The sequence below is a fragment of the Peromyscus leucopus genome, chromosome 2, assembly GCF_004664715.2.
Source record: "Peromyscus leucopus breed LL Stock chromosome 2, UCI_PerLeu_2.1, whole genome shotgun sequence".
Lineage (NCBI taxonomy): Eukaryota > Metazoa > Chordata > Mammalia > Rodentia > Cricetidae > Peromyscus > Peromyscus leucopus.
This window is the reverse complement of record NC_051064.1, coordinates 14,952,887-15,010,814: the sequence shown is the minus strand read 5'-3', so window position 1 is coordinate 15,010,814 and position 57,928 is coordinate 14,952,887. Positions and strand designations below refer to the sequence as shown.

The 57,928-nt window shown below is 40.2% G+C and overlaps 2 protein-coding genes and 1 pseudogene across 5 annotated transcripts in view; 1 reads left to right on the top strand and 2 right to left on the bottom strand.

Annotated features, from left to right (window-relative positions):
• Nucleotides 1-6,769: 6,769 nt before the first annotated feature.
• On the bottom strand, nucleotides 6,770-35,953 carry Osgin2 (oxidative stress induced growth inhibitor family member 2). Of its 4 annotated transcripts, none has more exons than XM_028871627.2 (6): nucleotides 35,420-35,953; nucleotides 17,618-17,772; nucleotides 15,377-15,513; nucleotides 14,337-14,528; nucleotides 10,843-10,934; nucleotides 6,770-8,552 (listed from the first exon to the last, which is right to left on the bottom strand). In XM_028871627.2, exons 1-6 carry the CDS (start codon nucleotides 35,470-35,472, stop codon nucleotides 7,517-7,519), a joined length of 1,665 nt encoding a protein of 554 aa, XP_028727460.1. In that variant the 5' UTR covers nucleotides 35,473-35,953; the 3' UTR covers nucleotides 6,770-7,516. The 4 variants fall into 4 exon arrangements, with proteins under 4 accessions (XP_028727460.1, XP_028727461.1, XP_037058278.1 ...); XM_028871628.1 differs by lacking the exon at nucleotides 35,420-35,953 and adding an exon at nucleotides 34,950-35,126; XM_037202383.1 differs by lacking the exon at nucleotides 35,420-35,953 and adding an exon at nucleotides 34,764-34,907.
• On the bottom strand, nucleotides 18,632-27,563 carry LOC114694602 (annotated as a pseudogene).
• A 21,936-nt stretch (nucleotides 35,954-57,889) lies between the features above and the next one.
• The window catches only part of LOC114694603 (4-trimethylaminobutyraldehyde dehydrogenase-like), a 1,514-nt gene continuing 1,475 nt past the window's right edge, over nucleotides 57,890-57,928 (top strand). Inside the window, exon 1 of the mRNA XM_037202381.1 lies at nucleotides 57,890-57,928. This exon is cut by the window's right edge and continues 1,475 nt beyond it. Within this exon, the coding sequence (XP_037058276.1) occupies nucleotides 57,910-57,928 (19 nt within the window). The 5' untranslated portion in view covers nucleotides 57,890-57,909.

The following is a 57,928-nucleotide window of genomic DNA, read 5'->3' as shown; positions in this document are numbered from 1 at the left end:
CAGAAAGTGATAACAGGAATGGATTTTTTTTGCCAAATATTTTAATGTAGAGAAGTAGATCTCAAACTCTTATTGTATGTTGTACATTATATTCTATAAAGTATAATAAGTCTTATATTTTCTGGTCCATGGAAATTCTGCCTCCCTTAGCAATCTTACCTTTTTCAGTTAGAACATAGGAGCAATTAACCAATTATATATATGCATATATTTGCATGGGTCTATTATATATTGTCTTAGGGTTTCTATTGCTCTAAAGAGACACCATGACCACAACAATTCTTATAAAGGAAAACATTTAATTGGGGTAGCTTACATTTTCAGAGGTTTAGCCCATTATCATTATGATGGGACAATGCATGCAGGCAGACATGGTGCTAGAGAAGTAGCTGAATATCCTACATCTTGCAGGCAACAGGAAATAGACTGAAACACTGGGTGGTATCTTGAACATATATGAGACCTCAAAGCCCATCTCCATAGTGACATATTTCCTCTAAGACCACACCTACTCCAGTAGGCCACACCTCCTAATAATGCCACACCTTTTGGGGGCCGTTTTCTTTCAAACCACCACACACATATATATTTGCTAGGTTATTCTGGAACATTGTGTGTGTGTGTATCTCCTTTACAATGACATGTAAGCTACTTTCTACCTTTGACAAGACTTCAGAACATACTACTTCATTTTATAGAGACAAGTTATAATATCATGGGCTTTTGTTTTATTTTCATCCTGTATTACAGTTTCAAAATTCTTTGTTTGTGAAATAGTAAGCATATGTCTGAAGTATTGCTCTTCCTCAGCACAATGAAAGAATAGGCACTGGAGGCCTCTAGTCTCAAATTCAAGGGTTGTTCCTTTTTTGAGCTGGAGCGATGGCCCAGTAATGGAAAGCGGTTGCTGTGGTGGGGAGAACCCAAGGCTTCATGCATGCTAGGCAAGCATTCTTTCCATCCTCAACCATTTGCCTAGTTTCTTTATATTTTTTTTTTCTGTCACACACACATAAAGTTGTAGCTAGAGTTTTCCTGCCTTGCCCACAGTCAGGACAAATCTCTGTCACCCACCAGTCCTACAGCCACTGAGACCCAACCAAGTAAACACAGAGACTTATATTGCTTACAAACTGTTTGGCCGTGGCAGGCTTCTTGCTAACTGTTCTTATAGCTTAAATTAATCCATTTCTATAAATCTATACCTTGCCACGTAGCTCGTGGCTTACCGGCGTCTTCACCTGCTGCTTGTCATGGTGGTGGCTGGCAGTGACTCCTTCCGCCTTCCTGTTCTTTCTTTTCTCCTCTGTTAGTCCTGCCTATACTTCCTGCCTGGCCACTGGCCAGTGTTTTATTTATTGACCAGTCAGAGAAATTTAGCATACAGATCATCCCACAGCACAAAGTACTGGTTAACCAAGACTTCATGGTAGTCCATAAGGGTACATTTTAACATTTCCATAAATACTAATAATGTAAATCCCTCAACTTTTGAGTATGATGTAAAGTATGAGTCAGGGGTAGTTTTAACCCTTTGAATATCAAACACAGTTTATTAGAAGAAGTGTCTTTTCTGCATTAAATTATCTGGGCAACTTTATGAAACAACAGTTGTGATTTATTGTGTTTATCCATTCTTTCATCAGACCACCCTTTCTTGAGTTACTATTACCATATGTAAACCTTGAAACCCAGTACTCAGGATTACATGAATGTGTACATGTTCACAGGTATGTGGAGGCTCGAAGTTGATGTTGAAAGTCCTATTCCACCTTATTCACTGAGGTGGGGTCTCTCAAATACATAGCTCACAGATATGGCTAGCCATCTTGTTTTAGGGATTCCTGTCTCTGCCTGCTGGAGACCTGAACTCCAGTCCTCAATTTGTGAGCAGGTGCTTTAATCACAGCCCTCTCCCCAGTCCCTGAAACCCAGCACTTCAGTCCTCCTAGCAAGCCAGGAAGCTTAGGATTTTAACTGGAATTATACTAGAAATCAGAAGAACTGGTATCTTTTTTTTTCCTTTTGTTTTTTTCAAGGCAGGGTTTCTCTGTAGCCTGGCTGTCCCAGAACTCCCTTCATAGATTAGGCTGGCTTCAGAGATCTGCCTGCCTCAGCTTCCCAAGTGCTGGGATTAATGGTGTGTGCCACCAAACCAGCTAAGAACTGGTATCTTTAAAGTATCCAACATATATATCTATTCAATTAGATCTCCCAATTTCTTTTAACGCTTCTGTACTTCAATTGTGAGACTTACCTGTTTTAAATTTAACCCTACTACACTTAATGTGTGGACATTGTAAAGGGTCTTTCAAAAAGTTCATCTTAAGAGTTTGCCCTGGAAGAGTGGGAAGAACCTAAGAGCCTGCTCCAGCAGAGATAGACTCACACACACCACCTGAGTTAGTTTGCCCTGGGTGTGTGAAAAGAAACTAAGGGCCCACCCAGTGCCAAATCGGCTGCCATTATGGTGAGCAAATGTATGGAGGGGATGAAAGGGAGAGAGAGATGAGAGGTTCATGTCTATGCAGATGGGCAGATTGTAGAGGGAAAGGCGGTGAGGAACGGGCTTTGTGGGAAGCCTGCTTCCCATCTAGGGCATGGGCATCCAGCTGGGGGCTACTGCCAAGGGCCATGTCTGGGTCCATGGCCCTGCCACAGCTCCGGTTTGTGTTGATGTCCATAGCTCCTATTACCATCAAAGACCATGAGGATGATTGGGGTTTGAGCTGCCACATGTGCATATGTTGGTGCCAGAGGACCATGCCACCACAGGGACCATCCCAATCTGAGTTGCCTGGGCTACTATAGTGCCATGGAGACATCCAGGCTTGAGCTGCGGCCCAATGGCCTGTGTCACCACCAAAGGCTACACAGGTATCTGGGCTCTGGCCCTCCACCTGTGGCCATATTGGTGACCAAGGAACATGCTGCGGCCAGGGCTAAGTGGACTGCACTGCCATGCGTGGCCAGGGTATCGACCAGGTCCGTGATGCTGATGGGGGCCATATCTGTGTCTGTGGGCCTACGGCCGCCAGGGTCTGTGGTTCCTGTTGCCATCTGGGGCACTCTACCACCAACTGAGACCATGTAGTACAGGACCATACTGCTGCTGGGCCCCTACCTATCTGGGAGGCCTGTGCCGCCACCCGGGGCCATGGTTACATCCAGACTCAGGCTGCTGCTGCTGGCCATGGGTCCTGGTCCTAACTGCAGCTGAGGTCTGTGTCGATGCCCACTGCCTGGGTTCACAGGAGCCCATGCAAACCGTGTCAAACCGTTAAGTTGAAGTGCCTTGCTGAGCTGGCCCCTCCCCTCACTGGCCCAGGGAGTGCTGTTTCCCCCCCAACCCCACACACAGGAGAGCTGACCCCTTATCCGAGGACACTGACACAGGAGGGCCGGCCTGCCCCTAATGAGAGTGGCCCCCACACTTGGGAGGGCGGCCCCACCCCTCACCTGGTGTGTGAGGGAGCAGGCCCCACCCCTTGCCTGAGGGGAGTGGTCCCAGCAGGCCAGTCGGACCATGTCAGCAGCCACCCAGCTTGCTACACATCCAGGGCTTTAAGGGGTACACCCCAAAATCAACTCCATCTATGACCTGCTGGAATGCACGAAGGGACCGTGGCTGCATGGTCCACGTGACTAAGGACAGCAGCAGAATGTCCAGGGAGTGTCCATGGGGATCCAGTATTGATGGTGTGCTGGAGGCCAGAGTCCTTGAAGCTGACCAACACATTACACCTTGAACATTTGCAAAGAAAGCTGTTTGGGAGAAATAGTCTACTGCATGATACACAGCAGCTCCCAGTGCCACCAAGACAAATGAAGAGGCCGTGGAGAGGCAAGGACGGAGGGGCAAAGTGTTCTTGTTGGTTTATTTTTTAATAGAAATTTATATTTGTATTTTTAATTTTATTTTTAAATTATTTTTTCTACTTTATTATTTCCTGTTTAGTTTTGCTTTGGCAGGGACACTACAAGGGTGAGAGGCGGATACAGAGGGACTAGGAGATGGGTGGGATTGGGGTGCATGAAGTTCCCAAAGAATCAATTTAAAAAATTAATCTTACAATGATTTATTGCTTGTATATGGGAATTCTTTGTATAATGAATGTGGAACCCTATAAGTAGCTAACTTCACCTTAATCTTGTAATTTTTGTAGAATTTTCCAGATTTTTATGTACACGTCTGTGAATAAAATTTGCTTTCTTTCCAACTGTTCTGCCTTTTCTCTCTCTCACCTTATTAATTGATTGACCACTAAACCAATGTTGACTGCTGTGCCCGGTCATAGCTATTCTGACTTCCCATTCCTTGTAGCAGTTTAGGCAGCTTGTGTCTGTCAAGGACTTTATCCATTCTTCTGCCTTCATGTAAGTTCTTCATTCCTGTTACGTACTGATGCCCCCTTCCATTCTCATCACCGAGCTTTGTTCCTCTACCTCACATCTGGCTAGGGGCCTGGCAGGTCTATTAAGATTTTGAAGGCCATTTTATTTGTTGCCTATTGCTTCATTGATTTCCAACATTCCCTTCTTTATCCTTGGGGATTAGTTTGGCCTGGCCCTGTAGATACTGAAACCCATGCTTTAATGTTAGCAGTTCTGCACCGGGTTGGCTAGGACAGCTTGTCCAGTGTTCAGTTTTTGCTCTGCTTTTCAGCCTTTCAGAATTCACTTGAGCTTCATCAGTTTTTAGTTGCTGTAGAATATGCAACAGTCCACTTTAAATTAGTAACAACTACTGTACACTGTACATGCCTTATAACGTGTGCTACCCCGTCTCCTATTTAACTCGTTTTAAGTCTATCTTAAAGCTTGAATTTTTAGGTTCTGATTTTAAATATTTGCCTCTCGACAATCAGATTTTAATTACTTTTAGGGAACCTTTACCACTCTTTCATTTGTGGAAATACATCTCATTAGGTTCATGCTCCTTCAGTGTGAAGAAATTTAAATCCAGTCTAATTTTCCTTTTCAGTCTGAGTCTCTATTCCACAAACAAGTTACCAGAACTTCCTTTTAAAAATTGGATTTAGAAAAGCCCATCACTTCTTACTAACTATTCCATCGTGGTGGTTTGACGAGATTCTTCCCACCTCATACAAGTTGTGGATATTTGAATCCTTGGTCCCCAGTTGGTGGCTGTTGGGGGTGGGGGAACTAGGAATTGTGGCTCTGTAGTGTGACTTGCGTCACTTCACTCTCTGCTTCCTGTTTGTGGATTAGGACGTGCACCCTCAACTGTTGCTCCAGTGCCATCTGCCTGCTGCCATGCTGCCCACCATCGTGGTGACAGACTCATCCCTCTGGACTATAACCCCCAAATTCTTGCTTCTCTAAGTTGCCTTGGTCATGATGTTTTAGCACAGCAATAGTAATATAACTAAGACATCCACATTTTAAAATCTTTTTCACATACTGATGTTCTCATGTTTATTCATAGGAAAGTACTACCAATGTGCATCTTAGGAGTTCCAGGGAGATTCACTTGGCTATGCTGCCCTGTGTATTTATTGTATTATTTGCTTTTATTCCCCACCAGATTACTTTATGAGCATTCGTTGAACAATTTTAAGTATGGTCTATTTTGCACATAAAATAAGGAGTTGCTCACATGCTAGAATAGTCAGGTACTTAGTTCATTAAAAAAAAAGATGAACTAAAATACTAGTAAGCTAATACTAAAAAGTAAATGGGATTTTGGCAAAGAAATTAATCACTTGTTAAGAGTACAGGGGGACAGTACATCAGAGTTAACACTTGAATGTGATACTCTACAGGACAGCTAGTACTGAAGGAGTGCGGGAAGTGGAGTTTTATTGGAGGAGTTCATATAACAGGTTTATTTAAGGACTTACTGAATTCCTCTGGCATCTTATTCTTAAAATGCTTAAGTTCACACACACACACACACACACACACACACACACACACACACACACACACAATTGCTATTGTTTTAGTTTAAAACAGTCTCCAGAGATAGAAGGGAATGCCAACTGGTCTTATTTTCCCTCAGAAATTACATGTATAATACTGTCATTTTCAATTTGCAAAAGACATTAAAGAAAAACATCCACTCCAACCCAGAGCTCAAACATAGGCAAGGAAGAGGCTGCTGAAGTATTGTCAGAAGATGGATCATCTCAAAAGGTGCTCTGAAAATAGTTACATCTTAATAAAGAGCTAAAGTAGATTTCACAGTTACAAAACAGTTATTAGTTATCAGGACTCAAAACCTCATCTGAAACAATTAGTTGTTAGAAACAAATTAATACAAACAATACTGAAAGTGAGTTATGGTCACTGAACGGAGCACTCTGCATTGCAGTCAGCAGGCAAAACTCTCAGTGGGAGGTAGTCCACTACTTTAAGAAACTGAAAACAAATTCAGTGAGCACATTCTAGATAAAATTATACCCCCCCCCAAATTGGGGGTGGGGTGGCTTTGAAAAACTCAATTTCCAAAGAACTCTGGCAGACTTGTTTAACACTAACACATTTCACACTTTGTATGAAAATTCAGTCAAGACTATTAGAGGAGCTAAATCTAATAACCAGTGTGAGCTGCTTTGGCATTTCCTGTAATACTGTTACAGATCTCCAGATAATCACTGTGAGAATGGAAAAGGTCACAATCTTATGTTCCACATTAACCTTTAATAATTCTGACAATATCCAAACAGTATTCTAATTTTAGTATTTACCACACCCCCAGATCTTCGTTTCATTAATAGAAATTAACTCAGTGTTCACACAAGGATAAGTAGTTCCATCCACAATTTATTGAATTGCAAATCAGATTCATTAGATGTTATGGTAGCTAAACAGAATAAATCTCTAAAAAGTACCTTGATGGATTCTTGGATGTCAGCATTATTAAAATGTTAAATTACAAGAAAGTAAGGATATCAAATACTTACCTACGTTTCAACAGTAAAAATATTTTTAAAGACCATCATATTTGGTAATAAATTAGGTTTATATAACTGATAATTTCAAAATAAATAAAACCTGAGTTGAAAATGCTTCCTCCTATCCTACCCCAGCATACATACTTTACAGCCCATGTTCAATTAGGCCAGTGTACTTCAAACTGCATTCAGTGAATACACAACCCTTGGGAATCTTGTGGAAATGCAGTCAGCCTAAATTCCTAATGAGCTACAGAGGAAGTTGATGCTGCTGGCCCTTGGACATCCCTCGAGCAGTAGGTGACCCAATATGAATTAAGTATGAGTTCTGTCTTAATGCCTGGCTTTATAAATGCCAAGTTAGAAAAGAGCATTCTAGTTAACTGAAAGCATGATGTATACCAAGTTGGCAGTGTTTGGATTTGTCTGAGAGTGACACCTTGATACACTTTAATACAACTTGGGATACCAAGCTTTGCTAACTTTAGAAGAGTAACAGCGGAGGCTCTCCCAGTTCATTCAAGCCAATACACTGCAAACCACTGTTAAAAATCTTTAATGGTTAAGTGTCCATTTAAATGACTTGTAAACCTTCCTTAAGCTACCCCGTCTCCTCCTCCTCTTTCAACAAACAAATGCTGCTTTTTCTTCTGTCTTGTAGCCAAACATCGTGTAACACCCAATGCCCCTCCCTTTAAAAATCGAACAAAATTGTCTCCAACCAAAGGGCCCAAAGCAAAAAGGTTGGCTTCTTTCACACACTCATAGGTGTATGCATCGACCTCCACAGGGTTACCCTTGCATGTTATTGGCTGGCTTGAGTTACGGCCTAGGTAACGCCCCTGTTCCTTCAGAAACGCCAGGTTAGGATGAGAACCTATTAGGACTACAGCCGCAGACAGCTTAAATACTTTCTTCAATCCAGAGACGCTCTGAAGAATGCATTTCATGTCTGACTTAAAAGAAAGCACACGGTGCTCAGGAAAGCTGGTATAATCAGATAAAGGATCTGAGTCTGCAGAGTATGACTGAGTACACATCATATGATAGACTTTGTGATACTCAGGATACAGCTTTTGCGGAAGCTGTTTGAAAATTAAGCTTGGATCAGTTACTCGTCTGCGAAATACGTGGATCACAGGGATATTGTTGTTGTAAGCACACAGTACTGCATCAGCTGCAGTAAGGCCGGAACCTACAATCAGCACTGGATCCGTTCTGCCACACAATTTTCCTTTGTTTATAGCAGCTCCAAACTCAGGCATTGAATGAAACACAAAAGGCAACTCTTCCCCTTCAACTTCCAGGTGGGCAGGAGAATCCAACGTCCCTGTTGCAAGAGCTACATTCTCAGCAAATAGGCAAAAGGGAACATGAGAACCTCCTGCTATTCGCTGGTAGCCTCTGATTTCCCAGTTTCTCTTGATAAATTTTGACTTCTGGTTCTGTAAATGCTTTGTTGAAATATCTCTGTCTTGACTACTGTTATTATCACCTTGATCTCTGTAGAGTCTTGATACAGAAGTTATATAAGTATTCTCTCGGAAATTCTTCTGAAGACCCATGACATTTACATAGTGTTTGTAGTAGCGAGCTATTTCCTCTGGCATAACACGGTCCCCCTTCAAGTTCCTGTAAGATGAAAAAGGAAAATATCCTATGAGGAGATCATTTTCAGTTTCAGATTACTTTCCTAGCTAGTAAGCTTTTTTATCTTAGTTCTTTCAAGACTGTGTTATATAAAAATTATCCTCGTATGTTCTCACATTTTCTTATCCTAGTCAGAATGGCAGTCATTAAGAAAACATAACAAATGCCAGTAGGGATGTGGGTGAAAGGGATTACTGCTGGTAAAGGATACAAACTAGTTGAATGACAATGGAAATCTGTATGGAGGGTAAAAAAACCAACACGACATCTTTCATATACATGTCATCTTTCACGACATTTGTTATATCACTCGAGTATTTATTTTCCCAGAGGATTTCAGGTCAACATATCACAGAGATATCTGCACATCAGTGATTATTGCATTACTAGTTACAACCCAAAGCTATGGAACCAACCTAAGTGTCCAGCACAGAAATCAGGTAAAGGAAATATAACATATAAAAACAATGGCTCCCCCCCCCCACCGAGATAAAGAATAAAGTCATGCAACAGGAAAATATATGCAACGGGGACACCATATTAAGTGAATGAAGCCAATCTCATTTGTGGGTCCTAGATTTTTAACTCAGTACATAGATCATTTATGCATGTGTATATGACAAGAAAACAAGTCAACTGTCTAGAGGATCAAAGGAAGCAAGTGAGAAGCGAGATGCTTGATGAGCTTTCAATTAATAAATGGATTAAAATGTAGATATTTGAAAGAAAGATGAGCCTATTTTATCTTACTACTGTAATTTAGATGCATCATTAACAAACCACTCTGCAGGGGGCTAGACAGATGACTCAGCAACTAACAGTGCCCAAGTGAAGACCCCAGCACAAAGCTGGGCGCAGTGGCACACCTGTCATCTTCTGTGAACTTCAGAATGATAAACACTTCTGAGGAGAAAGCAAAGCAAACCCTCCCCCTTTGCCACTCATCTGAACAATCTAAGAATATGATTACCAAATGAATTCAAACAATTTCACTGATTTTGCAACTTCAAATTTTCAACCTCTACACATTTCCATTTTAAAAAGTCTAAAGTGAATGTTTCAAAATTTTACTTTTTGCTCTGTTTTTTATCTTTTATGTATAAGCATTTCATCCGCATGTATCTATGTGCACCAAATACCAGTCTTGTGCACATATGTGTCAGGAGAGTATCAGATCCCTTGTAACTGGAATAATGAATGACTGTGAGCCACCAAGTGCTGGAAACTGAACCTGGGTCCTCTTAATCACTGAGCCATCTCTCCAGCCCCGTGAAGATTTAATCTTAATTAAGCTCATCATGATCTAGATCTCAAATCTTTTAGAATTAAGGAAAATTTCTACGGATTAAACATGGTTGCTGCCTAGCAGGAAGTCAGTTACTCAAACTTTACATCTCTACTCTAACAAAGGTTAAGTAAATTCCTGCTTTAACTTACTTCCATTAGTAAAACTAGATACTCTGCATTAGCAATTCGTATCTAGTTTATACATGTACCTGAAAATGATAGGGCTTTTCACATTTCTCCTTTTGAATTTTATGTTCTTTCCCCCCAAACGAGTAAGACTTGTATTTTTTTCTTACAAGAAGGAATTTATCAGTCCTACTTAAAGTATTTATAATTAAATATTTGCCTTCATGTTCAAGTAGCCAACCACATTCCATGTTTTAGTTTATCATTCTAAATGATCAATCATAATACACTACTTTTTACTCTTCAAAAATAAACACCTGATGTGGTGGTGTTCACCTTTAATTCCTGAGGATTTAATCCTGGCAGAGGCAGACAGATCTCTGTGAGCTCTAGACCAGCCTAGTCTACATAGTGAGTTCCAAGACAACCAAGGCTATGTAGAGCGTCTCTGTCTCAAAAAACCAAACTAAAACAAAACCAAACCACCTTAGGTTAGGTATACATTAAGTATATATAAATAGATACCCATTAAAAAACTGACACAAGTTTGAGAAATAATGCATAGGTAGCTGCATAGGTAGAAATAATTCATACGTAGAAAGTAACAGTGATTTAATATCAAAGATAAATTCTGATTAACAAGGTTACAGGAGGGCCCCTGTAAACAGTTCTTTACGTACACATAGCATTACAGCATCCTAAGTGAAAACTAGCTCATAATCACTGTTTCACAAAAGAATTTTTATTTAAGAAGTGTATTTCTATTTTATCTAATATAGGATTCACAGACACTGCAGAAATTTCTCACAATCCCCTTTTCTTCACACATCAAAAAATTTTACTATAGTTTGATCTTTACCTTCGTTTGCTAGACATCCAATCTTTAAATTTAAGTCCAGGTAGCTCCATCCAATTTCCAAAGCTGATTGTCAACATAGAGCCTTCCATATTCTAGTTGGAAAGTACAGTTAAAACAATGCAATGAAGCAATATTACCTTGTGAAAGCTAACCCATCTTTTTATATACAAATTCATATTATATAAAATACAATATTTTATATTGTTCACAATATTATATCTTGTTCACAAGAGTTCAAAATAAAGAGTGGTATATAAACACTATGGATTTTGTTTTCAGACACAAACAGTAACAGTCACACGACAGAAAAGCAGGTGCACTTGGAGCTAATCCTAGTGAATTAACCCATTTTCAGAAATAAAAGCATCTTATGTTTTCCCACTTACAATGCATTTCCTCTGAAACTTCACTCTAATAAGACTTTCATACATTTTCACCACTTGGTATTACCTTTAGCTATACATTTATGAAACAAATTACAGCACTACCTTTGGTCTCTGATATACATGCTAAACAACAAAGCAGCATTTGTTTCTTCTTAAACAAAAGAAAAATGTTCACTAATTTCCAAAATTTTGTTTATTCGTCTTGGTAATTTTTATAGATTTTTTTAAATTAGAAAACCACTTTTCTCTATCAATTATAATTTGAAATCTGGACTAGGTTGGATATAATATAATCACTTTCTAAAAATAGAAAATTAAGCAGTGGTTGCCTGAGAAACAGATTCGGCACTGGGGTTAGTATTATCATTGAAGAAGTAAACCTCTCAAGCTTTTTCAACCTACTTCTGCTTCGCTCAAAACAAAGCAAAAAAGCCAAGGGCCAAGGCACCTACCCACTCACCAGCAAGCCCATTCAGCTCTTACTCTTATAACTTGCCCTGGTTCTACACAGCCTAGCACTGAGAGGCATGTTATAATAAATTTATTCAGTCACTGGTATAATTTTTGAGACAGGGTCTTGGATATCTGGTGTGTTTATTTATTTATGTAATTTTGAAAAGATAACATCTATAATTTTTATATTTATTTATTTTATGTATACAAGTGACCTGTCTTTACGCACACCAGATGAGGGAATCAGATCCTATTACAGATGGTTGTGAGCCACCATATGGTTGCTGGGAATTGAACTCAGAACCTCTGGAAGAGCAGCCAGTGCTCTTAACCATTACACCATTCCTCCACCCCATTCACGTAATTTTTTAACACAAGGTCTCATATTTGCCAATCTGGCCTTTAACTCCCCTATGTAATGTCTATACCATGAATGCCTGCTGTCACTGGGATGACAGTGTTCTGAAAGGGGCAAAAGTGACAGAAGTACTGCCCAAGCATATGTGAAGTGGTACTTCTTAACAGATGCAAATGGGTTTTAGAAAAGGAGAATGTTCCAGGCAAAATATAAACTGATAATGACAGCCTAATAATGAAAAAGAACATCAATGTCCTTCAAGGAATTAGAAGAAACTGAACCCTGTGTAAGAAGCATTAGACTCTGTAAGGCTGGTTCAAGGTTTCACATCTCTAAAAAAGGCTGGTCTCTGCACAGCCTCTCAGATGATGTCTAAGCCTTTGGTATCTTCTACTTAATGAGTGTGTATTTGCATACATGAGCCTTGGGTAATACTGTCCCTCTGTGACCATGTAAGTTTATCCTAACAGTGTGATTTATGGTGATTACTAGTGCATTTGAGACAGAGGTCTGAGTGGCTGAGGTCAGACACTGCTTGCTCTCACACACAAATCTATATAGAGATAGGGGCTTTAGCACAGTTGATAACAATACTTGCCTAGCATACACACAGCTGTGCTCTGTCCCCAGCACCTCATAAACTAGGTATGGTGGGACACACCTGTAATTCCAACACTTGGGAGAAAAGGTAGGAAGAGTAGAAGGTCAAAGTCATCTTTGCCTCACTGGGAGTTCAGGGCCAGCCTAGGCTAATGTATCCATCTGTCTATGGATACAAAGCATAAACAAGTTTCCCTGCTTGGCAGCTCTACTTGCAGATTGTCATTCACCATTGCCTGTTGGGAGATTTCAACACATCCTTGCCAAATGGCAAGATTCAAGGGCAAGAGCAGCAGCACAGGACAAACGGTTAAAGCGTAGGAAACCCGAGTGCCGCGGTGGTGGTCTGAATGAGAACGGCCCCCACAGGCTTATATATTTACATTCTTAGTTGGCTGAACAATTTGAAAGGATTAGGAGGTGTGGCCCCGTCGGAGGAGGTATGTCACTGGGAGTGGGCTCTAAGGTTTCAGAAGCCTATGCTGGACCCAATGTCTTACTCTCTCTGCCTGCTACCTGTGGATACAGATGTAGCTCTAAGCTACTTCTCCAGCACTCCTGAATGCTGCCATACTCCCCACTATGATTGCAATGGACGAAACTTCTGAAACTGTATGCAAGCCCCCAATTAAATGCTTTCTTCTCTAAGAGTTGCCTTGCTCATGTCTCTTCATAGAAATAGAACACTAAGACAATCACAAAGTTGAGTTCTAGCCAGGGTTTTACAGGCTCCAGAACTGTGAGAAATGTCCTTTGTTCAAATTAAACCTTTTGTTTACAATATTTTCATTTAAAATCTTGAAAATACATGGAAATAGAGGCTGGGGACATGGCTCAGTGGTTAAGAACACAGGTTGTTGGGCTGGAGAGATGGCTCAGAGGTTAAGAGCACTGACTGCTCTTCCAGAGGTCCTGAGTTCAATTCCCAGCAACCACAGCCATCTGTAATGAGATCTGGTGCCCTCTTCTGGCCTGCAGACATACATGCTGTATACATAATAAATAAATAAATCTTTAAAAAAAAAAAAAAAAAAAAAGAACACAGGTTGTTCTTCCAGAGGACCAGGGTTTGGTTCCTAGCACCCACATGGCAGCTTCCAGCCATCTCTAAGTCCAGTTCCAAGGGATCTGACACCCTTTTCTGGCTTCTGTGGGCTGGTGCCCACATATTGCACAGACATACATGCAGACAAAACATCCATACTCATAAAATAAAATAAGTATTTTCTTTTTTAAAAAAACAGAAAGAAAAATACATGGAAGTAATATACGCTGGTTTTTAAAACACCCTGTGAAATTTTTCTAAGCTCTAAATTAAGGAAATTTAATTTATTATGAAAAATGTACCCTTAATTTTTTTCTATACAATTTAGAGGGTAGTATACAGATACACTTATTCAAAGACTATCATTAACAAAAATCTGGCTCAACTATCTATAGTGTATGCTAAAGACTCAAGTTGCAAGCTGGGCATGATGGAACACACCTTTAATTCTAGCAATTGGGAGGCAGAGGCAGGTGGATTTCTAAGTCTGAGGTCAGCCTAGTCTACAGAGTGAGTTCCAAGACAACCAGGGCTATACAGAGAAACCCTGTCTTGGGAAAAAAACAAAACAAACAAAAATCAAGTTGGTTTTATTAAGGCAAAAATATAATAAATACCTCAATATACACTAAAATGTGAATAACATACTTACATGCCATGCCCCACCAGGCGGGCCTTTACCAAGAACCAAGTGAGGGATATAATGGTGCTGTTCCAATTTCCAGTGCAGAATGGATGGGTAGTCATAGCCAAAGTCAGCATCTGGATGAAGAAGTGTGTCAAAAAGTACTGCCACTGGATTGGATGATCTGCCCTCCAGACCCTCAGACAGGTATTCTAAGTCCTGAATGAAAGAGAAAACAAAAACAAATAAACAAACAAACAAAAAATGTAAGCCTAAAAAGTCAAGGCAATTATGCTAATAAAGGACATGCCAACTCAGTAGTCTCCAGAGTTAGAGAACATATATATTTTCCTTGAGCTCATTCATACTAGATTCCTTGGCAAAATGAATATAGACAATGTTTAGATTTAAAACAAAGCTTTAATAAAAATCCTTGTAAGAGTTGAAGATACCTTTGGCATACAAATGCCAACTAGGATGTAAAAGGTAGCACTTCCCAAACTGATTTCAGCACAGAGAACATATTAATCCTTTCTGGCAGGACTGCCAAGAATATTCAGTCAGGACAGGGCGTTTTCCTCACAAGCACCAAGACCTGAGTCTGGTCACTAGAAGCCACATGGTAAAGGCCAGGTATGGTGGACCATGCTTATAACCACAGCACTGTGGAGGTGGAGGTGGAGGACTTCTCCCGCTCACCGGTTAGGCAGCCTGGCCTAGTAGGTGAGATTAAGTCCTGAGAGACCTCGCTTCAAACCCCATAGTGGACAGCTTGAGAATTAACACCCAAGGCTAACTTGTGGCCTACATGCAGGCACACGCTCATGTTCTCACATAAACCTGCACCACAGTCACATAAAATTTTTAAAAACTCCACTAGGATTTGGGAATTTTTGATCAAATATTCAATATAATTTAGATATGACATCAGAATATATTTAGAAAGCTAAAATAAATAGCATTAATTAGAATGAACGATTTACAACAAAGAAATAGTACTTATATAAATAAAGCTAATCTTGCTGCAGCATTAAAATATCTTTTAAAACTGATGAAACAAATAATACCTGATCAACAATGGAGAGATGTCTTGCTTCTTCTAGTTTACTATGTACGATTGTATTTGGATGTATTGCTTCAGATGATAAATATGGTCTGTAGCCTGATAACATATACGAAAGGCATATTCCTGAAGGTCCATTTCCTATATTTTTTTTTAAAAAAAGGAAAATGATGTAAGTTGATCCTCTTATGGCTTGGCACTTCCCCTCACCTGTTCTTCCTTCCGTAATCACCTAAAACCTACATTCACAAACTTCTGACCTCTGCCTTCTCTCTCAGTGTCTTTCAGTATCTTGTCTTCTTAAGGCTTCAACTCTGTGCTACACTTCCAAAATTAGTTCCCTAGGATGACCTGTTCTTGAAAAATACACGTTTTTATAGGCTACTTCTTTATTACAACTGCTGTGGAATTAGACAATGGGCCAGAGAGTCTGCTCAGCAGGGAAAGGCGCTTGCCACCCTTAACAATCTGAATTAAACCTCTGGAACTCAGATGGTGGAAGGAGAACCAATTCTTGTAAGCTGTCCTTGTGCCGTGGTATATATGCAGGGACACACACACAAATTTTAAAAAAAATAGACATTTAAAAAAAAAAATCAAGAAAATTCATCTGGTAATATCCGCAAATGCAAGAAAAGCCATTTCACAAAACCCAGCATGCATCCAGGAGCTAAAAAACATACAGCAAATTCGGAAGAGGAAAACTTCAACATGACAAAGAACATGTGTTTTAAAATTACAAAAACAAAAACAGATACTCATCATCATGATGGATGGTGTGGAGGAATGGAATAAAAGACACACAGACTGGAGAAGAGGAGGGGAAAAAAAAACACTGTTTGGGGGCTGGGGATTTAGCTCAGTGGTAGAGCGCTTGCCCAGCAAGCGCAAGGCCCTGGGTTCCATCCTCAGCTCCAAAAACAAAAAACAAAAAACACTGTTTGCCAACGACATGATTATCTACATAGAAAATCTCAAGTGACCTCTCAAGATCCCAGAATAAGCAATTATGGCAAGATTGAAGGATACAAGTCAATACACAAAAGTCAACTACTTCCTTATACCAATGAAAAAAGTGGAATTTGGAAAAAAAAAAACCACACTATCATTTATATTTATATCAAAAGAGAAACATTTTAGCATAATTTTAACAATATGTATAAGAGCTACATAAAGAAAACCACAAAATTCTGACTAAAGAAATAATAATTTTAAAAAGGCCTAAATAGATGAAAAGATATTCCATGTTCACAGAGAGGAAGCCTCAAAATGAGTGTATGTTGTTCTTAACCTGATCTACAGACTTAATACAATTCCAATAAACAACTCAATAAAGGTAAGAATTTTAAATATCTATTCTAAAACTATTTAGAAAGGCAAAAGGTTCAGAATAGCCCCCACAATGCTGTTTTAAGACAAGTCTTATCTGACTTCCTCAAGTTTGAGTACTAGATGAAAAATATAAATAGCAGGAAATTAAATGAATGTAATTATCAAAAGTTTTAAAACTGAATTACTGAATACCTTAATTTTAATAGTTATACATCCTATCTGTTAAGGTGATACAAAGAACAGGAGTGAAGTTATATTCTAGGTCATTATAAATATTACAGTAGAGCACTATAATGTCACTGTCAAACAGCATGAGTTACTAACTTAAAGTCGTCATTCAGTTTACAGGTATGTCTACAGGTGTCAAACCAAAACCAGAGCTATAAAGTTGAAATCCAATAATGAAACATACAGAATGACCCCCACAGAACTCTAATAATACTGGTCACCATTAACGGCTATTATCAGTAATTCAATGAAAAGCTACTGCATTCCAACACAGACTCTATCATATAAGCCAACCCTTCTCCAAAGACTTGGTAATGGTTATTTTAACATAGCAAACAACTTAATACTTTATAATTCTGTTCTTTATTATTTATTCTGCCTCCATTCACAGAAGCATTTCCTTATACTTTTGTCTTTTGTCCTTTTAAGATATTTAATTGCCACATGATAGTTGTACATACCTGTGAGGAAAAGCATGGCATTTTAATGTGTGTATACAATGTATAGTGATCAGATCAAGGTAACATATACATCACTTCCAATACATATTGTTATTTGTGGTAGGAACATCCAAACTGCTACTATTTTAAGATGGGAAGCCTTTTCCGTACAATGTAAGAACCTCAGAATTATAAATGCCATAAAAGTAGTAACTAGCTTTAAGAAATAAAATATAGTAACTTACCAATTATTACCACAGGTAACGTCACTGATGAATCTTCAAGTAAAGAAGTTTCTTCAACTAATGGCATTCCTTTAACTTTCGGCCCCAAATTATCACCAAAATATTGCACTAAAGAATTAAAAATCTCTCCTTCAGTTTCAGTGTCACTATAGTCTCTTTAAAACACAAAAACAAAAGTAAAAGTATAGTTAATTTAGGTTTTATAAAATCTAATTTTTCTCATATTTTACATAGGCAATAAAATATCTACCAGTTGCACAATGCTTTCCAAATTATAACATTTAAGTCCATAAATCTGAAGCAGCCATTTATCTCATATGAGTATCTTGTAAGCAAGTTAACTCTTGAGTAAGCTTGTTTCCAGGCTAGGGAAATAGCTTAGTTGGTAAAGCGCCTGCCTGCATCAGGACCTGAGTTCAGTCACCAGAAACCACATGAAAAGGCTGAGCACTGTGTCAGATCCCTGGGGCTCACAGGCCAGCCAGTCTAGTCCAGTCGGCAAGCTCCAGGCCAGTGGATGAGCCCATCTAGAAAAAGCAGGTCGAGTGACCCAAGGCTGTCTGTCTCTGTCTCTGTCAGACACACACACACACACACACACACACACACACACACACACACACACACACATACACACACACACAGCTTCTACTACCAACCAACCAAACACACAGGATTATACTTGAGATTTTGTACTTCCTTTGAGATGCCTAAGAAGAGCTTGTTTGCCCTGCACTTATTTTTTCCTCAGCTAGGCACACACCTTTAATCCCAGTGTCTGGGAGGCAGAGGCAGGCAGATCTCTGAATTTAAGGCCAAACTGGTCTACAGAGTGAGTTCTAGGACAACCAGGACTACACAGAGAAACCCTGTAAGACAAAACTAGTCATAGATTTTTTTTTATTACTTTTATTTCATATGCATTGGTGTTTTGCCAGTATTTAGGTCTGTGTGAGGGTGTCAGATCCCCTGGAACTAGAGTTACAGTTGTGAGCTGCCATGCAGGTGCTGGGAATTGAACCTGGGTCCTCTGGATGAATAGCCAATGCTCTTAACAGCTGAGCCATCTCTCCAGCCCTAGTCACAGATATTTTGAGGAAAGATTATTGTACAAAACTGGGCCTTTTGGTAAAAGAAATGAGGTCTACGCATTTTCAAGTAAGGAAAGACCTTAACATTGACTTCCAATCTTTATTTCCCAACTGCCTCTCTAGACACTAGTTTCAGTATTCTGACATGTTCACTCAATAAATGTACTCAGTTAAAGCTGTTATTTTTAGATTACTTCAGAGTAGAATCACCTTATTACTTTTCATCTTTAGTCAGCAACAGTTATGTCTGGGGGCTAGGGGGAGAGCCCAAGACCAAGCCACAAAATCCCTCCAATCCCAGGCCATCCTGAAAATCACCCCCACCCCAACCCTATAAAAACCCAGTCATCCTCCTGGATTTTTCCCTCCCAATACATTTCTTGTGTGAGGTTTGTTGTGACATGTGACTTTCCCTCAGAGCTGTAACACCTATAGTAAAGGGAATACTTTATTGAAAACCCATCAGTGAAATGGACAGTCTGGGTCTATGACAAATCATTCATGTTTAAAGCATAAGTCAGGAACTTATGAAAGCACACATTGCCACAGAGAAATTAACTGATTAGACCACAACTTTTTATATTGGATCAGAATAAACTTCCCTGTAAAAGCAGCACCTTTGTGACATTTACTATTCCTCCCCTTAAACGGAATCCACACTAACTTCCTCATAATCCTTCTCGAGGGCAGCCATGTCTTCATGGGCCTCAAAGAACTCTCCCTCCTCCATGCCCTCACCCACATACCAGTGCACAAAGGCATGCTTGACATACATCACATCAAACTTGTGATCTAGGCATGCCCAGATCTCAGCAATGGCTATGGTGTTGCTCAGCATATACATAGCTCTCTGGACCTTAGCCAGATCTCCACCAGGTACCACAGTGGGAGAGTGGTAATTAATGCCACAAACTGGATGCTACACTTGGTCTTGATGATGGCAATGACAGCACTGACAGCACTGACATCTTTGGGAACCACATTACCACAGTACAGCAGGCAGAAAGCCATGTATTTACTATGGTGCGGGTCACATTTCACCGTCTGGTGGCTGGCTCAAAGCAGGCACTGGTGATCTCTGCTACAGAATGCTGTTCATGGTAGGCTATCTCAACAGAGATGATAGGTGAGTATATGGCCAGAGGGAAGTGGAATCAAGGGTAGGGCATCAGGTTATTATGGAATTCTGTCATGTCAACATTCAGAGCCCCATCAAGTCTGAGGGAAATGATAAAAGACAATGTGTGATCTATCAACTTACTTACATTAGCATAGGTTGGGTGCTCAATTGTGGGAGCCCGTTCTTGGGTTCCTCGTGGCTTTACCCAGCAGGTCTGAATAGAGGATGATCAGGACCACGGGCCTGAGTGCAGGTGTCTGAGATGGTCTGCACTTGGCTGTGCTGGGGGAGGAGGTATTTTGCCCACCCCTTGGCGTCTCTATAAAAACCCTGGGCCAGAGACAAGTCAGGGCCCATTGGAATAGGTTCCAGGTCCTCTCGAGGCTATCCTTTATTTTCTATCGGTTTATCTCCGCAAGAGTCTCCGCTATAAATCCTTCTATCTAATATTTCCTGCTGATCGCACTCAAGAAAACTCTGGGGAACTGTGGAGGTGGTGGGTAAATGCCCCACAGAATGGCGCCATGAAAAGGGACTAAAGAAAAAAAAGGGGGGACTAAAGAAGAAAAGGGGGAACAAAAAAGGGACTAAAGACAAAAGAACAGGAGGGACTAAAGATAAAGGAAAATAATAGTTTTATTACAGAGTTTTTGGTGAAAGTGCTGTCAGCCCTGCCAGTGTTATGAAAAAAAATATATCTTATATATATCTTATATATATCTATATATATCTTATATATAGATATATATAGATATATATATATTTTGGGAGGCAGGGGTTTTATCCTCGAGAGAAAAGGAAAGCGGACTGGAAGGATGTCCGATGCTGCAGCGAAATTCTCTTCTGTCAAAATTTTCTATCTTCTATCCCTTTCTCAATTTCTATCTGTGAAAAATAAGTATAAGGTATAGGGTAGTAATATAGTATAGAAAAACTTAAGTGTAAGACTGTGTAGGAAAAAATAAGTAAGGCAACTAGACAGAAAAACTCTTCAACTTTCTAACTTTGGGGGCTATGAAAGCAAACTGGGGAAAAAAATCTTTCTTTGGGCTTTACGGGTAGTAAAAAAGCTCTTCTTTGGGCTTATGGGGAAGAAAAAGTTTCCTATGGAAGCTTTTGACCTGGGGACAGCTGAAATGCTAAGTCCAAGAGGCAGGAGAAAGTGTTTTCTCTCTGAGGCAAAAATGGGGGTGTAAGAATTCAAAGTTTAAAGTTGAAGTTTTGGGAAAAGTTGGTCTTTCTCCCGGGGAAAAAAAATCTTTCTCTTAAACTATAAAACTTTTCTTGGAGAATTTGGGGGGGGGGAGGGAATCTCTCTAAAAAGCCTTAATCTTTCTCAAAAGCTCTCTTAAACGTAAAAACTAAAGCCTTTAACTTTCTCTCAGAAGGAAAATTAGAATCACCTGAAGATATTAGTATGGGGACCACCTGTGATTAGCTGTAAGGGAAAACAAAACTCTTAAGACAGCAAAATCTAAGTTCTTTCAAGCTTTAACAATCCTCCCTGCAATGCAGGAGGCAGGGACAAGTTTCTAAAAACCTCTTCTAAGCTCTGTCTCTTCAAGCTAGTAAAAGACTGTGGGTCAGAGTACCCTGAGGGAAATGCTTGGGAGAGTGGGTGAAGAGCTACAGAGAGCCCAAAAGGGCTGGAAACTTTACCCGAGAAAAGCAAAAAAGCCAAGCTTTTCAGTTACAGCTGAGCTGAGGCAGCAAAGGTTTTGAGTGAGCCTTTCAGAATGGAAAGGTGCTCCTAATCCTCCTAATGCAAAGATCCCCTGAAGCAATGCAAACTGTTAGCATTGTATCCTCGCTTCTGACCAAAAACCCTGAGGCGACTGGCCAGCATCTCTGAGTTGGAGTGCTTTTCGGGGATACTAGGGTTCCTGCAGTTGCAAACTTCCTGGAGCACAGAGCTGAGGCAGGAAGGTGCAGGACCCAGGGGAAGATTGCTAATGAACAAACAAAGCTAAAGCCAGTGGGAATGGCAGTTATCCACTTTCCTACAAATCCCGGGTTGATAGGTCCACAGCTACAAAAAGAAATCTGAGAAAAGCTTTCCTATCAGAGAAAGGACCTTTCTGGGAAAACAGTAAAGCTGAACTGTGTCTGAAGCAGTCGTGCTGCTGAGTCAGAACCCTGTCTGGGGAAAGAGCCCAGCCAGGGCAGAACAGAACTATCCAGGAGTAAAGCTTTCTTTTCTGTCAGAGAAAGCACCTCTTTGAGAAAAGCTTTATTTCAACTGACTCCCATGAGATGAGGGAGTGTAGCCCTGAGGGGTGATTGCCTCTGGCATAAGCTCTGTCCTTGAGCATCCAGACAAGCAAACACAACCCACTGGGGACTGGGCAAGGTGAAGGCCTGATGAGGCAAATCACCTGTCCTAATGGGAGTTTAGAAATGGCAAAAACCTCCCTTGTTAGATTTTCAGTCTGTACGCAAACCACACAGACCCCGAAAACAAACGGACAAAAAGCCCCTACCTTCAGTAGCAGGGAACGCCGCCACTGTAGTGTCGGAAACTGTTTCTGGGGTAGAAGGGATAAACTGAGACCAAACTGGATACTGTCAGGGAGAAAGACTGAAGAAACAGAGGGGACAGATTCCTCCCCAGAAAATATGTGACCTGAAAAAGCTGCTAGAATTTGAGGCAGATTTGGGGGGAGAAAAAAAAGCCCCTTCTTCCAAAGGCAGCTGCAGAGGTACAGAGCCGCAGACAGATAGCTGAGGCTCTGCATCTGGGGGGGAGGAACAAGCAAAATGAGAATAAGATCAGTGGGAGAAAATCTCTGAAGGAGCTATGGAAAAGCTCTGCTGCAAATGATCTTATTTTTCACTGACTGGCTAAGACAAGCACAAGCCCCAAGGAAAGTTGCTATCAGAAATGCCAGCCTCAATGCCGGCTAACGAGGCAGGTGTGGTTCCGATCCAGGGCCAGTGTCTGATGAAGGAGAGACACCTGTTAAAGCCAGCTGAGGAGAGACCAGAAACCTCCCAATGTGCCATAGCTGAAAATGTAAAATGCTTGTTCAAATCTCCCACTGCAAAAGCAAAAAACTTTGTTCAAACCTCCCGGGCAAGAATTTGTAAGCAAGTCTGGTAAAAGAGAACCAGTTGAGACTCAAACCCGATAAGAAATATGGGAAATGATATAAGGGACTGATATAAGGGACTGATATTATTATGGACTGATAAAAAGGGAAATGCATTCTGGGAAAGGTAGTTTTTCCGCCAAAGATGGCGACATTGCCCTGAAACACTTTTGTCAGCTTGAAAATACGTTCATGGTAAACTTAAAATACAGCTTTTAAAAGAGTAAGGAGGAAAATCATCTAAGGGTTTAAGTGTCAATTCCAATGAAAAATTGAAAGGATACGAAACTAGGTGCTTCGCGGTTTGGGGCTGCATTGGTAAAATGCCTTATTTACCCGAATAGCCGTGCAAAATGTTTACGGTAGTTGGATGACAAAAAGCTACCTATAAGAGCAAACAAGCCACTTTAAAATCCTTAAAACAAGGGAAAGCAGTTTATACACTGAACGTTGTCTTAGATATGAAAAAACTTATGTTGAAATTAATGTTCTTTGCCTATTGAACAAACAGCCTGCAATGAGTAATTCCTTTGCAAATCTAATAAGGAGACAAGGAAACAGGCGTTCAAAAAGAAACGACTGCTTTATAGATGGAAACAAGCTTCAGGAAATCTAGCTGTCTTACAGAAGAGTTGCTTTACCTGAAAGTTCCTTATAAGAAATCAATGCTAAATATCACCGCTGCTAAAAACATCAGGAGTTAAAGCTAATGAAGTGAAAATACTAAATCCTGAAACTCAAGTGAAATAGAAAGATCCCTGCTCTGGATTATGGAAGGGTCCTGATCCTGTGTTAATATGGGGTGGAGGACATGTCTGTGTTTTTTCACAAGAGGAGAATGAAGCTCGGTGGTTACCGGAACGTTTGGTAAGGAGCGTGGAACTAAGAAAAGTCAGCTCCAATGACATTTCCTATAAAGGAACCAGAATGAAAGTGTCTCGATTAGTGCTTCTGAGGTTTTGTCACTGGTTTAAAGCAAACAGTGAGGAAATAAGAGTTCGGAGCTGTGCCACTTTTGGCTTTAGCTCCTTTAGAAAAATACCTTATATCACCTAATAGCTGTGAAGTTTTGGCAAAGCGCTTTACAGAAGCTAAATACGGTAATTTCACCCTCAGTGTGAAGTGAAGTTTTTCCGTAGAACAAACCAAAAGTGCTGCTGTAATAGAAACGTTTGTCTGAATTGAGGCATTTAGGGGAACTATTATGAATTTGGGTGAAGGGACAGCCTCTAGATAAAAACTGTCTACCGCTGACAGTGCATCTCTGCCGGTCCGGAACGGCTGAGAGAACTGGCAACTTTGGAGTGTGGCGTCGTCCCGAGAATGTTACAGCCCCCTAGCAACAAGTATCACAACTCTAAAATGACAACACTCACTAAATCCCAGTGCTTTATAACAAAGCTGACTATAAACTCTAAACTTTAGAAATGATGTACGTACTTCCTGTCTAGTTAAGAGAATCTTTCTAATAGAGATGGTGGTAATTAAGAGTAAGAAGTAGAAAGATGAAAATAAGATGTGAGTTTTTAAAAATTCTGTCTTGTTAGATCTGTGTTAAGAAATCTTTAGGTGTTTGCTAAGTTATATATATGCTAATGGTAGCCTATATAAGTTTGTAAAAGATCTATAGAGTTCCTTTAAGAATATAAGCTTGTAAGAAGTATCTAAGGTAGTCTTAAGACATGTAGTAATAAGCTTGTAAGATGCTAGTTGTAAGTTTAAATAAGAAATAAGATGGAATGAATATAAGTATATAAGAATAAGAAATATATTTGCTAAAGTAGTTCTATAGTTTCCTTAAAGTATAAATAAGTAGATGTTAATATGTTGTATGTGAGTTTGTAAAAACGTGTAAATGTTGAATATGAGTCTAAATGCTTTGCAAGGCAAAAAATGTTATATGGGAGTTTGTGAAAAAGTGTAAATGTTAAGTGTGAGTCTATTAATGTATATGGTGAAAACACCTGAGACACAGGAGAGATAGTGTCCTAATAGACTGCAAAGTAGGCAGTTCTGAATGGTTTCAAAAGCTCCAGAAGCCGCTAAGAAGCTAAGAATGGCGGACGCCAGAACCAGCAAAAGGCATCTGCAGCTGAGATCCGTGGAATATCAACGCAGCATAGAAAAACCTGAGCTAACAGCAACAACGGTGCGGTTTAAAATATTACTGTACCTAAAAAGGTCTCTGGCTTGAGAATAAAAGTTCAGAGACGCTTGTTTGAACAAAAATTATTAACTGCAAAAAGTTTTGGTTGAAAAACGTCTCTTCATATTTGGAAGTGAAAGCCTGATACCAGAATTTTTCTTGTTTGAGCTTTTTGAACTTAAAAATGAGATAAAATTACAAAAAGATTTTGGTTATGGATTTCTTCAAATTTGGAAGGCTAGTACCAATATTTATCATTTGAATTTTGGTACTTAAATGAAATGAACAATAGAGATTTCATTGCAATGGGACAATTTTGAGCTTACTTATAGTAATGACCTAGGAAGTTTTCTGGAATTGGGTTAAAAATGGAACTGTTTAAATGAAGAAATGTATTTCTATTTAGAATCAAGATGCAATTTTGTGTATGCATATCTACCTTATTAACTGGTGATTTATGAATTGTTTTGTAGAACTGTTTATGTAAAAATGGAATTACTTATGGGACTGGTTTTGTGTTGCAAATGGAACTGTTTAAAGAGAAAAGTTTGGGTTTTCTAACTAGGCTTGAGATTTTGCTTAAAATTATAAAGAAAAGGGAGAGTTAATATTCCTTAGTCTATTTAAATTGAGTGGATTAATGTCCTGTTTTGTTAGTAAGAAATGCAAATGGGGTATACTAAGAGGCTACTTTTAAAGTGTGTCAAGAGTTTTATTAAGAAACTGCTTTTGGATGTTTTGCAAAGTTTTCAAAGTGTTAATGGTTAGATTGAAAATATTGCTTTTCAATATGGGTTTGTAGGAATTGTTTAAGTTTGGGTTCCTCTAACTAGGTTTGAGATTTTGTTTAAAAAATTATAAAGAAAAGGAGTTATGAGATTGAATTATGTTCGCAGAAACCTATTGATATTAATGCACCCAGGTTTTGCAGAGTTGAGGAAATGTTTAAGTTTGTGAATACATCGAAATTTTTCCTATGTTCTGTTAACAAGAAAATTCAAATGACTGAGTTAAAGTTGTAAGACGGAGAAAATTGTTAACTATATATAGCACCATATATGCTAATTCAAATGGTTCTGTTAAGAGTTTGCTTTGAGTTGTAAGATTGAGAGAAATGTGACTATGTATAGCAATATTTATGTTAACCTGTTAATGGTAATGATGAGGCTAAGGGCTTCTTTAAGTTTGTAGTCGCCTTAAGAGTTTTTGGTTTAGAAAGGGCTTGAGGCAGCTAAGACTGCTGTGGTCACCTTGGACCTAATTCAAAAGAGAAATGCCATCTGTATCATCCTCTACTCCCATACTGGGAGGTGTATCAGCTATGGAGATTGCTGTAAGCCATTAATAGTTTTATATATATATATATATATATATATATATATATATATATATATATATATATATATATATAAAGGGGGGACCTGTGGGAGCCTGTTCTTGGGTTCCTCGTGGCTTTACTGTGGGAGCCCGTTCTCGGGTTACTCGTGGCTTTACCCAGCAGGTCCGAATAGAGGATGATCAGGACCACGGGCCTGAGTGCAGGTGTCTGAGATGGTCTGCACTTGGCTGTGCTGGGGGAGGAGGTCTTTTGCTCCACCCCTTGGTGTCTCTATAAAAACCCTGGGCCAGAGACAGTCAGGGCTGTTGGAATAGGTTCCAGGCCCTCTCGAGGCTATCCTTTATTTTCTATCGGTTTATCTCCGCAAGAGTCTCCGCTATAAATCCTTCTATCTAATATTTCCTGCTGATCGCACTTAAGAAAACTCTGGGAAGCTGTGGGGGTGGTGGGTAAACGCCCCACACTCAATGTCAAGGTTTCTATGACAGATGTCATAAATGGCCTCATTGTCTACCATGAAGGCACAATCAGAGTGCTCCAGGGTAGTGTGGATGGTGAGGATAGAATTGTAGGGCTCAACTGCAGCAGTGAAGACTTAGGGAGCTGGGTAAATAGAGAAGCTCCAGCTTGGACTTCTTCCCATGATCAACAGACAGTCACTCCTTCAGCAGGGAGGTGAACCCGGAGCCAGTTCCCACACCAAAGCTGTGGAAAACCAAGCCTGGAAGACTTGTGAATTCTGTCTAAGACAAGGTCAATAATCTCCTTGCCAATGGTGTAGTGGCCAAAGGCATAGCTACTGGCAGCATCTTCCTTGCTTATGATGAGCTGCTCAGTGTGGAAGAGCTGGTGGTAGGAACCAGTGTGAACTCTTTCAATAACTGTGGGTTCCAGGTTTACAAACACTGCCCAGGGCACATGCTTGCCAGCACCTGTCTCACTGAAGAAGTCAGTGAAGGAGTCATTTCTTCCCTCAATGGTCTTGTCACTTGGCATCTGGCCATCAGGCTTGGATGCCATGGTCCAGGAGCTCTCAGCAGGCACTGCCAATCTAGACACCAGCATGGCCAATGTGGATGGAGATGCACTCACACATGGCTGCTGCTCTGCGGCTCAAATGGATGATAGAGGTGAGCAAGAGGTATTGCTTATAGCACAACTGTTAAGTAGTGATATAAGAGAATCTGATGTTTATAGTCCTCTTACATAGGGAAAGCAGATAACCTGTTAGCATGGCTGTTAAAGGTAGCCCATTCTCACATGCAAGCCTGCCTCAGGAGTGTGTTTATGATCAGTCCACCCCATTCAGGTTCATTCCACCCACACCTCTGTCGTTAGATCCAGATATAGCTGCTGCTTTCCTATTTCTGCTGCTTGGCAACTATACTAAACTTGAGTATTTTTTCCTCTTGTTGAGATCTTTTTCTCTACAGGGTTTCATATAGCTGAGACTGGCCTCAACCACAGTATGTAGCAGAGGCTGGCAATGGAGTCCTGATCCACTTGCCTCTACTACTCAGGTACTGGAATTATAGGTGTGCAATGCCCAGTTCAGCCTAACTTGTGCTTTTTTTTATTATTTATTTACTCATTCTGTGAGGCAGGGGGGTTGCAAATATGTGATGGTACTTCTGTATAAGTCAGAGGACAACATGTGAGAGTCTGTTCTCTCCTTCCACAATGTGAGACACAGGGATGGAGCTTAGATCATTAGGCTGAGCCATCTCTAACCTGAATGTTTTATTCTCTGGTCTGTTCTTCATACTTCTCCAGTACGTGCAAAGGAGAAACCCTACTTCTTTTGCAGGCTTCCAACTGGTCATTTTAGCTATCCACCCCATTTATATTACTGTTGTTATAAAGGTCACAATTCTGTCTTGGGAGCTGCAGCTCTTCCTTTTAGTGTTTTCCAGCCATCCTTACCTTAAACATTGACACTCCCACAGATAAAACCTGAGAAATATAAAGATGATATTATGCTACGATTTTGGTAACTACAGAGACCACATATTCTCTCTCATAACTGGATCCTAGCTTCTAATTTTAGTGTGGGCATTTATGTTGGAGTACATGTAAACTAGAAAGAGACCCATGAGAGGGGAAGATGAACCTTAAAGGGTGTGGGGCACACTAGAACAGGTAACACAAAGTAGAAGGGTGAATTACTGGAGGTAGAAACATTTAATTGGAAAGGAGAGCAGGGAAGATAGGAGAGAAGTGGAAGAGGGTCAAACAAAACTAAGCATGCATGGAAAAGCCGTAAAGAAACATAATAGTCAGTAAGCTAATTTTAAAATAAAATTAAGAAATGGGGTGGGGCTGAAGAGATGGCTCAGCAGTTGAGAGCTTGCTATACAACATGAGGACCTGAGTTTGGATCGCTGCATCCGTAACAAACCAGACATGGTCCCTGTTTGCCTATAATCCCAGCACTGAGGATCACAGGAGCTTGGTGGCTGCTATAGCTTAGCCCCAAAGTGCAAATTCTAGGTTCAGCAAGACTCTGTCTCAAGGAGAGTAAGGTAGAGATATGGAAGGGTATCCGATACCCTCCCTTGGCCTCCATACACCCCTCCACCAACATATGCAAATTTGAAAGAGTTTAAATAGCACTACCCTATGTGGATAAATGTTTCTCCCAGAACCCATAGGTTGCTGAATGAAAATCCAATGCCCAGAGGTCGGCTATATACCTATAAGCTATTGGCCAAGAAGGCTTCAGGGGCCCCCAAAATAATGCAAGTAATTAACACTGCTGTTGACAATGCAACAGAACTAGATGGTAAGACCTACTGCTGAAGATATCACATGCTCTGGTTACAGGATACACAATTTAAGCTGTAACTGGAAAAGATGGTTTGTCCAGGCTGGCTAGCCCTCACAGTAACAGAAGGGAGCATGCAGGCTGCTGAGAGAAAATGGTCAACATCCCTACTCAGCTGTACTCATGCATGCTGTACTACTGCCTGGCCAGGCAAGATTACTGTGGGAGCCCGTTCTATGTTTTTGGTTTCTGTTGCAGCTGCTGGTAGTGGTGGTGGCTCCCCACCCCCACCCCCCAGCTAAGTGGATGTGATGTTCTTGTTAAACTGGCTTCTAAATAACTGTGCCCACAGACTAGTGCTGCTGTCAGCTTTGGTCAGAGCTTCTTTTACGGTAGGCAGCAGTTATTGTAGAGACTCGTAACTGTTCAAAGTGCTGAAAGTAAGTGACTGGTGTGCTTAGCCACGCCTGGGACATCTACCTCACTCCCTCCAGCCATCAGGACATTGCTGAAAAGAGGGCAAATAGATTTAACAGCCAGAGAATGAGTTGGGGTGCCACAACCACTTCTGTATTCTGTATTCATGTCAGCTCTGACTACCTGCATGAGACTGAGCACAACATCCTGTCATGGTTTGGAAGGCACTCAGAAGCTCCACCTCTTTCTCAAGATCTAACGGCAGTTAATGTTGCTGAGACAAGAGAGAGAGATTTTCTTCAGTGGTATAGCCACTGGTAAAGAGTCTATGCTCCAGTAAATAACTTCTCATCCATGTTCCTGTAAGCAAATCTAATAAAACTCATCAGGTCATCACCAGACTTAAAAATAAGCCCATAGATACTTTCTTAACTCTACAAAACAATGCTGTGAAAAGTTGCATGGCTAAACTATGTATGACTTAAACTCCAAATCACTTCCATTTAAAGGAAAACTAAAAGTCATATTCTGGGTGACTCATTAGGACCAGGTCAACATCATGAGTCAAGATGTTTCAAGAAGTTTGAGAATGTTAATACAGCTATCAATTCCTGAGTAAATACTTTATTTCATTGGATCTGCCCCCTCATACTGTGTGTGGGTGTGCGTGGGCACACGTGTACATTATCTAGAGGTTCAGGCAACTAGAAATAAATGTCCTCTGGAATTTCTGCTAATGAAGAAAAATCAATGGCTTTCAGGAGATCAAAGAATAAGAAGAGAAGAAAATAGGTTATTTGAGGGGCCCAAGACCAAGGTAAATGGAGGAAGCATTAATTTTTTTAAATCTTTAATGTGATATATTTAACCTATTAAACAACACCTTTTGAGAAATCTGGTGACCATGTGGACAAGTATATTCTTTTTGTTTGCAGGGATCCAAACTGCCCTAATACTTCTTACTAAAACTAATGTTCATTTGCTTTTTTTGTGAAGTCCTCATCAATAAATCCATGATTTCCAAAATATTCAATTTTCTGCAATTAACACTAGTTCAGGAAAAAATTATTAGCTTTTATTCCTCTATATGTCCCCAGTGTATGTATACAGGTTGAGTGATGGTGTGCCCATGAGCAGCTTGGACGCTGGAGGGGGAGAAATCCCACTCTATCACACTGCCTTATTACCCTGCTTCATGATTCACTGAATCCTGAGCTACACCGGCAGCCAGCAAGCTCCAGCAACCCGTCTGCCTCCCCAAATCCATAGGTTATAGGCACACACAGCACTTGTCCTTTACACCCTGGTTTTAACAAGACTGTTAGAGATTTGTGCTCAGGTCCTCATGATACACAGAAAGCACTCAGTCACTGAGCCATCTATCTATCCAGCCCTCCCTAAAATTATCATCCCCTCCAACTAAATACCACACCCTTAGCTCTCCATTATCCCAGTAACAAAGCATGGTAACTCTGATTTTTATTCCCCTAATAATATTACTAAATACCACACCCGTAGCTCTCCATTGTCCCAGTAACAATGCATGGTAGCTCTGATTTTTATTCCTCTAATATTAACCATCATTCCATGTACTTGTCATTTATTATCTCTCTGGCTCTTTCTTTCTCCAAATCCTTTGCCTGTTTTTAAATTTGGCATAGATGATCTTTTAAGTTTTTTTTTTTTTTTTATATAAGTTCTGGATTCAAGTTTCTTCAGATACATAGTTCGGAACTATTTTCTCCTATTTTGTGGGTTTTGTTTCACTTTTATGCAGGTGTGTGTGTGTGTGTAAATCAGGAAACAAATTGAGAGTCAATTTTCTTCTACCATGTGGGATCCCTCTGGTCACAGGCTCAGCAGCAAGCACCTTACCATCTTGATGGTCTATTTCTTCACTTTCTTGGTATCCTTTACGTGCATTTGAAGTTCTGACCACTCCCAGTGTACTTTTTCTTCTGTTGCTGTGCTTTCAGTATCATATGTAGTAGATGAATGCATAATTCACGGCCACAAATGTTTACTATGTTTTCATCTAAGAATTTTCTGATTTCATGCAATGTGCAATGTGTGCAAGTAGACAAGTTCATTCTTTTGTTTGTGCAGATCTTTGTGGGGATCCAAATGAACTACAACTGCTGAGACTAATATCCATTTCCTGTTTTTATGGGGCCCCGAATCAAAGACTTAATTCACCAAAAATGAAATGATTTCTGGGCTTTCGACTTCATTCCACGATTTATACTTATGTTTATCCTAGCAGCAAGTTTTCTTGATTACTGCTGCTTTGTAGTAAATTTTGAAACCAAAAATGGTGAGTCCTCTTTGTTTTTTTAACCTTTGAGAGACTATCCTGGGTCCCTTTTACCTCCCATATATCAACTGGTACAAAACAGGCAGTTTATTTTTATGATACTGCACTGGTCTGTAGATCAATCACAAGAATATGCAAGTTTCAGCCCATGAACATAAAATACCCTTCCATGTACAGTCATGTTTGAGTGAAGATGTTCTGAGAAATGCACTAGGTATTTCAATCCCTATGGTAAAACTGAGTTTTTTTGTTATTTTTTTTCTTAGTGTTTCATTTCTTATGCTAAGTGGAACCATTTTGGTTTTTTATTTTTTATTTTTAATTTTAGTTTAGTTTAGTTTTTTTTGAGACAGGGTTTCTCTGTGTTTTCAGGCCTGGTTTTCCTGGAATTATCTGTAGACCATGCTGGCCTCAAACTCAAAGATATCACCTGCCTCTGCCTCCCAAATGCTGGGATTAAAGGCGTGAGCCACCACTACCCTGCCTATGGAACTGTTTTGTTAATTTCACTTTCTGATTATCCAGTATTGCTGTATACAAGTATACTTCACTCTGATACATCAATCTTGTATTCTGAAATACTGCTGCATTTGGTGTGGGTCTCAAGAAGTTTGACTCAGACATTTCCTAAAACTTAAGGATAAAAAGAACCAAAAGTTTGGCAGCTCTAAATTCTCTGTACATTAGCTTACATGAATTACATGGTGTAGGTAACTCCTCCTCATTTCTTAGTCATTAGTATAATTGTTCTGTGTGGCAAACCACGGGCAATACATTTCCCAAACTCTGGTTAACTGCATTTGCCTAAAGCACTAATGAAATGTAAGTGCGTTAGGAACTATGCACCACCTAAGTTAGGAAGTTGCTGTTACTGTTATGTTTTTCAGCACATGGGTGCTGCAGTTCAGGACTATGAACAAGGTTCATTTGTACCTGGATTGCCAACTTGATGAATATTCTATTTAAGGCAAACTATTTTGAGTTGTTTTTTTTTTTTTTTAAATCCACTGTTCCTTTATTCAGGACACCAATAAAATTGCAAAATATGTAAAATGACATATAGGAACCAGTAAAGAACAGCATTTTGCATGCATGCAAAGATGTTACCACACTGTCAGACATTAAAGAACATTTGCTATGACTCTGGAAGCCTTCCATTTTGTTTTTGAAACACTATAGTCCAAAGTTTCTAAACAAGATAGCATAGGCATAATATCTGGTAATTAAAAAGACAACTCAATCACAGCAACACTTTCCTAAATAATCAAATACAAATGAAATGCCTTTGCACCTCAGTTCTAAGGGAATTCAAACCACTATTTTAAGGTTTTATCAAACTGACACTACCATATTAAAAAAGGTTCTAACGTGCCAAATAAGGCAGTCTCACATTTTATTTTCCAGAGTAGAAATGTGAAGTTTTCTCCCTTGAAAAATCCACGTGCAATTCTATCATAATGCCTATTAATGTAGACTTTGGAGAAACTCCCAAATGTAATCACAAACTGTTTTTGAAAGCTGCACAAAAGACAGCATTTGTGTTGAAGATGTCAGCTCGATGGTAGAACACTTGCTTCAGCAGCAAGGCCCTGCATTTCATCCCCAGCGACACAAAAATAAATGAATGGAAACACACAAGACTAGAAACGTTCCTGAAGGAGCTGGCAAACAATCTTTAAAAAAATAAAATAAAATAACCCTGGACCTAACAACAGAAGAATTTTAACCACGATACAATTATAATGTAGTAGGTATGCTTTCTTCTCTCCCTGCAACAAAATGTAGCAACTACTTTTTCACTCCCTCCCCAAAGTTTCTTATCACAGAGACAAGCATATAGTATTTACCACATAGCCACAAGAGTATGAATTTGGAGCTTTCTCCTTACAGTTCAACAGTATTCCAAAGGTGTGTGCCAGTAGGCTTTCAGAGGGGTATTTTCTAAAAGGAATATAGTTTTCCAAGGGCTTCAAATTTCCACTACAGCCTGCTTTCTACAACTCAGAGTGAACAGTTTGTTACAATCTGTCTAGAAGTTATTTATCTAGCAACCTATGACTTACAACTTTTAGGATATAGAATTTAGTCTCATTATAAACTCACTAAGTTGGGCAGACCTAGCTTGTTTCTATTCCAGCAGGAGTCTGCGCTTTCTCTCAACCTCGAATCCCTTTGCAACCTCTTCTGTGAATGTTATTAAATACACATTGCACTTATCTATGTTAAATAATAAGCTCCGTGATTTGTGTTGATGTCAGTCACAAATACTGCGACTTGTGGCTCATATTTATAATGAAGGAAATGTTAGAATTTTATAGGTTAGTTATATTAATATCCTTTCCACGCAAGTTAATGGTCCGCCGAAATTCTATGAGCCTCTATTAAACAACTCTTAATCAGTTTCTTAAGGAAAAAAAAAAAAAAAAAAAACCTCAAAAACAAAACCCAAGTGTTAAACATCCTTATTCTGTAACATTCATACATGTAAAACAGCGTTCTGGAGTCCTTACTAAACGTAACATTTCTTCACCCCACTGTTAATACCCAGTTTCTAGTACTTTTGATCTTTTCTGTAATTCTCTGAAGTGTTGGTCAGTTGTACTGGATCTGGAACACACAAGCGTTCATTCATATTTAAAACTATTTTTCTTCTCACCTTGGGAAACTTTCATCATAATCTGAATATAAAACTGCCACTTCCCAATTCTCTCCACGGTTTAAAATGACCAACATCTTAGTAAGTCACAATCCGTAGTCACTAAACGACTCATTCTTCTCTACTTCCCTTCAAGCCAGCAACTTATGTCCCTGGATTTTTTAAAAGGTAACAATTTAAAGGAGGCTCTTCCCGGACTCTCACATTTACCATTTACACGTAATCGACTCATCACCGGCCTAGCCACTCTCGCGGTCCGGCGACGACAAGAGGAGGGAACAAGAAAAGAGTAGGGTCCCCGGAGCTCTGAGCGGCGCCGGCCCAGCGGGCGGCGGCCGAGGAGCACACGCGGCGGAGCGGGCTCCGACCCGTCCCGGGAGAGGGGGAGGAAGTCACCTGAAATGACCGGCCAGGGAGCAGCGGCAGCACCACACAGGCATGGAGAGCGGCAGCGGCCGTCCCGGCGCGCGCCTCGCCTGCACCGCGGCTCACCGGCGCGGGCGTCCGTCCCGGCACAGCGCCTTCCGCTCCTCCCCGCCGGCGGCAGGGCGGCGCAGCGGCTGATGAGCGCCGCGCGGGGGCGGGACCGGGCGCTGCGACGGCCGGCGCCGCGCGGCTCCGCCCACCCGGTGCGGCGCGCGGGCGAGGCCGCCGATTGGCGGGGCCGCGGCGGGGGGCGGGCCCACGGCGGGAGGTGCGCGCGGCCGCGGCGCTGCGAGCGGGCCATCACGCGGCCTACGCGCAGGGCGTGGAGTGGGCGCCCGCCACCCGCGCCCTGCCTGGGGTGGCCGAGCTGAAGAGACCGGGCTTCGCCCTCCGGCCTGCGAGTCTCCCGAAAGCCCAGGAGTCCCGCCACCAGAACCCACCTGAGCCCACCTCCTCGCACTATCTCGGGTGCGTCCGGCCGCGGCCCCCGCATCGCGGTCACCCCGAGAGTTCCGCCAACCCCAGGTGCACCGGCCGCACGCCTGGCGCTTCTCCTGGCCGCGTTCGGCCCCCCTTCTTAAAGAGCGCGGCCCCCACATTCCCCAGGGTGGGGATGGCCTCAGCCCTGCAGAGACATTTGGGGAAAGGGGCAGGGCCAGAACATGTTGTGAGTTCTTCCAGGTGTCTGCGATTCCATTGGCAGCCGGGAAAATCCTGGATAGGGAGTGCATCCTATTTGGTATTTGTCCAAAGTTAGAAGGTGGGGGTAGACACCCTAGAAACAGTTGGCTACGTGCTGTTCTACACAGACAACGTTCCCCCTCCCAGTAAGTCATGATTGTTTGGGACAGTTAAAACGTGTATGTTTATGTTCTTAAAAGAAGTCCTCTAAGTTTTTCAGAATGTTGGAGTCTGTGGATCTTTAAGAGAATCACCCTGGCAGAGCATGGTGGCGCATGCCTTTAAGCCCAGTACTGGAGAGGCTGAAGCAGGTGAATCACCATGAGTTCAAATCCAGCCTGATCTACATAGGACAGCCAGGGCTTTGGGAGAGACCCTGTCTCATAAAATAAAGAACTCAGCCTGCTTCCAGGATTCCATATCGAAAAGTGTATTCACCGGCTTTTAAAAACTTTTTCTCCTCTTTGAAATCATACCTGTATGACCGTTTATTTTATTGCTTTTAAAGTGTTAACAGTTGTGAAGGAGAATTTCTGGAAAGAAGCGGTATCTGCAGAGGATGATGGATTATAACTGCAGTACAGTGGAAAGTTTGGAATACTACAGGTCTAGAGGCTAATTACCTTATCTTGGACTAGTTCTAGCATTGCAGAACAGCCATTACTTGGCCACCTCTATGTGTGAACTAACATCTTGTGACTAGTAGATAGAATGAATACCTTTTAGAATCTATTAACTTAGCAGACCACTACCTTCCACCAACCAAAAGCTAAGAATGCAATTAGCTAGCATCCTGAGACTATAGTAAAGATTTCCTCATCTTGCTATACCTGCCTCTCTGATGCACTTTAGTAAAATATTTCAATGTGCTTTAAACTTGCCTTGGTTTCTTCATTCTGTAAAACTTCATAAAAATGGCTTCCAGTTGGAACATGAAATTTGAGGTCAGTTAAATCTGTGTTCCCAGGCAATGGTCACTCAAAATAGCTTCAGAATAATTTCTTCTTATTCCCTTTAAGAGGAAAGCTGTGTGTGTGTGTGTGTGTGTTTTCTTGTTTTTTCTGCATCAGCGATATGGCACATAATTTTATGTTTTTCCTAATATTCATACCATTGTTCTTTTATACATTTTTTTCCTTTATGGCTTTGTTTTAAATTGTAGGACTTTTCAATAGTTGCAGAAAAAATAAAGTGGGCACATCAGATTTCAAGTGTGCTTTGGTTTGTATTTAGTGCTTTTTTTTAACAAATATTTTCAAATCACTGGTGAATAGGGTGTGGGGGGGGTAGGAATGAGTACATGAGTGCAGGTGTCTACAGAAACTGTAAGCGGGTGTGGGACTCCCCTGGAGCTGAAGGTATTGGCACTTGGGAGCTGCCCAGTTGGTGCTGGGAGCCCACCTCCGGCCCCAATGTTAGTGGTTGAGCTCTCTCTCTCTCCAGCCCCTAACATTTTGAATGTGTCAGAGCTGTGAGAAAACACTTCTAGTCTGTGGTATTATAGTATGGCAGCCAGAGCCAAGATAGTATGGTTTTGCATTTTCTACAAACAAGTTTTTAATCATTCAAAACAAACACTTGCATTTTGTGTACTCTGGGCAAACCTGGCAGTGGGCCGTGTCAGAAAAGCCAGTAACTCAAAGTTCCAGGAAGGATTCTAGAAAGGGTATTTTTTTATTCACTTGAAGCTGAGATGCATTCAAATTTGTTATCATCCAGACCATTGATCCTTCATGGTTCCATAAGCAGCTGTGCCTACCTCTGGGATTGTCATCAGCTCGGTTTTCTACCCTAGGTAGGAAGTATTAGGAATACTTTAGTGATGGCATACAAAACTGGGGAATAGAAGCTGTGTTGAAGACATGAGGTTTGATTTCCAGGGACAGAAGTCTAACAAAAAGGCTTCACACTTAAATAAACCCTTTTAAAGTTTCTGTTCACCTGCAGAGAACTTACAGAAAAAAAGTGAAAATAATTTCATACATTATATTTCATACAGGTTACTTTAGAGAATCATAAGAGAGCAGAAGAAGCCTAATGTGTGTAGGATCCAGAAAAATCCCCAAGTTACACTGTAAGATCCTATCACTGTGAAGGAAAAGCTGTGTGCCCAGTCAGACAGTCGGCAACCATGCCTGACATGCATTATTGTAATGTGTGTTCTTTTTCCTTTCTCTGCTCCAAAGTTAGTTTAGGAGGTCAGAACTTTGTTTCTTTGTTCACTGTTGTATAGCAGAGCCTGGCTTGTGGTAGAACACAGATAACACCCAAGTAAACTCAGCAGGGCTGAGGTTGGGTGTGTTTTGAACTAAATGGAAGGGGTGATCTTAAGTTAGGGGATACTTACATGTTTTACAGCTTGTAAGCTCGATGTATAGGCACTGTTTGCATTACTATACAATGAACAGAAACAAAAATTGAGACACCTCATGCAACAAAAGGTAACAGGTTTATATATTTTTCAGAAAGTGAGGGTAGAAGATGTTGGGTGAAATGCACAGTAAGAAAATGTTTAAAAATTAAGAAGCAGGGGTGGTGGCGCACGCCTTTGTCTCCAGCACTTGGGAGGCAGAGGCAAGTAGATATCTGAGTTTGATGCCAGCATGGTCCATAGACAGTTCTAGTACAGCCAGTGCTTCCTAGAGAGACCTCGTCTTGAAAACAACAACAAAAAAGAAAAAGAAGATAGAGTCTGCACATGCACATCACCTACCTCTACGGCACACTGACCAGAAAACACATGCTTGAAGGTATACTGTGGAATTTAAGAAGAGCAGAATAAGCAAGAGTCTCAGAGCTTTACAGAGGAGTGAAAATCAGACTAACAGAAGACTTGTTGTCAACAGGACAGAGTCTTAGAAGATAAACCTTTGAAAGTTCCAGGTAACGTCTTCGAGCTTGGATGTCTCCTATCTGGATTAAAAGACTACAAGGATGTAAGGAATTGCCTGTAATAAAAAGGCATTCCTAGATATGATAGTATTCTGGAAATATTTGAAGAACCTGTCCTAATAAGGCTGCCATAAAAGTAGACTTTAACGACAAAAGTAAACTGCAATTTAAAATCCATTTGAGAGGCTCTGTGACAAAAATGTCCAGTAAGGGCTCTGCAGAATGAGACTTGCCTGGACAGTGTTTATAGAGACAAAGTTAACCATCACCTGCGGGGTGCACCGTGCAGTGCAGGGAGGTTGGAGAAAGAAGGCACTCCGAGATGAAATTTGAAGACCTGTGTGGCAGCAGGAAGGTCCAGGCTCTGATGAACTGAACCCTGAGCAGCCATACAAAGGTTTGTATATTGAAAAGTTACACAAAGTATTTCCTTATAACAAGGTCCCTAATCTTAATTTACGTGTCTTACTGAAGGAGATCATCACATGCCCCCATGACTCTAATCCTTTATTATTTTTTATGTGCAATACACAATAATACAAGAGCCTCAGGAGTGTCTGAGGCATCCTGTGACCAAAGTCATGGGATGGCTGCAAAGCCCCTTCAGCAAAACAATCACTGTTTTCCACAAGGATTCTTCAAGGTCAAAGTACTTCTGAAAAACAGTTGTTCATTCTAATATCTACCCCATACAGTGATTCTGATAAATTCCTATAACATTCACCCATTTTCAGATTTATAGTCCAATAAACTAAATAGGAAGCTCTTCATTATCCTCACCAAACTGGTTGCAAATGTTAGACACTATAATAAAAAACCATGGGAGATTAAGAGTTTGTGGACCACAATTGTCTTGTGAAGTGATGATATACTGCCTATAGTTCAAATAAATATGAATTGTAATATAGATTTAAAATCACAAATGTAATCAGTGGGAAAACTAACAGTAGTGACATAATTACATGTTCTGGGTAGAGAAATTTTGGGATAGTTTAATGTGTTAAATCTGTGTCGTGAGGTTTAGGCATGATCTAACAATAATCAAGAATTAACATCATAAGCATTATTTCCTCCAGGTATGAGGGTATTAAACAGAGTGGTTGTCCCTAGGTAACGAGATTGGAAGGGCTGGAGAAGGATGGGTTGAGGACCTCTTCATTGTTTTTGCATTCCACCCACTTTATCCATGTTACATATTTATGCCAGGCACACATACATGAAGTGGACTTTTCTGAGGTTTGAGACAATATTTTTCTATCATAACAATACCAAAATGTGTGATTGAATATTGAACAGCTTTGTTGGGCAACTGATGCCAACCTAGCTGCTACCCCTTTTCTCCAGTCTTCTCACATCCTCACTCTGACACACCATTTCTGTTCCACGTGGTGCTGCGTGTTGGTGACAGGAGCTCCCAAAGGGGCAGAAAGAAACGATCTGTCCTACTGTTCCACTCTAGTGGGATAGTTCCCAGCAATCCTGCAGGTAGGATTTGTGGTTTTGGAGCTCTGGATAGCGTGGAAAGAGTTGTTCTGATGAGAAGGGAGCAGTTGTTGGGGGCAGGGATGGGAGGAAACAGTCTTGCACTTTGAGCAGAGTAGTGTTTCTTAACCCTGGCTGCATATTAGAATGCCATGGAGCTTCTAAAACATGCTCTGTGCTTGAGCATTAGCACTTCCCCTCCACTGCCAATTAAGTCGAGAAGTTTCCATGCAAAGTACCTCAGGCCCATCATTCAAATCCTACAATTCCTAAACAGCCAATGAACTGAAAAACTGTCCAACTGCCCCCCTATCTTTGGAGGGAAGAGGGAGTACTAAGCTGTCCTGACGAGGCTGAAAATCACTGTGTTAACCAGGTTGGCCTCAAATTTACAGTAGTCCTCTTTCCTCTGCCTCCTGAGCACTGCAATTACAGGAACAAGCCATCATTCCCATCTCAAGTTCCCTTCTTCAAACATTTTCCTTCTGATATTTGTAATTGAGTTCAAAATCTGAAAAAGAACTATGCTCTTTTCTCTTTTCTCAAGACTTGTCTTTTTGCTGTCATTTTGTTTTGTTGTTTTTTGAGGCAGGGTTTTATGTATCCTAGGTTGGCCCTGAACTCACTAAACTTACTATATAACTAAGGAAGGTGTTAAACCTCTGATCTTCTGCCTCCACCGCCCCAGTGCTGGGATTATACACATATGCCAGCACTCCTGATTTACAGTGTTGGTGATCCAACCCAGAGCATCGTGCATGCTAGGCAATCCAACTGAGCTATATGCCCAGCCCCTGTGCACATGTTTTGTAGCTTTTGTAGGTATGGAATAAACAGAAAATGTGTGCTTTTTTTTTTGTTGACAAAGTTAATTCTGTTTAAAATCCCTCCTCCCAGCATGCCTTTCCCCAGTTTTCTATAGCAAACATCAGATGTTCTCCATATTCTCTCATTCTTCTCACGCCCAGTTTTCACCCAGTTCTCTTAGAATTTTGTGCTGTTTCCTCTGCCTAACACACTCCACTGTTACGCACATGGCTAAATCTCTTATCTCCTCTGTGAGGCTGACCACATCACCTTGTTTAAAAAGGCATCCTTTCCTCTGTGTTAAAAATAGCACCCACCAGTGCTGGGCATGGTGGTGATCACCTTTAATCCCAGCACTCTGGAAGTAGAGGTAGGAAGATCAAGGTTAGCCTGATGGTTCCACTGAGTTCCAGGTTAGCCAGAGCTACGTAGAGACACTGTCTCAAAAACAGCACCCCCCCCAATGGCCCCCCAGTCTCAGTTTTTCTACCCATTTTTATCATAATGCTTCTAACATTATTTCCATACTTAGATCTATTATGCTATGTTTAAGCCCCCTAGAATATAAATCAGTAAGATTATGGATCTTTTTTTATCTTATTCTTTAATAAACCTTAAGTATCTAAAACACTCAATACTAATGAACCCTCAGTAAATATTTGTTGTACTTCAGTGATCTCTTAAATAGCATTTGGCTCATTTTCTTCCTAAAAAAATATGTGTTTAGTCACGTTATATAATATGTGTTTAGAATGTGCTAGCATTACCCAGTTACATAAAATCTTTGTGGAGTTCCAAATCTCCCCAGGCAAATGTTCTGTCTCCCAGGGAAGCTTGGGTTAGCAGTCAGAGGATCTGGCCTTTAACCTCCTTTTGTCTATTAAGTATCTATAAAAGTTTAGTCAAGTGATTTTACCCCTGTGAACTTTAGTTATGTAATATATAGAAGAAAGAGACCAACATAAATGAATTCTAATTTAACTTGCTTTTCTATTATATGATATTTTGTTATCAGGTATGAGCTTGAAATAAACTGTTGATATTATAGTTTCGTTTTTATTCATTGATTTTGGTTTTGACACAGGATCTCACTATGTAGTCCAGGATGGGCACAAACTCGGCATCCTGCATAGCCAGGGGTTTTTGGAAAGGGATCCCTTTCCTAGATTTCATTCTGTAAGCTTCAGAATTCAAATATATGCCACCAAATAGGGTCATTTTAGAGGACACTGATACTATTTTTCCCCTTCAAATGTATTTTTGTATCTGCTCTTACCTTTTGGGTTTAAAAGGCCAAGCTCCCCACTCCATGACAGGGTTTTAAGACTAAGCAGTGCTTTGGTGTGTGTAATAATCTTTGATCGCAGATCCATATGGAACACCTAACAAAGGCGCTCCTTTTGAACTGCTTTGGAGAAAGGGCAGGGACAGGGGAGAGGGTGTTTTACCATAACTAAACCCAGAGCTTCCTGCATCTCAGCTCTTTCTAACAGCTCTTAGTTGGAACTGTGTGTAACCCCAAAATTCTAGAAGTAGAAGCAGAGGGATCTGGAGCTAAAGCCTATATAGCTACATATATTGACTACATAGAGAGCTCATGAGTAGGCATGCTATCCTTGTCCTAAGAGAAACCAAAGAAATTGTGTGTGTGCACACATGCGTGCCTGCATGTGTGTATGTACATGCATGCTGTGTGCATGTGTGTGTGCGTGCATGTACGTGTGTGTGTGTGTGTGTGTGTGTGTGTGTGTGTGCGCGCGTGTGTGTTCGAGCCTGCGTGTTCTTGTGTGAGTGTGGGCATGTGGACAGGTATGCACATGTTTGTACTTGTGTTTGGAGGCTGGAGGTTGTTGTCGGGTGTCTTCTACCACTCCTCGTTATTTTTTGAGACGGAGTCTCTTACTGAACCTGCACTTCCCTGTCGTCTAGGCTGGCTGGCCAGTGAAGCTGAGATCCAGCCCCTCCGCCTCTGCAGCTCTGGGATTACAAATGTGGACCACCACGCCCTGCTCTGAAGTAGATGGACCACTAGGCCCAGTTTATTCATTGCTGTTTTCTATTTATTTCCTAAAGAAACTGAAAAAAGTAGTATAATGTCAAGTATCCAGAGAACAAATTACTTTAATGTCTACCACTATTTAATTTAATTTCAATATGTTTTATGGTAAAGCACTTAACACTTTAAGGCCTTTAATTCTCATTATTATATAATTTATTTTTAACATGTTTTTTCCTAAGGTAGGAATCATTAATATAATAAATGCCTTACAACCTAACTTGAAATATTAAACTTTTATAATAAGATCACTCCGTTTATGTAATGGTGATGTTATGAGATGGTTAGTATTACTAGAATAACTATGTCCTCATCTTTGTTCTCAAACACTAGATCTTTGTAAATCCTATAAATAAAATCTTCAATAATAAGTAGTTATTTTTGGGGGGAGGGTATGTACCAGCCACAACATAGTTAAAATAATAATTAGATTAACTGATGGCTTATTACACTGCAGTGTTTAGCAAGGGTATTCCTTTATAGGGTTGTCAAGAAACCTGCATTTTAATGCCAATTTATGTACCATAGTGAAATCAATGAAAACTGCCAAGTGCGCAAAAAATTTAGTGTGGTATCCAGAACTTAAAATTAGAGTTTGAGGTAAATTGAAACAAACAACAACTAAAATGAAAAACACATCTACCTTCTACATGCATTTTCAATGAGGAAAAACTAATCTAAAATTCCTGTGTATTCGAGAGTTAATTTCCAGATCTAATTATCACAAACCACCAATGCTTTAGATAAACTCATGAAAGAAAAGCAATCTGAGCTCTCTCTCTACTGTTTTCTTTTTTCTTTTTCTTCTGAGTATGTATTTTATTTGCAAGGTGATTCTGTTTGGCTTTCTTACAAATGTTCCTGCCCTTATTAACAGTCCTCTCTTGTTCTTTCACTGGGGTTATATTCTTCTTCCTTGATTTCAGAGTGTCTTCACTGTGTCCCTTTTCTAGTCCTTGCTATGCAGATTCTATCTGTTGTCTCTGCTGATGTTTCCTTGGAGTGATTCACTTCTTCAAACTGTGAATCTGTCTCCAACAGCGCTTAGTTGGCTGGTATGTGCTTAGGGCATAGGATCTTAACCACACGCAGTTTTACATTTGCCTAGATTGGGTGGATTTTGTTATATCCTGACCAGTTACCATGAAGACACCTGCTTAGGATCATTTGAGCCAAGCACACAGAAAGAGTTTGTGCTCCACAGCTAACCACAGGCTGAAGGGCTGACTTGCTGTGATGGTATTCGGTTTTAGAGCCTCAACAGAAGATAAGCGTTCTTGCTGATTCATAGGCACAGTCAAGGACAGAGATTTTCCCATATCACAAACTAGTCATCCCCTCAAAACTCCTGAATCTATGTAATCAACTTAATCACATTTTGGTCAGGATGCTCTTAGCGCATGCTTGTTGGTATCCTAACATCACACTCATGATATTAGATTTCAAACTATCCATTTAGCTAACAAGAGCTGACAGCTAATCATCTAAGTCATAGTACTTTAGAAATTGAAAAGTATATTAATTACTCTGGAGTAGCAGGTAGAAAAAAGACTTAGCCTTGGTAAGTCTTGTGTTTCATCATGTGTATGGTCACTGCAGTGTTACAGGTTTTCATTTTATTTTGGTTTTTGCCACAATGCTGCACTATATAGGCCTGCCTGACCTAGAACTCAATGTGTAGACGAGCAAGCTTGCCTAGAACTCATATATGTCTGCCTCTGTCTTCTCAATGCTGAAGTTTCTGTCAGGGTTTTTAATTTTGTTCTACTTCACAGGTCTCTCCCATTTCCCACTCAGTCTTTATTTCTGACATCTAGAAATGTTCCTGGCCATTTCTAGCTTACAGTACATCACACCTACTATGATTCAGCTTAATACATGTATTTATATTGCAGGGTGAGTATTTCTAGTATCAGCTTATATTAAATGTGTTAACCTAAAAATGTGTGGGTTTCTTTAATGTATAAAACTCTTCATAAACTTTTACTATTCTGTTGGTTCTTGTGAATTCTAATTATATCTACTAGTGGACTGTTTTTGAAAAAGTAAACAGTTAGCTTTTATCCATTTTAAGTTACTATACAAAGTAATGGGTTTCTTTGTGAACATCATAATTATGTTTACTTGTATCAGATTCAAAAAAAGTAAATAGGTTTTTGTCCCTCTTTATCACCTTGAAAAAACTGACAGATCTGATCTATGTTACATAGTTTCTGAGTGTTCATCATCCCTAAGGTACAATACAATTCTTCTTTGTATTTCCTACTGAAATACACAATACTTAGTACATTGTTATATTATTATTATTATTATTATTATTATTATTAGGCATATAATTATACCCAGTAAAACTACTTTGGTGAAATTTACATGTAATTTTTTTGTTACTTTAAGTCAGGATTCCATGAGCTGTGAGACAAACAAAAGAGTTGAGATAGTTCCCAATAGGCTGAAGACCAGGAAGACTACTGGGAAGTGACATTAGCACATGGAACGAAGTAGGCCTCTTTAAAATCTGAATTCAGTCCAATTGGGCCCTAGAGTTTTGTCTTGCAACAGAATCCTAGTGCTAGACTTGGGATACAAAGTGGACAGGCTGAGCAAATCAGAAAGCATGTACACATGGGCTGAGTTTAGACATTTGGCACAGTCACAGGCTGAATGAATGAATCCAAGTGGGTTATCAGCTTGTAGAGAAGAAGTTCCTTCTTCCTGGGGCCCATGGTGCTTGCAAATATTCTTTACTGTTTGTTACTGATACCTTTATTCCAGTACCTTTCCTTCCAATAGGTCCTTCAATTTCCTCAGGTCCAAATAGCACTGAGGACCACCACGGGAGGCTTGGTGAAAAGACATCCAGTTGGCAACTAGCCACCACTGTGGTAACTTGGGTTTCTGGAAATTGTCTCATGGCTACTTTTTCTACCTCTCTGCTTTTGGGGTGCCAAAATATCCCAGAGGGCAATGATCCAGCTTCTTCCTGCTTATATTTCTATGAGGAAAACTCTGGAGACAAACCCCTTCAGACAGTCTTAGTGCAACCAGCTTTTCACTTTAAAAATAAAAGATGACCTGTTAATTCTGTAAAAAGTAAAATATGACCTGTAAACTGTAATTAAATTTCTTGGCTGCTTATGAAAATATACTTTACAGCCAAAATTTGAGTAAAAAAATTTTTTTTACATTACTCAAATGTTGTGACTCTGTTAGCAGAGTCACTTTATCTGGGGTAGATATTAGAACAAACAACTGTGTTGACCTTGAAGAATCCTTGTGGAAAACAGTGATTGTTTGCTGAAGGGGCTTTGTAGCCATCCCATGACTTTGGTCACAGGATGCCTCAGACACACCTGAGGCTCTTGTATTATTGTGTATTGCACATAATAAATAATAAAGGATTAGAGTCATGGGGGCATGTGATGATCTCTTTAGTAAGACATGTAAATTAGATTAGGGACCTTGGTATGAGGAAATACTTTGTGTAACTGTCAATAAATACACTTTCTTGCTGCCACAGAGCCATAAAATTTCATTTTAGAGTGCCTTCTTTCTTCAACGGACCCACTACAGGGTGTACCCCAATAAAATATCTTTTTTTAAAGATTTTATTTATTTATTATGTATACAGAGTTCTGCCTGGAAGAGGGCACCAGATCTCATTACAGGTGGTTGTGAGTCACCATGTGCTTGCTGGAAATTGAACTCAGGACCTTTCTAAGAGCAGCCAGTGCTCTTAACCTCTGAGCCATCTCTCCAGCATCATCAAATATCTTTTTTATTACCATAGGCATGGAAGGTTTATTAAGGGAAGGGAAAAGAATATGGAGGGGAGAGAGAAAGAAAGCTAGCAGGGACTGAGGAGAGAAGAAGAAGAGAAAGAGAAGGGAGAAGAGAAGGAGAGATGTGCAGAGTGACCTCATGGGGAGAGACAGGAATGAAGAGAGGGAGAGGAAAAGAGAGAGAGAAAGAGGGAAAGAAAGAGAGAGAGAAGAGGTGTAGACAGGACCTCATGGGAAGACAGAGGGGGGGGGAGAGAGAGAAGGGTAGGGGTTTTCTCATAAAGAGGGCTTTATGTAGGATGACATCAGGATACTGGGTGGGCCAAGGTATTGCCCCTTACTGGCCGGGTCCCCAAGGGGCAGGTCTGAATGCTAACAATAGTGCTACCACAAACTACCACAAGTTGGGCGGTCATCCCTCCTTAGTGAAGCCTCACAAGAAGCCCCCTCACAGGTATACTCATTGAGTTGATAGTGATGCTGAACAATCACAATCCTGTCTCTTGCACATATGTCCCCTGTTGTTTTTATACTCTTTACTCTTTGGGGAGCCCACCACCCAGCTCCCAAATAAATACATGGAGTCTTATTCTTACTTACGAATGTCCAGCCTTAGCTTGGCTTATTTCTAGCCAGATTCTTTTAAAATTATTCTATCTACCCTTTGCCTCTGGGCTTATACATTTTTCTATTTCTGTATGCCTTTCTTTACTTCTTGCTCCTTGACTTGCTGTGCAGCTGGGTGGCTGGCCCTGATGTCCTCCTCTCCTTTCCTTACTGCTTGATCTTCTCCTCCCAGATTTCTCTTCTTAATTCTTTCTGCCTACCAGCCCTGCTGATCCTTTCTCTTGCCTACCTATTGGCCACTTGGCTCTTTATTAGACCAATAAAGGCAAAATAACAAAGCTTCACAGAGTAAAACAAATGCAACATGGAAGAGGGGAGTGTCTCTCCTCCCAGCCTGAGAGTCCTAGGCCCCCGAGGCACAACTCGTGCCCCACTATGCCCACTTATTGCTGCCCCATGTGCAGGCCAGCAGGGAAGACTCCTGCAGGCAGGCATCCCCAACAACACCCTGCAATCTACAAGATCCATTCCCTGTCCCAAACCCACCCATCCCGTGAGACCTCAGCAGCTCCCTGAGACACTGAATCTGCCAGCTCTGATTGAACCAAGAAGAGAGTGTCTTCCCTACCAGCCCGAAAGTCCTGTCTCTATGACCTAGGCCCCCAGGGCACAACCTATGCCCCCTACTCCCACCCATCACTACCCTAGATACAGGCCAGCATGGAAGATTCCTGAAAGCAGGCATCCCCACCTGTTGGTGTTCCCCCATTGAACTGAATCCTGCAAATTACAAGGCCCATTTCCTGCTCCAAACTCACCCATCCCTCTGCAACCTAAGTGGCTCTCTGAGACACAGAATCTGCCATCTCTGATTGGACCAAGAATGGATCCCTGAGACACAGAATCCATCAACTCTGATTGGACCAAGTGCTGAGATTGAACCAAGAGTGACTCATTGGACTGAGACACAGAAACAGCCAGCACAGATTGGACCAAGAGCAGCTCCATCAGACACAGACACCTATTACACCTATTGGAGGAAGAGATGGGTAGACACCAGTGCAAAAATACATACAACAACATAAAGAGCAATATGGCACCATCAGAGCCTAGTAGTTCTTCAACAGTAAGACATGAACATCACAACATAGAAGAAGCAGAAAAAAAAAAATGACCTTAAAAATAACTTTATGATAGAGGCCTTTAAAGAGGAAAGGAAAAATTCTTCTAAAGAAACTGAGGAAAAGACAAACAAAAAATGGAAGAAATCAACAAATCCCTTAAAGAAAGCCAAGAAAAAACAAATGGGTGAAGGAAACAGTTCAAGACCTAAAAAATGAAGTAGAAGCAATGAAGAAGACAAAAACCAAGGGAATGCTGGAAATGGAAAATCTGAGTAAACAAACAGGAACTACAGATGCAAGCATAACCAACAAAACAAGAGATGGAAGAGAGAATCTCTGGCATGGAGGATACAATAGAGGAGATATATTAATCAGTCAAAGAAAACACTGAAGCCAGAAAAGTCATAAAACAAAATGTTCAGGAAATCTGGGACACCATGAAAAGCCAAAACTAAAATAATAGGGATAGAAGAAGGAGAAGAATACCAACTCAAAGCCACAGAAAATACATTCAGCAAAATCATAGAAGAAAACTTTTCCAATCTAAAGAAAGAAATGCCTATGAAGATACAAGAAGTTTACAGAACACCAAATAAACTAGACCCTCCAAAAGGTCCCCCTGCCACATAATAATCAAACCACTAAACATACAGAATAAAGAAAGAATATTAAGAGCAGCAAAAAAGAAAGGCCAAGTGACTTATAAAGGCAGACCCATCAGAATAACACCTGACTTCTCAAAGGAGACTCTGAAAGCCAGAAGGTCCTTGACAGACGTTATGCAGACACTAAGAGAACATGATGCCAGCCCAGACTACTGTAACTAGAAAAACTTTCATTCACCATAGACAGAATACACAAAATATTCTAAGACAAAAGCAGCTATTAAGTCCATTTGAGTCATAAAAGCAGTAGAAGGAAAACTCCAATCTGAGGAAGTTAGATGCACCCATGAAAACACAGGCAATAGGTAATCCCACAGCAGCAAATCCCAATGAAGGGAAATACATACACACTACCATCAAAAAAAATAACAGGAATTAACAATCACTGGTCATTAATATCCCTTAATATCAATGGACTCAATTTGCCTATAAAAAGATACAGGCTAACAGAATAAATACAAAAACAGAATCTATCCTTGTGCTGCATACAAGAAACACATCTCAACGTCAAAGACAGATACTACCTCAGAGTAAAAGCTGGGAAAAGACTTTCCAATCAAATGAACTTAAGAAACAAGCTGGTGTAGCTATCCTAATATCTAATAAAATAGACTTCAAACTAAAATAAATCAAAAGAGATTGGAAAGAACATTACATATTCATCACAGAAAAATCCATCAACACAAAGTCTCAATTCTGAACATTTATGCCCCAAATGCAAGGGCACCCACATATGTAAAAGAAATATTACTAAAGCTTAAATCACACATCAAACCCCACACACTAATGTGGCAGATTTCAACACCCCACTCTCACCAGTAGACAGGCTGGCCAGACAGAAACTTAACAGAGAAATAAGGGATCTTGTTGCCTGAATCTTTTTTTTTTTTTTTTCTTGGTTTTTCGAGACAGGGTTTCTCTGTGTAGCTTTGTGCCTCTCCTGAAACTCACTTGGTAGTCCAGGCTGGCCTCGAACTCACAGAGATCCGCCTGGCTCTGCCTCCCAAGTGCTGGGATTAAAGGCGTGCGCCACCACCGCCCGGCTTGTTGCCTGAATCTTAAAGGTCTTATGTAGTGGGTAGCCATTCCAGCTTGGATCTGGAAGTTCCAACCCCCACTGAGACTCTGGCAACTGTCACACCTACGAGGCGGGGCCAGGGGAGGCTCCTGGAGACCCAGAGCTGGATGGGCGAGCGCTCTCTCTGTGCCGGGACCCTGAACAGTGGAGGTGAACCGAGCAGAGCTCCAGAGAACACCGCTGGATTGCGATACACCTTCCCCAGACCCTGTGACCTACCTTTCCCTTTTAGTAAGTTACCCACTAAATAAATCTTCCTTTTAACTAAGTGGAGTGGCCTTAATAATTTCACCAATAGTCATATTAGTAAAATCAAACCTGATTTGCCAGTTATTGGAGTGAATGCTGGAAGAGCAGAGAAGCAGAACAAGCCACAGCCTCACCTTGCCAAATTCTCAGCTGATCCTGTTTCCTTAGACTGGAAGCTTCTGTGTCCTCATCCTAGTGGATCTCAGCTGAACTGCTGCTCAAAAGCCTAGAAGCTTAACCAGCTCTAGTTCCTTGTCCTCATGCCTGATATACCTTTCTGCTTTCCCCATCACTTCCTGGGATTAAAGGCGTGAGTCACCATGCCTGGCTGTTTCCAATGTGGCCTTGAACTCACAGAAATCCACAGGGATCTCTGCCTTTGGAATGCTAAGATTAAAGGCATGTGTGCCACCATTTTCTGGCCTCTATATCTAGCGGCTGTTCTGTTCTTTGACCCCAGATAAGTTTATTAGGGTGCACAATATTTTGGGGAACACAATATCACCACAGGATCTGACAGATGTTATGACTCAAATAGACTTAATAGCTACCTACAGAACATTCCATCCTAACAAGAAAGAATATACCTTCTTCTCAGCACCCCATGGAACCTTCTCTGAAATTGACCACATACTTGGTCACAAAGTAAATCTCAACAGATACAAAAAAATTGGAATAATCTCCTGTGTTGTATCGGACCACCATGGCTTAAAGTTAGAATTCAACAACACCACAAATTATAGAAAGCCCACAAACTCATAGAAACTGAATAATGCTCAGTTGAATCATGACTGGGTAAAGGAAGAAATAAAGAAAGAAATTAAAGACTTCCTAGAATTCAATGAAAATGGACAACACACCCAAACTTATGAGACACTATGAAAGCAGTGCTAAGAGGGAAATTCATAGCACTAAATGCCCACATAAAAATGTTGGAGAAATCTCATACTAGTAACTTTACAGCACACCTAAAAGCTCTAGAACTAAAAGAAACAAACTCACCAAGGAGGAATAGATGCCAAGAAATAATCAAATTGAGGGCTGAGATCAATAAAATAGAAACAAAGAGAACAATACAAAGAATCAATGAAACAAAGAGTTGGTTCTTTGAGAAAATCAACAAGATAGACAAACCCTTATCTAAATTAACCAAAAAACAGAGAGAGAACATCCAAATTAACAAAATCAGAAATGAAAAGGGAGAAATAACAATAGACAATGAGGAAATTCAGAGAATCATCAGGCCATACTTCAAAAACCTGTACTCCACAAAATCAGAAAAACTAAAAAAAAAAAAAAAAAAAAAAAAAAAAAAACACCAAAGACAAACAAAAAACCAAATGGACAATTTTCTGGATAGGTACCACATACCAAAATTAAATCAAAATGAGATAAACAATTTAAATAGACCTATAACCCCTAAGGAAATAGAAACAGTCATTAAAAGTCTTCCAATGCTGGGCGGCGCACGCCTTTAATCCCAGGACTCAGGAGGCAGAGGCAGACGGATCTCTGTGAGTTCGAGGTCAGCCTGGGCTACCAAGTGAGTCTCAGGAAAGGTGCAAAGCTACACAGAGAAACCCTGTCTCGAAAAACCAAAAAAAAAAAAAAAAAAAAGTCTTCCAACAAAAAAGGCCCAGGACCACATGATTTCAGCACAGAATTCTACCAGATTTTCAAAGAAGAGCTAATACCAATACTCTTCTAAGCGTTCCACATAATAGAAACAGAAGGAACATTACTAAACTCTTTTTATGACACTATAGTTACCCTGATACCCAAATCAAAGAAAGAGAATTACAGACCAATCTCCCTCATGAGCATTGATGCAAAAATACTCAATAAAATACTGGCAAATGGAATCCAAGAACACATCAAAAAATCATCCATTATGATCAAGTAGGCTTCATCCCAGAGATGCATGGATGGCTCAACATATGAAAATCCGTCAATGTAATACACCATATAAACAAACTGAAAGAAAAGAAAAAAAAAACCCACATGATTATCTCATGAAATGCTGAAAAAGCCTTTGACAAATTCCAACACCCCTTCATGATACAGGTCTTGGAGAGAGATCAGAAATACAAGGAACATAACTAAACATAATAAAGGCAATTTACAGCAAACTGACAACCAATATCAAATTAAATGGAGAGAAACTCAAAGCAATTTCACTAAATCAGGGAAAAGACAAGGCTGTCCACTCTCTCCATATCTATTCAAGAACTCAAAGTTTTAACTAGAGCAATAAGACAACTAAAGGAGATCAAAGAGATACAAATTGTAAAGGAAGAAGTCAAATGTTCCCTATTTGCAGACAATATGATAGTATACATAAGTGACCCCAAAAATTCTACCAGGGAACTCTTACAGCTGATAAACACCTTCAGTAATGTGGCAGGATTCAAGATTAACTTTAAAAAATCAGTAACTCTCCTATATTCAAATGATAAATGGGCTGAGAAAGAAACTAGAGAAACATCACCCTTCACAATAGCCACAAATAATATAAAATACCTTGGGGTAACTCTGAGGAGGTGAAAGATCTGTATGACAAGTACTTTAAGTCTCTGAAGAAAGAAATTGAAGAAGATATCAGAAAATGGAAAGATCTCCCATACTCGTGGATAGGTAGGATTAACATAGTAAAAATGGCAATCTTACCAAAAAGCAATCTACAGATTCTTGCAATCCCCATCAAAATCCCAACACAATTCTTCATAGATCTGAAAAGAACAATACTCAACTTCATATGGAAAAACAAAAAGCCCAGGATAGATAAAACAATCCTGTACAATAAATACAATTAAACCACCTCTGGGAATAGGATCTATCTCTTGTGCATGAACTGGCTTTTTGGACCCCATTACCTATGGTGGGATACCTTGCACAGCCTTGATGGAGGAGAAGGAGCTTGGATCTGCCTCAACTGAATGTATCAGGCTTTCCTGATTCCCCATGGGAGGCCTTACCTTTTTGGAGGTGGAAATGAGGGGTGGGTTGGGGAGGAAGGCTTGTGGGGAGTGGGAGGAGGGATGAGAGGGGGATCTGTGGTTGGTACGTAAAGTTTCTTAATTAAAAAAGTAAATAATGTATAATTATACTCCCAATTATTAACTAAATATTATTAATAATTATTCAATCCCTATAAATTTTATAAATGTTGTATACATATTTAACTCCTATAGAACCAATTTTGTTCTGTTCTGATAAACATGTTACATGTGAAGAAATAGTAATTGCAGGTGTAAGCAATTACAAAAATCCTTAAATATGAAGCAGATCTAAGTTCTGTATTTTTTTCCTGGTGCAGTTTTATTAATTCCATTTTAATGTTGTCCAATAACAAAAAGAATTCCACTCATTTTCCTTCCTTGTGATTATTAAAGGCTTATATTTAAAAAATGCAACATAAAAGGATGGAACACATCTTTGCATCATTAAATAAATGTTCCACAGCATAAATAATATTCCACAACATTTAAAATAATATTCCACAACATTTCCTCCTTTTGTTTAAATAAAAATGAAAGGTTTTGACTTTAACATAGTAAAACTATATACAACAAAAACAGTTATCAAATGAAAATTAATTTACAATATTCAGTCCATTTAGCAAATTTAGAGAAAATACTCCATTAGCTTAGTAATTCTAATGTTTCATACCTAATTTACTTTTTATCATAACTTTGGAAAACTATAACTTTAATTATTTAATCTTTAACTACAAAGACTCCAGAAGAATGTACTATTACCTAACAGCAGAGACTTCTGGCTGCCTGGACAGTCACCCAAAGTTCCTCTGCAACATTGGGACATCCATCTTCAGCCTACAGGCCTATTGTATCTGGCAGACTCTTCTACGAAGCCGGAATTTTGAAGGACTGTCCTGGATTGTTTTGGCAAATTCAACTGTCACTTTCCTATGGGTCCTGCATGTCCAGTTTGTAAAGCATACTGTCAACAGTGGAAGCAAAGCAGTTTCTTGCCCAAATGGCTAGGCTTGACACATTGAAAGCAAACTTCATATGGAGTTTCTGTGATTCTCATCATCCTTTTATGAACTAAATTGATGCTGCCAGGAGCAGATGTGTCTGTCTCACTGTCATGAAAAACCTTAGGTTATTAAGCTCCTTAAATGCCATATTCTGTAGGTCTTTGAAGTATTTGAAAATCATCTGTCTGTCTAAAATATACCTGTTTAGCCTTGAAAATATACATAATGTGACTACAAGTTTGATTATGATAGATTAACTACTAACCTCATTTCTTAATTATACATTGCATTTTTAAATGAGCTGCATAAGCACAATATCCCAAACAAGATTAGAAACATACAGTTTAAGAAAAATAACTTTAAACTTGTATCAATATACCAAAATCCATGCCAATGCAAAATATCTGAGATTAATAGTTATCTTTTTATTCTATATTCCTATATTCCCCTAAATGATAACAAATATCCACAACCTACTGCTGTGGAATAATGCTTTTGTACACTGGTTTAATAAAACACTGATTGCTCAGTAGCCAGGCAGGAAGTATAGGTGGGATAAACAGACAAGGAGAATTCTGGGAAGAGGAAGGCTAAGTGAGGAGACACTAGCCCATTGTGCAGGTAAATGGCACACAGGTAAAGCCACAGAAAATGTGGTGACATACAGATTAACAGAAATGGGCTGAGTCTAAGTGTAAGAGCTAGTCAGCAGTAAGCCTAAGCTAATGGCCAATCAGTTTTAATTAATATAAGCCTCTGTGTGTTTACTTGGGTCTGAGCAACTGCAGACCGGGCAGGACACAGGAAAACTTCAGCTACACCCACCAAATAGCCAAACACCACGCACACTCCAACTCTTGGGAACGTGGGTGTTGTTTTCTCTAGACTGCTTCCTGTTATCTGTGGGTGAAGAAGTCTTTAGAAGTTCCTGAAGAAAATTGAGAAAATGGCCAATCCTGGGAAGACCAGATATAACCTTTGTTGACATCACCTGTCAAGTTTCAGGAGATCTTCCCCTATCAAACTGATCCATATAAATCCTGAAGGAATACAGTCTCTCATCTCCTGTGGGAACAAAAGCAAAACTTCTTCTCCAAAGCAATGCATCTTTTTAACAATTTATTTTTCCCCTGAGACAGGGTTTCTCTGTGTAGCTTTGTGCCTTTCCTGGATCTTACTCTGTAGACCAGGCTGGCCTCGAACTCAGAAAGATCCACCTGCCTCTGCCTCCCAAGTGCTGGGATTAAAGGCAGGCACCACCACTGCCTGGCAGCAATGCATCTTTTAAGTTCCATTTTACAAATACAATTTTTGACTTCCATTTTAAAGTTAAAGCATTTCTAAATTATACAAGATGGTTTATTTCACCAGTCCCTCTTCCAATTCCAGGTCTCTTAGCAGCTGTCCTTTGCTTATCAGCAATCAAAAGATTCAAAATCAGTATAGCAACATACAGAATCCAGACTCCCTGTTAATTTCCCATCTTATGTGTTGTTTTCTTGTATATTACTTTTATTCTTTTTTAAAGATTTTATCATTTTTAAACTAATTACTTATTTCTGACTATCTATACTCTTTGTTTTTATTTCTTAAGCCTATGTACATTGTCAAACACACTGTAACCTGATAAAAGGTTTTTCTATCTGGTCCTCTTTTACTGCATATTTTTTCGCCTATTTTTTGACTGTAGGAGTCTTTAAACTGCTAAGCTACAGATGAATCTCCTGCACAGCTTTATTGACTGGCTATGCCCACTTCTAGGTTCATGGGAGCCAAGCCTAAAGCTTGTGTTTCTTGGGGAGGTACATTTGACCAAGAACTGCATTCAACTCCCCCTTTTCTGCAATGTGGTGCCTTGCAATGTGGCAGGAGTTTTCTACTTAGTTTTTTTTTGTTTCTATTAACATGAAAAAGCTGTTTAAGTTCACTACTATATGACAGAATTTCTTAAAGGAGCCATGTCCATTTTGTTTGTTCGTTTGTTTTTAAGCTTTCTCAGGCCTTAGGGATACTAGAGCCTCACATTAGTACACAAAAGTGTAGTTACTGTTTTTTTTTTTTTTTTTTTTTTTTTTTTTTTTTTTTTTTTTAAACTCTTTCCTCTTTGGGCCAACCACCCAGTTCCCAAATAAATCACATGGAGTCTTATTCTTACTTATGAATGTCCAGCCTTAGCTTGGCTCATTTCTAGCCAGCTTTTCTTAAATTACCTCATCTACCTTTTGCCTCTGGGTTTATATGTTTTTCTATTTCTGTATGCCTTTCTTTACTTCTTACTCCATGGCTTGCTGTGCCACTGGGTGGCTGGCCCCTGATGTCCTCCTCTCCTTCTTTCCTCACTCCTTGATTTTCTCCTCCCAAATTTCTCCTCTTAATTCTCTCTGCCTGCCAGCCCTGCCTATCCTTTCTCCTGCCTACCTATTGGTCACTTGGCTCTTTATTAGACCAATCAGGTGTTTTAGACAGGCAAAATCACAAAGCTTCACAGAGTTAAACAAATTTAACATAAAAGAATGCAACCCATCTTTGCATCATTCAGACAAATCATTGTAAACAAATTTAATACATCTTAAAATAATATTCCACAACAGTGCCTCAAACACACTACTTTAAAGACATAGCATTTCAACAAACATGATCATTAGAACACTGAAAGGGAAACTCCATCTCATGCAAACACACATAGTTACATAGAAACAGATTTGTGATTCAATCTCATCTGTCCTGGGTATTAAGTAATACCCTAGAAAATTTTAATGTATGCTGCCACATACACAGGTATTCAGAGGATAACTTTTGGTTATATGTTCTCTTCTTCCACTGTGACATGTGTGTGGAGGTCAGAGGGCAGCTTAGAATCTTTTTCTGCCTTCTACAATGTGGGTCCTGCAGATCCAATAAGGTGGTGAGACTTGTCAGCAAATGCCTTTACCCACTGAGTAATCTTACCAGCCTTCATCTGCCTTCTTTAATAAAGTACTAATTGGTACCTTTGGCCCATTATTTTATTGTTTATTTGTTTAAAAATTAATTTAAATATTATGTGTATGACTGCTTCATCCACATATATGTTTGTGTACCATGTGTTTGCCTGGTGCCTGCTGAGTCCAGAAGAGAGCATTGCATCCTCTGGGACTAGAGATACAGATTGTTGTGAGCTGCCACATGGGTGCTGAGAATCAAACTTGGGATCTCTGAAAGATCAGTCAGAACTCCCAACCACTGAACCATCTCTCCAACCCTTACTTGTTTTCTTTTGAGTTGTAAGAGCTCTTTTAAATTTGTAATATAAATTATTTATCAGAAAGAGATTTCCTATATAAATGTCCATTCAGAAAAGATTAAGGAACGAGAACATCAGGGGTTAGCCAACCAGCTACACAACCAGCAATGGAGTAAGAAATAAAGGTGAAACAAAGAAATTTTGCGAAAACCTGCAGGCTCAAGAGGAAGTCTCATTCTCCTTCCTGGAGCTTCTTGGGGATCTGAAATGGACGACTTGGGTGTTCGACCCCGGCAGGCTTCGCTCTTCTGCTCTGTGGTCGCCGCCATGAACACTGGCACCTTCG

Bases quoted from the DNA above. Each gene is read 5' to 3' on its own strand.
- Osgin2 (XM_028871625.2), bottom strand. From the start codon at position 34,630: ATGTTGGTCATTTTAAACCGTGGAGAGAATTGGGAAGTGGCAGTTTTA. The intron at 17,773-34,553 runs GTGAGAAGAAAA...TGTGTTTTAAAG, and splicing joins TATGATGAAAGTTTCCCAAG to AGACTATAGTGACACTGAAA. The intron at 14,529-15,376 runs GTATTATTTGTT...TCTTTCATTCAG, and splicing joins ATCTCTCCATTGTTGATCAG to GACTTAGAATACCTGTCTGA.